Below are 61,456 nucleotides of genomic sequence, written 5' to 3'. Positions count from 1 at the left end.
AGAAGAACCGCAGAATATAATGTCATACAGATATTTTTAATATTATAAAAAATCAGTAGGCTAATTTCTAATGAAGAGACCAATTTATATGACAGATTTTAATGTAGGCTTTTATTCATATGTAAACATTGTGAGATAGTTATAATGGTAATTAAACTAAGTTTTGCTCACTCCAATTGTTTTTTACCAATTATCCAAATAATGTTTAATCTTAGAAAGCTATTATTATCAGAGGTCACATGAGCATAACGGTCAGCAGATCAATGAATGAGAGGGCAGCGCTACCAGAGTTGACCATTTACCACACCTTGTAACAGCACAGTAGGGCTATTGCCGGGATAATACCATACAGTCTATGGATAATACACACACGCATAGAGCGGGATAACACACACACACACACAAGTGAATCCTGAGCGGTGAACTCATTTTTGGCAGCCGGAATTTCTGTGGATATTATATAATAGCTGCTTTTTTAACATTTTAGCAATTTAAAAATATAAAAAAAGGATTTTTTACACGGCACCCCTGCTCTCGACAGACCCCGGTTAGGAAACACTGGTCTAAATAATGCCGCGAGTGGGGCTTGAGGAAGTGACGTCGCCTGCGTCTGCGCCTGATGCAGCCCCTGAAGCGAGACACAGGAAACAGAAATACTGCAAAATAATAATAATAACAAGACGAAATAACGTTATAACATTTCGTTTCGTCTCGTTTTGGTCAACGAAAATGATGAGACATTTTAGCATAGTTTTTATTTTGCTAGCCACATTTCCTCTCGTTTTTATTCGTCAACGATATTGCATTGTACATTTAATTATCGTCATCGTCACATGACCAGCATTTTTGTCTCGTCTCGTCTTCGTCACGTGATAAAGGTTCGTTGACGACTATATTTAGTCATCATTTTCATTGACGAAGGCAACACTAGTTCACACATGCTCAAATGAACCGCACTAACAGAGCAATTGCACCAGGGTTCGTTTTAATCCAACCAAACATGCCAAGTGTGAACGCACCCTTAATGTATATACATGCTAGACTAAGCCAAGTGACAATCTCATTATCTAGGTCTGTTAGTTCAATTTCACAAAAAAAATTTAAGTCAGACTAAAAGTGCAGTCACATTAGTGAAAAAAGTTTCACTGTTCAATATAAATAACAAAGATATATAAAACACTTTTAAACCAAGCAGCTGTCTGGTGGTCTGCACAGCGACTTCACACGACCAATTTGAACATGAGTGAAATCTGCTTAGAGAACTTTTTTGCCCTCACGCTAGAGCATATTCCTATTGGAATGACTGGATTTCACCTATAAAATTTATGTGATTATGTTATAATGGTTTAATCTGGCTGAATCAAACTTTTAAAGAGTGTAAATGTATGTAGTTATGTTACCTTGACGGATAGCTGAAAGAAGGTCGCTGCGAGCATCGGTTGCGGCTGGAGCAGGCTGGGCTTTGGGTGCGGCGGGAGCAGAGACTCCTCCTGAGGGAGGTGGGGCTGGAGCAGAAGGTGGAGGAGGACCTGGAGGAGGAGGTGGAGGGGGAGGAGGAGGTGGTCCCCCCGCCATGGGTGGCGGTGGAGGAGCTAGACTATAGGCTTCCATGGGTGGTGGGATGGAAACAGCATTGCTGGAGATTGGAGGAGGAGAGGGGGGTGAATCAAAACCTAGAGGTGGCGGAGGTGGGATCATGCCACCGGGAGGTGGAGGTGGTGGCGGTGCCAGAGGAGGAGCAACAGTCGGACGGCCTGGAGAACAAGGCATCGCTGGTGGAGCTGGAGGAGGATGGCTGGGGCTTAAAAGACTGCCACGCTTCGGAGGAGGACCACCAGACACATCATTATACCTGCAAGAGGATAAACGCTTGTCAGCTCAAAAAACCATCTGCACTTGATACTCAACAAGAGAGAAATGGTAGGCTATTTTAAGACACTCACGGCATGTCTGGAGGTGGTGGTGGTGGGAAGTCCTCTTGCATTGGAGGTGGGAGAGGAGAGCTGGGATCATAGATGTAGGAGTTAGTGCTTTGGTCGAAATAGCCATCAGAGTGATTAAATCCATCATCACCAGAGCCAATACTGCCGTTCAACACTTCTGAAGAGTTGCTGTTAAGAGACGCATAAAGAGAAATATTAAATACAGATATCAATAATTTCATTCAACAGTCATGCTGCGTCATGCTATTGCATTGACAGATTTTACAATCCAATTCTATTCAGAAGCTTTTGAGTCGATTTAGGCTCGATTTGGACAATGTATATCAGGTAGAGTACATGGTACTTCAGGAATAAAATCTCTCTCAACTAAAGCTGTAAACTAAACGGGGAATCCTGTCAGTTGGTAGATTGCTACTATTAAAGGTTAGAATTAACAAAAGAGTCCATATACAGTATATTAATTTTTGTATATAACAATCAACATTTAAAAAAAAAAACTGAGATGAATACAAACATTTAAATTGTGCACAAGGCATTTTTTTCATATTTGAATAAATAATGTTTCTACTCCAACTTGTTGAAATATAAAAATCTAAATGGTGGTATAAATGATTTATTTGAACGTAAATAATGAAGACAACACTTACATCTTAAGTAAAAATAATAAATATTAATAATAATTTGGTATAGTGTATGTATTTAGCAAAAGCTCCTCCCTAGAGTTATTTTTTTCTAGCTAACAAACAATGGACACTGAATGGCTTCGCTGAGGTAAATGCTGCATTATGTGACATGCTGTTCACTGTAAAAAATAAGTGTAATTTTAACTGTAAAAGTTTGTAAAAACGCTACGGAAAAAAACTGTTAATAGGTTAACAGTAAGTTCCCGTACTATATATAGGGAAAAACTGTAAAATATCTAACCAGACATTTCATGTAATTTTACAGTAAAATGCTGTTAATTTGACCGTTTTTAGAAGTAAAAATAACAAATCAATGTATAATTTACAGTCAAAAACTGTAAACTGATATTCCCAGAATTCCCTGCATGACACTCCACATTTGAAAGTATTTTGTTTAAATAATCATGTTTTTTTTTAAAGTTTTTGTTATTAGTTATGTTTATTTGGGCTTTATGTTACATCTTCTGTTGTTTAATGAAAGCTGAATGCATTATTTAAGTATCATGTGTGTTACCATGATGGTGTTTTGTGTTTGCATGAATGACTCTGTGCACCTTCTATATATTAGTATATACTTCTGCTTGTGGTGAAGCTACTTGTAATGAGCTTTGATTCTTCATGTGGCTTTCTCTTTTACCACCTGCATTATTATGGTGGTTGTCAGTATGTTAAAGGTACAAAACAGCAGTTTTTAATAGCAGTGTGCATTATTGAATTTACTGGTTTACATTAAAATGTTCTTGTTTGTAAATTACCGTTTTATACTGTAAACTGTACAGTTTTTGGCCATAAATGTGTTTACAGTTTTTCTGTATTTTTTACAAAATTATTCTGGCAACCACAGCTGCCAAAATTATTTTGTAAAAACTACAGATTTTTTTTTACAGTGTTCTTTCCATGGTTGAAACTGAGTTATTTCATGAAACATGATATACAGTGGGTACGGAAAGTATTCAGACCCCCTTAAATTTTTCACTCTTTGTTATATTGCAGCCATTTGCTAAAATCATTTCAGTTAAATTTTTTTCCTCATTAATGTACACACAGCACCCCATATTGACAGAAAAACACAGAATTGTTGACATTTTTGCAGATTTATTAAAAAAGAAAAACTGAAATATCACATGGTCCTAAGTATTCAGACCCTTTGCTCAGTATTTAGTAGAAGCGCCCTTTTGATCTTTTTTTCTTTTTTTTGGGAAAGATGCAACAAGTTTTTCACACCTTGCATTCCTCCTTGCAGATCCTCTCCAGTTCTGTCAGGTTGGATGGTAAACGTTGGTGGACAGCCATTTTTAGGTCTCTCCAGAGATGCTCAGTTGGGTTTAAGTCAGGGCTCTGGCTGGGCCATTCAAGAACAGTCACAGAGTTGTTGTGAAGCCATTCCTTCGTTATTTTAGCTGTGTGCTTATGGTCATTGTCTTGTTGGAAGGTAAACCTTCGGCCCAGTCTGATGTCCTGAGCACTCTGGAGAAGGTTTTCGTTTAGGATATCCCTGTACTTGGCCGCATTCATCTTTCCCTTGATTGCAACCAGTCGTCCTGTCCCTGCAGCTGAAAAACACCCCCACAGCATGATGCTGCCACCACCATGCTTCACTGTTGGGACTGTATTGGACAGGTGATGAGCAGTGCCTGGTTTTCTCCACACATACTGCTTAGAATTAAGGCCAAAAAGTTCTATCTTGGCCTCATCCGACCAGAGAATCTTATTTCTCACCCTCTTGGAGTCCTTCAGGTGTTTTTTCATGTGTCTTGCACTGAGGAGAGGCTTCCGTCGGGCCCCTCTGCCATAAAGCCCCGACTGGTGGAGGGCTGCAGTGATGGTTGACTTTCTACAACTTTCTCCCATCTCCCGACTGCATCTCTGGAGCTCAGCCACAGTGATCTTTGGGTTCTTCTTTACCTCTCTCACCAAGCCTTTTCTCCCCCAATAGCTCAGTTTGGCCGGACGGCCAGCTCTAGGAAGGGTTCTGGTCGTCCCAAACGTCTTCCATTTAAGGATTATGGAGGCCACTGTGCTCTTAGGAACCTTAAGTGCAGCAGAAATTTTTTTGTAACCTTGGCCAGATCTGTGCCTTGCCACAATTCTGTCTCTGAGCTCTTCAGGCAGTTCCTTTGACCTCATGATTCTCATTTGCTCTGACATGCACTGTGAGCTGTAAGGTCTTATATAGACAGGTGTGTGGTTTTCCTAATCAAGTCCAATCAGTATAATCAAACACAGCTGGACTCAAATGAAGGTGTAGAACCATCTCAAGGATGATCAGAAGAAATGAACAGCACCTGAGTTAAATATATGAGTGTCACAGCAAAGGGTCTGAATACTTAGGACCATGTGATATTTCAGTTTTTCTTTTTTAATAAATCTGCAAAAATGTCAACAATTCTGTGTTTTTCTGTCAATATGGGGTGCTGTGTGTACATTACTGAGGAAAAAAAATTAACTTAAATGATTTTAGCAAATGGCTGCAATATAACAAAGAGTGAAAAATTTAAGGGGGTCTGAATACTTTCCGTACCCACTGTATTTCAGTAAGTTGTACAGTTTCTTTCAACATAACTAGTAAAGAGGAAGAGACGATCGGTTCACTGCCGCAGTGATCTGTCACCACAAAAAAGAGCATCAAAATGACATTGATAAATTGAATTTGGTATAAAATTGACAGAATTCGAAAGATTGGACTCACAAAACTTATTGCAGTTATTGGATGGAAGATGTGCTTCAAATAATGTTTACTTCAAGCATAAACTGAAAAGAACAGACTAAAAGACAGATTCTTGGGATTTAAGAATCAATAATCAGGGCTCCAGATAAAAAAAATTGAGTAAGGAGCCATTGGCTCCTATAAGAAAAAACCTAGGCACCAAATTATTTTTTTAGGTGCCACAGAATAAACATGTTTTATTTATTTTATTATTATTTACATATTGGCATGTGTTTAAGACTAATCTTTTCTTGACTTTATCAGCATTTTAATTTTCTTGTAGATGACCTGGGAACTAAGGTTCACTTAAAGTGGGAACTAAATGTCTTTTCCAACTTGAAATATACAGTCACAAAGAATTGTTCATTGCAGACTGAGTGTAGTTTGGGCTCCTCCTCAGTCAGTGCATCCTATAAATGTTGTCTTGTGTCTTTCACACATTGTGTTTTTCTTCATTACTAAAATGCAATTTTGTAGGAGTTGAATCATGTACAAAACAGGTTAAGTAAAAATATTAATATGCAATAGCGCATAAATCTAGCAAAATGCTGCTCTTTATAGTTATTTTTAGCTGACTGATGAGCTTATGTACACTGAATGGTTATTCTGTGCTAAATGTATTATTACGTTGCAATGTTTACAAGCTTTACACGTTTTCCGCAGTTTGAAACACTGAATGAGCTTTTGCATGAGACATTTCAGTAAGTTGTACTGTAGGCTTTCTTATAAAATAGCCTACCTTTTGATGTTCATTTTGTACTATAATAGTAAAGAGAAAGATATTAATGGGTCACGTATCGCTAGAAATGAAGCGCTAAAGCGATCGATCCTGCAGACAGTTTGATGAAGCTGAGGTGCCATAAAAGCATTTACACTGCAAAATTTCAAATGCATAAATAATTTTATAAGATTAATGTTTTACATGTTTTTTAAAACATACAAATAAATATTGAAAAAATGCAATGATACTTTTAAATACGACTAAACCACCAGTAGGTGGCAGCAAATGTCTGTTTTAACGACAGATGTCCGTTTTGAGTCATTTATTCATTCATTCAACCGATTCATTCAAACGGCTGATTTATTCAGAAACGAGGCAAGTGACTGTCCTTATGAATGGGTCACTGAATCATTGACTCACTCGATTCGTTCAAAAACGTGGATTCATTCAGTAACGAAACACCGCTGTGTGTTGCTCGGAGACACATGTCAGTTCTGCTGTGGCTTTGATTGGAACTATTTTCGTCAGCGATATTGAGCAAAATCAGTCAATATTTTGTCTAAAATCTAAGTCTAACTTCTTGTTTATTGAAATACTATTGTATAAAATCAGTGTCACATTGCAATCGTGTTGATATTGATATTCGGGGAAACATCATGGCCGTATAATGTTGCTTACCTAAATCATATTTTGTAAATATATTTTTTTCTACCACAGTATGCATCTAAAATTTCTGTGAGTTCCTTTGTGTGAGCAGTTTCTCTCACACACTCACTCAGGCGGTGTAAGTGTTTACACAGATGTTTACACATGTTAACACGCGACTGAGTGAGCGCGTGGCTGTGACGTTATTGCCGGCGCCGCTGGCAATATAAGGATCGGCTCAGAATCGGCAAGACATGAGACTGACCGGCCGGTCACCGATCCGGTCCGGTCATGGGAAAACTCGGCCGATTCCGACCACTGGCCAGTCAATCGGTGCATCTCTAGTCATAACATAAATATATTTAGTCGCCAGTGGTGACCTCAGCAAAAACTTCACTCGCAAATTAATATTTCTGTTCGCAAATGCGACTGTTTTAGTTGCAGTCTGAAGCCCGGCAATACTGTTCATCAAAAGGAAGTTAAAATATAGTCAGACTGGCCCTAGTTTTCATTACCCCAAGCTATCGTTTTTGGGGACCACAAACTCCTCCCCCATTTTCCGGCGTTCCCATTCATCTTTACGGGTTCTGATCTTTCGAGGGTTCAAGTTCCTTCGGTTAGGGTTGTCATCTTTCTTCTTCTGCTCTCAATAAACAGAGAAATAAACACAGTTACAGAAGCTCATGCATTCTGGTTGGTATTTTGAGGTGTTGCTGTACATGTGTACGCATGCTTCATACTCTCATGTCCCACCTTATGTTTGCGTTTCTCTTTCATAATGTCCTTGGTATCTTGCAGCATTTTCTCTTTCCAGAGGTCAAAGAAATAAGACGGATCAGTGTAGAACTTGAGAGCCTCCTTTCCATCCTCCCTGGAAAACAGAAAACACTTTAACCACCTTATACTGAAACAAAATAACAATATTCTGAAGCAATACAATTAATATATTGTGATGAATATAAAGAGTTTCACATGCCTGTATAGGGTCAGTACATGGAGATCAGATGTGATGGTGTGTTTACCTGTAACAGCTCAGATTGTTGAGGGGGGGTGGCTGGCTGCAGGTCAGATAGGTCTCTTGGATAGGCTGCGGTAGTGACACCCTAATGAAGAGCTTCTGATCCTGGATGAAATTGGAGTGGAAGGCTTTGCGGCTGGTAATGGCCTGAAGAGAAACTGGAACGAGAAAGCAAAAATAGGAGGAAGTAAAAAGAAAGGAACAAAGACAGGTAATGACATTTGGAATTAATTCATATTTTGCATCATTGCTTGAAAAACCACAAATTAAGGCTTTGTTCACAACACGCACAGATCTGATATTTATGGCTACTCTCATTTTGCAAGTGGTTATATCAAATCTGTGCTGCCATAGTAATCACTATGACGCCAAGAGATTCAGGGGAGTAGATGGGGAAAACCACTAATTTCGCCTCTGCTCTTGACATGTTGCTTATTGAACTCATCAAGTGGGTCAGAAACATTAATGTACTATTTATACAGTATATTAATACAGTGAATGCCACATGAGCAAACAGGAGTGAATTCAGATACAGCTATAGACACACTACTGTGCTTTGTGCATGACATTACAGTGACAGGTACGAGAAAGCACTTGAAATCTGATCTGACGGCTGACAACAAAAAGCATTTCAAAAACAGATTTTTCTTGAAAGAAAAGGTGTAACGCACTTCTAGAAAATAAACGTAAAAGTTATTGGTTAAAAACAAGTAACATTACAGCCATCCTCAGGGCTCTCACCAGACCTCTCATGACAGCTTAACTTGTTTGAAAATATGTTTTTTAAATCAGATTCTAACCACAAATAGAAGTGGTTTGGATTGGGATTATATATATAAAAAGTCATGTGTTTTTTGTCAGAGTAAAATCTATTAAAAACAGAGTTGGAGATGCATAAAAAGTAAATGAGAAGAAAATGTAATAAAAAATAAATATAAAATAATAATAATACAAATGAGCTAAGGCAAATACAAAATAAAACAACATGCAATAATACTGTTCAAAACTGAATCAAAACTCAGCATTAAGAATTTTGTTTTCTGTACAAAACAGTGTGGTCCAAATAAAATGTTATTAAACCAAAGGAAAATATGACTAATATGCCACATCATTATAAGGAAAAATCTTAGTAGAACCCAATGTCTCTTACCTTCCTCTTCTTTAGGGTCCAGCTGGGTGACTTTGACCTGCAGCTTGTCCACTCTCTCTCCCAGCGTGTTGACCCGTTCGGCAAACGAGCTGGCCTGGACAAACAGTTCGCCGAACACATCCTCTGCATACTTGCCTATGATTAAATGACAGCTTAAAAGCAGCAACACACAACCGATTTACTTCAGTATACACCCCATTACACAAACACTTACTAAGTGATCCAAGCTGGCGAATGATGTTGGCAAGTGTGATGTTGGTCACACACTCCAGTTCACTCTTGATTGTATTTGGCAGTGACTGGCGACAGAGGTGCCTTGGTTCGATGTTTCGCGTCACCAAAGGCATGATGGGAGCTTATCTGTCACCTTCCTCTTTGAGACCAAAAAAAAAAGAATTCAATGCATTAAAAATCCTGTCATTAGCTGGGGAGGCAGAATCTACAATATGGTCTGGTGCTTTTTCCACATATTCAACACAACCACACTCACAGCCTTATTTATATGTGTGTCTAAAGCAGAACCAAAACTGTTTCTTCTGTCAAGACAACTTATATCCTAATTTCTGCAGTTAACACCAGCAGCAAGCAACTACCCATGAACACTTCTTGTCTTCGGGCTATTTATATTTTATATACATTTTATTTTAAACGGTGTTTTATCTGTGGTTATTAAAAGGTCACAACTGACCCATTTATAAACAACCAATCATATCCTTTCACCATGTTATGACTATATAACTTTTTATATACATGTTAAATGTACAGATAGGAATAATTTTACACATCTGAATCCAGTTTTAAGTGTAATATAATTCCGGTTAGATTCAGAAAAAATATATATGCTTGTGCATAAAGGGAAAAAATGTTCACCCATCAGACTTCCTATATTGGGAGGGAGTGGAGGCTCTCTATGTCTATGTTCACAACATACCAACCTACCTTTGTTTGTGACAAGATAAGATCAAATCAAAGTTGTTCCCAGTAAACTGATGTCCAGTTCAAAGTTAAAGCTATCAAATTAACAAAGGGTTATTTGTCACGACTGTTTAAATACTTCAAAAACTAGTAGCTGAGGCCTAAACTCTCCGAGGCGTCAGTGCAGAGCAGGAAGTGTTAGCGTTAGCTGACTTCATACTGTCAACTCGCCAACCCAACTGCGACTCTTTAATACTTCACGCACATATAAAGTACTTCTCAGTCTTACCTGAATATATATATGGATTTGGCCTTAGATGCCGACGTCTTTTGGCTTTTCAACTACCTCAGCAGTACCATTCCCTGAGGTTAATTCCGTCCATAATTTTCTAACCCGACAAAATGTCTACAAGTACTGTAACAAGAGTTGTATGGCAGCGACAGCTCAGTCCCGCCTTTGGTAACTTTTGATTGGACGGTGCGTGTTAATCCAAAGATACTATTGGCGGATGCGTCCGTCAATCACAGAAAAGGGGCGGATATGGAAACTGGAATCTTGAAAGCGCAACTCCACCCTAGCGGCTTGAAAACATCTGTTCGCAGTTTCTACACGGAGGGGAGGGCTAATCAACATTCCTGAACATCGGGCCAGTCCGAACAAATCCGAAACATGGCGACATTCAGAGGAGAAAAAGCCACAAGTGATAAGAGATCAAGGAATGCCCGTTATTTGTCTTTAACATTTTTTTTTGTGAATCAAATGCATTCCAGGATTTCTTTATTCACCGAAAAACAAATAGGACACAATTCTAATAAACATTTTATTGTGTACAGTTTATTTCATATAAAAGAGTGCACTTGTAAAATATTGCACGTAGCCCTGTTTTATAAAAATTACGTTAATTTAACGTGTTAAAAATTATCACAGCAGATTTAATTGTGCGCACAAACGCAGTTAACATCGGGCCAGTCCGAACAAATCCGAAACATTGCGACATTCAGAGGAGAAAAAGCCACAAGTGATAAGAGATCAAGGAATGCCCGTTATTTGTCTTTAACATTTTTTTTGTGAATCAAATGCATTCCAGGATTTCTTTATTCACCGAAAAACAAATAGGACACAATTCTAATAAACATTTTATTGTGTACAGTTTATTTCATATAAAAGAGTGCACTTGTAAAATATTGCACGTAGCCCTGTTTTATAAAAATTACGTTAATTTAACGTGTTAAAAATTATCACAGCAGATTTAATTGTGCGCACAAACGCAGTTGAATCATTGCAATACCGTTCACAACCACTAGACGGCATGTCTTAGCCTGTGCAGAGAAACAAAATAATACTAATATGCAACTTTAACTCTTAGAAATGTGATGTATATTTGTATGTATTCAACACGTCAGCCTCATTAAATTATGCTGTTTTAGTTTAAAGTACTCTTAGACACATCTGTCATCTTTTCCATGGAATTGGAGTTTAGCTTCTGCATCTAAGTGTCTTTTGCAGTGATTCTTCGGTTGGCTATCTGGGCTGCTCGCTTGTCCTTATCCAGCTGAGTGTGTATGAGCTGTGTGAGTTGGCCAGTTTGTGTCTCAGCACTATGTGTCCCGGGCCGTGTGCCGAATGCACGAGTTGGAGTCCTGAGATGCGGAGGGTTCTCAGTACACTGTACCAGAAACGCACCACCTCCTCTTCGGCACCACCCACCTCAAACCCCGCCCACTGCATATGAATGGTCAGAATGAGCTGATTGATCCTTCTGAGAGTTCCATCCTTAATCCAGCTTTCTAATATGCGCCATTCAGCGCTCTCCAAATCCATACGCAGAACATCCACCTACATAAACAGAAACTAAATTAATGTGACATTACAGGAGCAACCAAAAAAACAAGAAAAATATTGTATTAGTATGAAATCTGTTAGTTTTTTTTAAATGACTAGTGATTATATATAATACACATATTCCCTGAAGTGCACCTCATTTTATGAGTCACTGTTGCGATGACGCCCTAGTGTGAACAAAGACTTAAGTACATAAAGGTGGTGATTCACTACAGATTCAGCACTGGACGGTGAGTGTGAAATTATACATGACTTTTAGTGCATGTAAAAGAATCATAGAATTAGTGTATTTGGGTGTAAGTACCATGGTGTGGCCCAGGGAGTCCATAATGTCAAGCAGCCTGTGTTGTACATTACCCACGAGGCCTGCATGACGGTGTGGATTTCTCCAGTCTAACCAAGCCCGATGATTCTTAATAGATGCAAGCTCTCGACTCCCCCGACCGCTGGGGTCAAACCGATGAACCTCACACCCCGCATACAACATTGTGTCTAAAAATGCCGCATCCTTCCCATCCAGACTGTAAAGATACAGACAAAAGACTTCGCTCATTTGGAACTGCCTGAAACATCCCAATGAACAGTTCAACCAATTACTGTTTCTCTGCATCAGTCATGGCGAGGAAAAAAGCTACAGAATCTGGGACAACCTTCAGATTTTTATTTTTTTTTTCTTCTAGAGATTATATTCAACAAATCCCACCCTTCCAGCCTAACAAAGAAACAAGGATTAATCTAAATTTAATTGATATAAATAAAAGTCTGCTTGAAAGAAGGAAGGATGTTGTATGCAAGTTGTTATAAAGAATGCATATTATATAACCATTGGTATTTCATTGAAAAGAGGACCATGTTCTTATTTCTTTATGAGAAGTGATTTTATTTAAATTATGTGTCAGAGCAGTTACATATATGTCGATATTGCATGTTCAAACCTTAATATAATTTATTTTACCATATTAATAGATGTTTTCTCCCTGGAAATATATGAGTTTGGAAATTTTAGAGAAATTCCTAATGAATGCATTACACTGTAACTAAACCCATTAGATTTTAGCCTATGAAATCTACTGTAGATTTAGTCTACTAAAGTCTTATGATATTTAGTCGACTGAAAGTAGACTAAGACTAAAACATTTCAGTTGACTGAAATATGACTAAAACTAAATGGCATTTTAGTCCAAAGAACCAAGTCCCCATCCTACATTTGTTTCTTTTTCCTTTATCCATTTCACTACGTCACAATATGGAAGAAAAGGTATATCACTACTTCTATACGTACGTTTTTTAGGGGATGCTTCAAGTAAATTTTTGTGTCATTTTGCGGTAACGTAATATATTTATATACCTGAATGAGTAGGCCACACAGCCCCATTTGCCCTTCCAGTGGTTGATGCACAAAACATCTAAGTGACCAGAAGAGTGTGTTGATTGATTTCCATCTGAATCCTGCACCACAGAGCAGTTCACCTGCAGAGAGTGATAGGAAAAAATCTTCCTTTAAAGGTCCAGATATCTTGCTTTGAAAGTGACAGTCCATTTGTACATATGCAGTCGCATAGTGTTACGTAAGACAGCTGTAAGCATGATCGAGCAGGGAAACAGAAAAGAACATTATGGCATGTTTGTGTACCTCTGTTGTGGTGATGAACTTGGTGAGACGCTGCAACTCTGCAAAAAACGAGGGATGTTCTGATGCCCATGGCTGCAGTATCAACTCTCTAGCCGTGGCCTGTAAACACATAAACGCGAAGCTCTCTCTAATCTTGGCCAAATTTCAGATGCACATAAAAAAACTGTAAAAACAAGGATGCAGTGGAGGAGGGTCAGGCATTCGATAGCCACTGAAAAAACGATGTGAGCGTGTGCAGAGCTTCAGGCAAGAGAAGTTGCAGCTTGTTTGGGGTCACAGAATGTGCCCTTTCGAAACCAGAGGTTACATGAGTGAGAACAAAAGAAACAGAGGGAACTTTTTAAACCTGGGCAGTTGGAAATGGAGCCTCTCCCAAAACATACAACAACCTTGTTTAGTAACCATGGAGACACTAGACTAGAGGAAGAGGGGATATGACTCACTGAGGAACTCACTGTTGTAGGGGAGGTGGGGGCGGACAGCGAGACAAACGGAGAAAGGGAGAGTGAGAGACTTTATTTTTCCATCTTAAAGTGTCCAGAAGGGATCCCCGTGTATTTTGCCCGTGTAAGTCAAACATATGTTTTCCAGACCCTCCAGATAAAAAGCTGCAACCGGGTCATTTATTCTTATTAAAATTCAATCAGTTTACTAGGACAATTTATTTTCTTTTGAGCTGCACATCCGGAGGACCCTCCACCTAAAACCGAAAGACAGATAGTTACCTGCATCACTAGTGAATATGAGATTACCTGGCGTCCTTCAAGCTCGTTTTCGTCCTGGTATCCTGTCAGTCTTGAGTCCTGCTCGTCAGTCCAGAGACCCAACTCCCGCTCGCTTTTTCTAACCTCAGACGACGCTGAGCCGCCACTCTTCTCTATGCTTATAACGAGAAAAGCAGGCTCGTCACCGCTCGCGTCGCTGGATGCGCGCGGCACCGTTAAACTTACCAGTAGTTGGACTAGCAGTAGCACCGGCAGACCTATAATAAATATACGGTTGGAAATGCTTCTCAATCCGCTAAAGTTACAAGCGGCCATACTTCCCTTCTCTTGAGTTTGGAGTGACCCGTGGGAGTGCAGACACCAGAAATGAAGAGTCGGCGCCACAGTGACTCTCTGGCTTGAGGGCACTGGGATCTAAAGCTCACAGCTGGACAGTATCAACAAATACCAGCATGTGTGAGTCAGTGTTTGCCTGCACCTCCCAATATTCCCCACGAGAAAAAAAGCTTAATAGACATACTAAATAATGTATTAACGAAAAACCTAAAAAAGGCAGAACGGTTTGAGTGAGGTTTAGAGGACAGAAATGAGTGGTCCCCATACACGTGCGCACACAGCCATTCAAACTCAAACACACACACACCACCCACGCGCGCGAACATATTTCACTACTATGTAGTATGCAAAAACAGCGCGTCAAATGAGTAGGATGTCCAAATAGCCACTATTCATAATGCAGTAGATGAGTAATAGCCTCGTGACGTAGCCTACTGCATCTGCTGGGATTCTGAAGTGTGCAGCAGTGGTCACTTCCCGCTATTATTATTAGTGGTCGGGAATTCAGTTCAGAAATTTGGATGTGGTTTTATAATTACAACATTTCAAACCAATAAAACTCGCGCAATTAGGAGAATTAATCTGAGTTATTGTCTGGCATCCACCTTACAAACAAAAGGTCCATTTGCGGTAGAGCCAGTGTCTATATAGCTTACAACAGAAACACAAACTAATCGTTAAAATCGACCTGTTAGTCAGGAGTGTCTTGTCCGTCGCTTTCCCAATAAAAACTTTCCCTTGCTGCTTTTGCGTTTTTGTTATGTGATTTGTTAATGAACAATTAAATTACAGTATTTGCTGACAGCTAAAGCAGGGTAGGACTGGATGAGCATCGGATGCTTAAGGATCTATTAACATCTATTATATAAGGATCTATTAACATCGTTCACACATGGCAATCTCAGTGGTGAATGAGAAGTTAACCACAAATCAAATTGCAAGCTTGTGTCTTAAAGCAGTTATTTTTTGAGAGGGGTCATCGTTGTATTTTGAAATTTCGTAAATCTTTTTTGTGCCCTCTAAAATTGTAACTTATTAGGCCACAAACAAAGGGAGAAATATTGCGAGATGTAGCCTATTCAAGAAATGTATTCAAATGTAAATGCATATCTGATATTGGCAGTGTTTATCATGACGTTGGCTCGATTGAATGTTAGAATGACAAGCCGCCAACATTAAGTTTTTTATTTTATCTTTAAACTTTTGTATTTCTGTAAATGCAAATGTACAATGGAATAATATATAACAATATGGCAACCCGATGCATGTTATCAGGTGCTGCAAATTTGTTGCATATATAATGAAACATATAAGTGATAACCAAGAAACAGAAGTACAATTCTGCAACCAGACAGTGGCAACACAAATATCGAGCAACTGACTCAAAATAGAGAATGCACAGAAAGTGGTAGTGAAGAGAGTAGGTCTCTTTCTTGTGATGCGTTTTCCCCCCCCCCCCCCCCCCCCCCATGCATCCATGTAGACCTAAAATATAATAATAGACAAAAAGCCAAACATTCGTATTCAGATGTGCAAGTCCCTTGGGTTGATCTGTTGCAGATAACTGTGTTGTAATTGTCCAATATTTTCAAATTCTCAACACAGTGGGGCAGCAAAAGGATGAGAAATGTAAGTTGAAATATCACACCCCTCCCCCCACACACACTCCCAATACCACATTTACAAACTGATCAATGAAAAAATACAGAATGAAAACCTACCACACAAATACAAATTCTCACAGCCTCCTTCACTCAATTACTTTCCATAATTCCCATACAACCTTTCCTTCATCTCTCTCAAATCACTGCTCATGTCCTTATCTGAACTCATCTGAGCTTCTGTTAGAATGTCTAACGCCAAAAGCACAATTGCCTCATTCCAAACGCCTGAGTGGTGCTGCATGGCCCAGAATGCAAAAGAGGCACCAAAACCACTCACAGAAGGAAAAAAGGAGGAAGGAAATGTAAAGTTGAAATGAGTAAAGTTTTCCAAATCATTAAATGTAATTGGACTGTCATCTGAATGAGATCTGAAACTTTGTTGAACATTTTAGTAAACATCATAATAATTGGAGGTTATTACCCATTGTATTTTTATTTTCCTGCTTGGCCTCCATTGGACCTCATTTAATTTTCATTGTATTTCCCCAACCACAGAGTAGAGGCAGGACAAAATTAAACAATGATCAGAACAGAATGTGTATTTAAATATTTTTACCTCAGATACAGAATATGGAACAGACAGATACAATATTTCATCACAAAAAATCACTGTACGACACAGCGGACCACAAGAAATACGAACAGAGGGATGAAAGAAAAAGAGGAGGCGAATATGCATTGTCCACACCCTGAGTTCCAGGCCATCAAATCCAGGGTGGAAAGTGCCCTGGCCTCTAAACATGTTGACAAGGACAACATCGTTCGGGGTCAGTGCATGGGTGTCTGTCCTCCTGTGGTGATAAAAACACACAAATGAGAGTTGGATGTTGGGCACAAAGTGACCATGCTGTAGATCCAGAGCGACGGTTGAAGGGATCAAATTTAGACACATTCCTGTGGGACCAGACCAGGCCACTGATAAAAAAGATTACTTAAACTGTACTTGCACAAACCCAAGCTGAACAACTTAAAGCCACATAAAACTGGTATTTCCCTCATGTGTCCTTACAGCAGTTCCAAAACACTGTCATGACATTGCTGCTTTAACATATGTCTCTTTCAGCAGGACTCTGAGATTCGGTTGTTTTCATAGCATGGAGCTCCTCAAGTGATGGAACCATTTGAGTAGCTTATGTACAAATGCTGTTTTTTTTAAACGCTGAACTTAAAAGTGAGAAGAGGGCAGAGTTTGTGCAGTCACCATTTATAGATGCTGAAGGAGTGGATCGACCTTTAGGATTAAGTAATCTCCCCAGTGACAAAATCAGAGGAGGCTTTGAGACTAAAACAGACAGAAAGAGGGACCAAGATCAGGATGTAGACAAAAACCTTTTGTGTGGTCTTTCACATTGGTTTAGTTTTTGGGCATCACTGAAATGTGGGTGTGTGTGAATCACATTTGCACTCTAAAAGAACGAGACAAGGTTGTTCCCTGCATTTCATCAAATTGTTTTTTTCATGATACTAGCAGTGTCCGTTCTTTGTTTAGTAAGTCCCTAGCCTAAGCTGTATAGCAATATTAGTTAGCAAGATTGTCTTTTTGTGCGTGCATTTGCAGTTGCAAGTCAGCATATGAAAAGTAAATGCAAATATGTGAATGTTTTGTGATCACATAGTATGTTTGTGTTCGTGCAAGTGTTTCTGTGTGTGTGTCCATGTGTATGGATTTGGATCTTGATTGTCACTGCTGGAGAAGTCTTTATTTAGTCCATAACTCTGAAACTCTTCAGTCTAACTCAGTAAGTGTCTTCCAAAGCTTATCCTTTAAAAAATATAAAAAATATGAAAAGGGTACTGTCCATTTCATCTGTCAAGAAAATAAAATAAAAAAAAGAATAGTTAAATGATGATTAGGATTAGTCTCAATACATAATGACAAAAACTTATATCACAATATAGTTTGTGGCAGCATTCAAGTATCTACTTGAACAATTTTATACTGAAATTATCTGAACTATGTCCCAGAATTAATGTCTTACCTCTTTAAGGATGCCAAGATAATTCCAACTACAGGCTGGTGACGGTAAAGCCTTCTTCACTGGGCTGGTCAAGAAGCTGGCAGAGTACCCCTCCCCGGGCTGTTTGGGGTGCATAACGGTGTCCAACGGGTGCATAGCTGTCCAAGTTACCATGGTAACCCATCTCTTCATGCTGAGGGGAAGAGTCCAGAGTCCCACTCACACAAGAATTTGACATGGAAGGACCTCTTTGTAAAGGGGAAGGGTAGGATGAATGGGATGGAACTCTCATCGCAGAGACCATCAATGACATGTCTCGTTTGTTGGAGGGCAAAGAGACTGCTGGTGGTCGTTGTTCCTCGTAGTTTTGGGGGCTGCCAGCAACACTTCCTCCTTGCCCATACCAGCAGGGTGAGCCACTGTAACTGGGGGAATCATACTGGGAGAACTGGTCTTTTGGGACCCGATGCGGACTCATGGCAGAACCACACTGTGGCAAGAGGCGAGGGGTTGGCGAGAGGGTTGGGCTAAAAGTCCTGGCAGCATGCCCATAAGTCTGTGAGGGAGGACCAGGTTTAGGGCACTGCTTTATGGCATCTGACTGATTTGATAAACTGGGGGATATAGAGGCAGAGTCTGCAGGGTAGACATGAGCAAATCTCTCATCTGAGGAGGGAGTAGAAGTATGGACAGAATATGGAGAGGGGTATTCACAGGACTCTGGGACATGGCTGAGAGGTGACAGGCTACTACTATCTCCACTGTAGTAATCCAATGCTTCCTGGTATACACCCCCTGAACCCATCTGCCCTGACCCTGATGGGGCTGAAGGCTTTTGAGATTTGTTTTTTGGTGGTGGTGGACGATCTCTTTGGCAAGGAGAGAAACCTCCCCTGCCTCTGGCTCCTCTCGGCTGTCTACCACCTGTAGTACTACGTTTTGGCCCTCCCCCTTGCATAGGAGGGCTGGCAGGTGATCCTGGGGGAACAGAGCATGCTTCCTTCTCATTGTGTGTCTCAGACTTTTTCCTTCGCCCACGACCTGGTTTCGCCCCCCCTTGGAATAGTACATTCTGACTCCAGTTGTAAGAAGGGCCTGCTGAATTCTCATTCCAGTCAAGCATTAGCTTCTCCAGGCTTGAAAGGCTAGACTGACCCTCAGGCATAGGAACATCCCTTGGGCGAAATGCTCCCCCCACAACACCCATCCCTCCTCCACCAGTGTGAGAAGAATCTGAGGAGGATTCAGAAAGTGTTTCAGGGCAAGGACGCTGTTTGGCTTTTTGGGGTGTGTAGTTTGAGATGTCCAGAATGTCTTTGGATTCTGATGCCGTTCCAGCTACCCCATATTCAGAAAAACCATGAAACTGATGAGTACCATATGCATCACCACCCCAGTTATTTCCCCCTTGTCTGTATCCCCACTGAGCTGTAGAGGTGTACTGTCGGCAACCCTCAGGCGGAGAAGAGGATAAAGAATAGGGGCTAGACTTTGACATTGACATATAACTTCCACCTGGTGAGGTTGCACTAGAGTCCCCTCGCTGTATGGTTGAAAGGGGTGGGCCTGGATATCCACTATAATTGCGCTTGGCAGAACCCTGGTAGTTTGAATAACTCATCTGACACTGTGCAGATGGAACAGAGGGAGTTTTTGTGCTATATGTAAAGCTGCAGTCACTTGGCCTTTGCTGTTGTTGCTGCTGTTGAGGGAGGGGGTAAATGCTTCCTCCTTGAGGAACCCCAGCACTATAACATGGTGGATATTGAGGATAACCACCAGATGGATGTGGAGAGCTGGGTGAACGGGAAAGTAAGAGTGCAGGGGATTTAGGGAAGGATGTGGTGGGAGAAGTCTGTGAGACACTGTATGAATATGAGGGTTTAGTTGTTGAGCTGCCTTGCGTTTGGGGTGAGGGTAATGGCGTCCCTTCCCTAAGACAGACTGCTCCTTTAGGACTTCTTTTAGGAAAGGCAGGAGACCAACGATGGGCTGCACCAGGGCTGCTACCCTCATATCCTGGGGTGAGCTTACGACCTTCCTGGCGTCCAGCAGGGCTTGACATAGAGATGTCAAGCAGATCAGATGAGTCATCAGAATCAAGAAGAGAGCGAAAATATCCTGCAAACATTCCCTGAGACTCTTCTCCGCTGCCTACCCTTCTCATACCGGGGCTGTGGTACATTCCCCCCTTACTAGCCTCACTGCTTTGAAAACTTCCACGAGGGAAACAAGGGCTCTGATAACTGCTTGCTTTCTCAGAAATATCTCTGTCACCTTTCCTTATCCAGCAACTATTCTCATTTTGCCAGTCTTGCTCTTGTGCACCTGGACCATTTTTTAAAGCCCCATTCTTTCGTGATCGGCGTTTTCTAACCTTCTCACCTTGTGCAGAGTCCCCTAAAGCTGCCCTACTTATTCCCCCAGCAACACCCTTGCCTCTTTTTCGAGGAGTTCCTGGTTCAGATGCAGGCACCTTCTGCTTCTTGCCAATAGTTTCAAAAAAGTCACTGAATGACCTCTTAAAGGAATCAGAGGATCCAGCTGCTCCCCCTCCTCTACTCCCCATACAGCCTGCACGACCACCTCTCCTGCGGAATCCTGTGAGGCGATGCAAAAGAGTGGAAAGGGATGGATTTTCTGGTGGTATGTGAAAAGTTTCAGGCTCTGTTGGGGTCCAGCAGCGTGGAGGAGAGCAGCGGCCTGTGCTGGGAGGTTGTCTGTTCAAGAAGGCTAATTTGGAGAGGACATCTGCATATTCTACTTTAACATCATTGGTATCATTAACATATGAGGGCTGCGGAGATGGTAGCTTTACTGTTCGCCGCCTCCGAATTTTTTTTGGCTCTGCAGCACTGGCTGCTCCTACTCTGGTCTCATGCATGTCGGGTTGTCCTGGTAACGCCTGTTTAGGGGGGCGTCCCCTGCGTCGCTTCAGGATTACAGGAAGCTCTCCAGGTGGAAACATCACCATCACACTCTTTCCATTGTTCTTCATGCGGAGTAGCGCGGTGGGCTCTCTTGAAACATTAGGTCCTGGCTCACCTCCCACACCCGCCTCAGGCCCCTCTCCTGTTGTGACCCCTTCTCCACGGGGTCCAGCACACACTGGCTCCAGGGATGAAATCTTGTAGCTTTTCTGTCGTCGGCTCATGTGAACAGGTATTCTGGCTACTTTTACCACAATCTTCCTCACACCTAAATAACGTCCCTGTCGCCTCCCTCTAACTGAGTGGTGAGTAACAATGCTCTCTCCTTCTGATATTCTCATGCTATGATTTGGTGTAACACCTGCTGGCATAGCTGGCAATGGTAAAACCTCAAATGATGAGGCAGCTTCACAAACCTCTGGGGGAAGCGCCTCCATCTGCCTTATGTCCTCTGTTCTCCAGACTTTATTCTCCTCCTCTTCTTCATCTTTTTGGTCCATTTCCCTTTTGAACATGTTTTCCTCAGCAGCTCTACGTAAACGGGATGATTTCCGAAGATGGCAGGGGAAACGTGGCCGGCCAGAGCTCCGCAGGGTATACTTCCTTTCAGCCTCCACAGAGGTCATGACACTAGCTTGGCCTGTTATATGAATGTGGTCAAGGTCACTGGTGTGACCCATTTCTGGCTTACATGTTGAACTGTGTTCTGTCTCCTCCTTGGGTAAAGTGGAAGGGTTGTATTGAGGAGGTGTCAAATTGTTTGGGGAAAGGGTGGTGTGTAACAAAGGGGCTGACTGAACATGTACATTATGTGTGTCAGTCTTGGAAGGTAAAGATAAGTCCTCTGGAATCAGGGAAGGGTCCTGCTCCATAAGTGAGGAGCTAGTGTCTGTAGGCGTGCACATGCCTTTCTGTGTGCGCTTGTGTGTTAGCATGTTTGTGTCCATCCACATATGTGTATCCATTGGAATGTGGGTATGAGGCTGCAGGTGTGTGCTCGACTGTGTGAGTGAGTGTGAGTGTTGTGTTGTGTGCATCTGTGGTTGTGTGTTTTGCTGAATGAGCATTTGTTCTTGTGTGTGTAATTGCTCCACATAATCTGTCTGCCTACGTCTCCTTGCTCTACGTTGAAGTTGCTCTTCATGGTTCCGCAGACCATTAGCTAAAGAGGGAGGCGAATAAAAGCTGTAATGTAGTGAGCTGGCTGGATTAGAGTCAGTGGGTCCTACAGATGTGCCCACAGGCTCTTCATCCCCCTTCCATAAAGAGGGGCCCTCATCATCACTGCAGTCCTTGTCAGCCAGTGCCTCACAAGTCAAACGAACACCTCCAGAGCGCAGGCGACCTGACAGACGGCTCATTACCCCCAAAATTGCAGATCAGGAGCTTCGTTTTTATATATATGTGTCAGTGATGGTTCCGTGTTAAGTTTAATTGTGAGCTGGGTCCAGTTTAGCTGGTAGGTTGTTTCATCTCTTTCCTCTCATTGTTATTCTTAGCCAGAATGAATTGGACCATCAGGCTTCACATAGTCTTGGGATCCCCAGTTTTTGTAAGTGCAGACAACAGGTTATTTCCCAAGGTAAAGGGGACAAAACACACAAAAAGACATGTTCATATTTACTTACTGTTGAGGAATGCAAACAATTACTGTACAACATAATTGAAAATGTTATTGAAATAACTGCAGTTGTTCTTACCATGTCTGCTGCTGTGGCCATGCTTTGTGTTATCCCTGTGGGCGAAAGGACACTTGTCACTATGGCGATACAGTTAGAGAACAGTTGTAACCATGGCAATAGAATATGAGTGGAACGGTAACCATGGTTACATAGTTTTCCTTTCCAATGCAATAGATTGCAGGCCTCACTATGGCAATACGACATACAGTATGTCTCACTGGATAGGCAACTGTTCTATATGCTTCATATTTGGCAATTTAAAGCATTTTAGGTAAACGTTTAGTGTAGAAAAATAAAAAAATAACAGGCACGCAAAGTCTTGAACATAGTTTAACATCTGTGATCTCTTGCAATAATCCAGAATCAAAAGTCACTAAAAATTCCTTTGGGTAAAGTCTGAATTTACAAATGAACAGAAAAAAGATAATAACCGACATCTTCTAAAAACTGTTGAGAAATGTCCAAAGTGAAATGTGTTTAAATCTTCAATTCAAAACAGTATTTGATGAATAAATGTTTGCCTGCTGCAATTTATTATTTAAGTTTTATTGTGCGATGTGTCATGAGCAGTGTTGGGCTAGTTACTCAAAGAATGTAATATATTACTCATTACTAGTTACTCCTTTCAAAAGTTCATTACTTTCTGGCAACAGTAATTAGTTACACTACTAGTTACATTACTTTTTCTTCACGCCCCACAGAAGCTGTAACTGTGTATCTTCCACATAAAATTCTTCTAGAATATTACTAACAACATATTCTGCCTCATCATTTGACCAAAATCCACACTGGATCGCAGTCAGAAGTTATTACAAACACTCGATAGTGATTGATAGTGACATTCAAGTAGAAGTGTTGTATTAATCTCATTAATTGTCATGTGTAGCTTGAAGCTAATTGTAATTGCTCCGTTACCCATATATATAGATTATATTTCCTTATGTATTTTATCAAATCACATAAGTTTGTAAGAAACTGTTTATTTTTCCAAAAATATTTTTATTTATAGTAATATAATGTACCACATGCTGATCAGAGGGATGTGGGTGGGATGTAATGCCAGAGTAAATTAAAGCCACAACTTACACAACAGTGTTCAGATCATCTTTTTTCCTTACAAAATCAATATAATGGAATATTTCTATCTGCTGAATGCAAGCTTTTCCATATTCCAAGCTTGCCTGCTGCACTGGGGACATCACATGCATGTGCGAGTCGTGACAATTACTTATTGTTGGATTTTAAATCAGCGGGGTTGAGGCATCAAAAGTAACTAAGTAACTAAGCTGTTTTATGGATGGTAACTGTAATATGACTGAAATCTTATTAGTAATTAATTACACAACTAGTTACTGCAAAAAGTAATATTATTACAGTAAGTTACTAGTAACTAGTTACTGCCCAACACTGGTCATGAGACCTTGCTAACACTGTTTTTAATAGACATGGTGATATATTTCCACATATTTTGATGCAAAGTATTATTAAATGTATTATTAAATTATTTAAAAAATGTCTACATTGTAGCTGATTAAAAATGTGGGCCAGTAAACAATTATGGAATAGAGAATATAATTTAAAATGCAACATCTAAATAAAAAAGTAAAAGTTTCAACAAGTTTATTATTCAGCTCTCACTAACAAGAACCTACATAAAAACACCACACACATTGGTGAGGTACACAAAAAATACAACCTGCAGAGAAAAGGCTAAAATGCAGAGAAATTGGAACATGGCAGCAGGGGGCATCAAAGAGATGAGAGGAAGGAGATGCAGAGGGATATAGAGTTCCTGAAGAAAGAGATGGAAGGATGAGAGAATATGTGAGAATATATGTAAAATAGGGTGAAAAACAAATTTTTCAAATGGCAACCTGCAAAATGAAGGAAAGTAGACAAGTGCATGCAAAAAGTTTGAGTAACAAAAGGAAAGTTTACATTTATACAATTTACTCACTCCCATGTCATTCCAACCCTCTATTATTTTTATTCTTATGTGAAACCGAAAATGAGATCTTAGGCAGAATAAAAGTGGATACTGCATAACCGGCATGAATAAATTATTAAATAAATAAATCCTATACAGCCTACATATGTGCTATATACCAAGTCTATTCTGAAGCGATATAATATTTTTGTGTGTGCATAAAACCTTTCTTAAAGAAAACAGCAGCCTTGACATTCAGACTAACTTCTCATATTGCTTTTAGAACAATATAGGATCAACAGGATTGAAATGAGATCAGGGTGAATATATGATGGCAAAATTTTCATTTTAGGTGAACTATTCCTACAAGAATTGCACTTCATTCGTGATAAACATTGTAGTGATGCAAGTAAGTCTAGGGGCTGGACCCTCACACACACAATACAGTTCTATCCATCTCTCAGTCTGCTCCATATGGTTTTTATTACTAACTGGCAACGATAAGGAAAGTGCAGAAAGAGAGAGTGAGCGAGCGAACCAAAAACATGTGCTACAGTACATGGTGCCGAACAAGCTGCCACACTTGCATTCTTGAAGACACTGATACTGAGACAAATATACATAAAACATGCACCCTTGCACATAATAACTCACACATTTCTGCAAAATTAAAAAATGAAAGTATTTTGTCTCCACAATCCTTTATTTCACTACAAGCGCTGCTGAAACATTACATTTGATGCACATAATTATTTCTTCCACCTAGAAAACAAAACAGCATTTTCTCCGTACACTTAATATTCTGTGGCACAAACGGAATTGCTGCAATCAAGTGTTCAGAGCCATGGATAAGCTTCCCACATTACTGTATTGCCAGTTTGGCCTGATCTTCTTGTGCTTTAATTCTCCAAGATTTCAGCACTGCCTGCTCACGGTTTTCTTTTCTCACAGGTTTTCAGGGAGATTTTGATCTGAACACATTGCTGGTTGCTTCAGAACCATTATTTTTTGTGTGCTGGAAGGCCCATGACCTTCACTCAATACCAAGTTCCTGACACTTCTTTCAAAAGTGCTCTCCAACATTTTTCAGTCTTCGCCTGACATCTTGAAACCATGCACACGTACAGTGCCAAGGGCAACAAAACAATCCAAAACATAAATTAAACTCTCTTGTGTTTGACTCTCCTCCTCTTTGAAAGCTTAATTTTGTTGTCAGTAAACATAGCAATGATGTACTGTACCAAAATGGTCTGATTTGGTCATCAGAAGGATTGCTGTTAAGGCATGTTCAGGCGTGTTTTGGCTACTATCCTGCACTTATGCCTCTCTCAGCAGTGGTGTCTACCTGGGTCTTCAAACATATTACCCTTTCATTGGGTTGGCAATAGATGGTGAAAGCTTGTGTTTGAAGGTCAACTCGAATCTATGTGCCAGCTGAAGAAGTTTTTCTACCATTCGAAGTATTCTGTTGTAAAATCTTCCTCTAATGGCCACATCCTGTGATGTTGACTACTGCTCTGTAGGCCTTAATCTCCTTGACACCATTTCGAACACTAAAAACAAGAGCATCAAGGTCTTTGAAGATCAACTTGCCGATTGTCATGCATGGCATCTATTGGCTTGGTATCTAATCCATTTTCCATGCTCATTGTACACCACACAAGAACTCATGGCAGGACTTATGGACAAATCATTTGCAAGGTGCCATTTCATGACATAACTGTTAACGGGAAACATGATCAAATAAAAGAAAAAACTGATTCTGTCATCATTTACTTGCCCTCATATTATCTCAAACCTGCATGTCTTTCATTCATTGACTTTCAATGTACAGACAAAAAAATAATCAAACACAAAATATATTCTTGTGTTTTGAAAAAGAGTGAAAGTCTTGCAGATCTGAAATGACATGAAGGGGAATATATGATGACATAATTTTTATTTTGGGGTGAACAATCCCTTTTACTTGTAATGCCAACTACAAGGGTCAAGTCTAGTCCAAATAGCGAAGAAACAGAAAGGAGAATCAGATAATCACATTAACATGCATGTATTCTTGTCTTAAAGGAACACTCCACTATTTTTGAAAATAGGCTAATTTTCCAATTCCCCTATAGTTAAACAGTTGAGTTTTACCGTTTTCGAATCCATTTAGCCGATCTCCAGGTCTGACGGTAGCACTTTTAGCTGTAGCTTGGCATAGATCATTGAATCTGATTAGACCATTAGCATCTCGCTCAAAAATGACCAAAGAGTTTCTATATTTTTCCTATTTAAAACTTGACTCTTCTGTAGTTACATTGTGTACTAAGACCGACCGGTGCAGTAGGTGCAATGATATTACGCAGCGCCTGAAAATAGTCCCCAGCTAGGTAACTAAAATAAGCCTATTTTCAGGTGCTGCGTAATATAAGTTCCTAGTATAGTTCCTAGCCATATCGGATCTATGATCCATGATCTATGCTAAGCTACAGATAAAAGTGCTACCGCCAGACCCGGAGATCGGCTGAGCCTATTTTCAAAAATAGTGGAGTATTCCTTTAAATCTTAGCCCTGTATAATATATCTGCATCTTGAATCAAATGTAGATTGATGTTGTCTGAGGGTCAACAGGTAGGTGCACACGAACCAATACAGCTTTTAGGTCACCGTTAAATTCCATCTCTCTAATTCGCTTACACTTTAAATTTGCTTTCGGTCTCCTTCTCTCTCTCTCCTTCTCTTTCTCTAATTAATACCACTCATTAATTAAGCATCAGTCTAACAGAAGACAGGAACAAGCAGAACTGCAGAACAGCACTTTAATTACAGTCACGCACACACCGAATCGCTCACACAGAGTCTCTCAGATATTCACACACATTCCTCCTCCTAAGCGTTTGAGAGAGAGATTGAATGTCTGGAGCTTCTCCTACTCTTCTCTCACAATTCTGGCACCATCACATATTTGCCTGCCAGGACAGACTAGTGAGCTGGATTAAGTCAGTGATGAGTGTGTGTGAAGAGAGAGAGTAGACATGAGTGAAGCTAGCAGTGGTCTGCTTTGTGTACTAATTAAATGTGGCTTTCACTCTTTCCAAACTAGTGGCGTGTGGTATATTACTGAAAAGAGGAAGCAAAGACACTCCTTGGGTTTGAGAAATAGTGATGTTTACACAGTTTACAGGTTAAAGGTAAATGGAACATTGACCATTTACTAGTTTGCTTGTAATTGTATTTTTAATATACACATTTTATTACTTATTAAAAGTTTCAAGTTCACAAATTTTTAACATAATAACACAACATCTCTGTACCATATTGTTTATTGGCGGATATTAGAGATTTAGTTTTTACAATTAAACAATATTGAATATTTAATTGCACATGCTAATTTCCTCTATTTTTAAATTACCTTTGTCTTCCACTCACTTAAAGTATATATTAAAAACACTTAGAATTTAAAGGGGTCATATGATGCGATTTCAATTTTTCCTTTCTCTTTGGAGTGTTCCAAGCTCTTGGTGCATAAAGAAGATCTGTAAAGTTGCAGAGACTAAAGTCTCAAATCCAAAGAGATATTCTTTATAAAAGTTAAGAGTCAACCACGCCTACCTAAAATGGCTTGTTCTAACACGCCCGCACGTCTACGTCATGATGTGGGAAGATTTGCATAACGCCGCCCAAATGTTCACGCAAAGAAAGAAGGCGTAACTTTTATTCTCGCTGTAGTATTGTTGTTGCCGCCGCCGCCATGTCGTGAAGGTGCTGTGTGTTTCGTTGTGAAAGCGAAACTACATTGTTTGGCCTTCCAAAAGAGGACGATATCCGCTTCGTCATGCCTGGAGCTGATCCGTGCTGGTCGCTGAGGAAATACATCAACTTCGGGCTGTGGATTGCCAGATTGGCTTTCACCGTGGACGAAGCGGAGTCCAGCCCGGGGTCGTCACATGTGGTTGCCGCAAGCCCGCCCGCCGCCGCTCACTCAAGCCGGCCTCTGCTCACTCTAGCCCGTCGTGTGTGATGCTGTGTTTCATTGTGAAAGCGAAACTACTTTTGGCCTTCCAAAAGAGGACACAACTAGAAATCAGTGGTTAAGTTGTATTTACAACACTGTTCCAGAACAGTTCAACCCAAATAATCAGATGTGTCCAGCGCATTTTATGGAGGACTGTTTCCTGATCCTGGTAGAGTAGACTACAATGCCGGCTGTTCTGATTCACAGACTGCAAGTACGTTTTTTATATTTAAAGAATTTGCCACTGACGTTTCAAACACAAGTTTTGAGTAGTGTAGAGTAGCGTTTGTAGTTTGTCAGTTCTCCGATCATAAATGCAGACATGGTTTTATGTTTACGCGGCGCGATGCAATGCAACGCGTAAAAAGACAGTATAAGTCATTATAATCCGTAATTATGTCCCCACTGGATGCAACAAATGCCTCGTTTATAATGGGTTTTAATGTTTTTGTCTCATCGCTCCGGCAGGACAGGGCATTACAGTATGGTAAGGGGCGTAACATTTCCGTCACACACTTGAGGTATTCGGCCAATCACAATGCACTGGATAGCTGGCCAAGCAGAGTACACCTCACTTTTCAGACCGATGAGCTTTGTAAAAATGCGTTTACAGAAAGGCGGGGCATAGAGGAGAAACAATAATGTACAGTATGTGGAAAATAATGCGTTTTTTGAACCTTAAACCGCATAAACACATTTCATTACACCAAATACACAAAATAATGTTCTTTTTAAAAACATCATATGACCCCTTTAATAACACTGTTAGATGCCATTTTTACCACATCTCAAAATGAATATCCATTTTATATACTGTTTCATACATGTTGGGATGCCTAAAATCATTTTAAAATTACTGTTTTTTTTATAATTTATCATTAAACACATTATCGGCCAGGATTTTAATATTGATGATCCCTAAATTTTTTTTTGTTTTTTTTCTACTGCCTAACTATTATTATAAGTAACATTTTATAATAATCACAATCTTTTCACCCTAATAATCAACAAATCCTCTGTTAACAACGAGCTTAAAGGGAAACAAAAGTGACCGTGCCTTACTGTGAAACATTATCCGCTGATGTCGCTTTTGGACATTGTAACTTCAAAAAGATGAGTGGTTTACACACAATTTGATCTCAGATTTTTTTTTGCTTTTTTGTACTAGCTATTAATTATATACTTTTCATTTTCCAATGTTGTGTGGTGTGCCTCCCTTGCCTCCTCTGAGAAAATCCATCCCTTAACCCCTTTGTGTAGTTTTAAGCTCTTTTGTATTTGAATTAGAATGTATTTGACTTCTCTTACTGCAGCTTCCTCTCTTTGCCTTCCTCCACTTTTATGCTTTTTCAATTCTCCACACACGTTTTGTCTCTTTCTCCGTTGCTCCAATCCTTTTAACTGCTGGAATCCTCCCCAGGGTATCCAAACAGCTGGTAACATTTAGCCAATCACACATATGCCTTAGATTCACTGTCCAATGACAGACATGAAAGTCTACATTGATGCCCACCTAAATGATGTGCAGAAAGTCAGTTACATCAGACTTAGGGGAAATAACTCATAAGCAACATGTAAACAATAGAAAATTATATAAATAAATAAATAAACATCCTAAACATAGTGCAAGTGATCTTGTTCTCCTCTGAACTACATGAAATTAATTATGGCCTATAGGTAGGGCTGTGCGATATGACGATATATATCGGATGGACGAAATAAAAAGTCTATCATTTCATTTTATGCTCTATCGTTTATTCTGTGGTGTTGCAAAATACACTGTTTACGGTAATACTTTTTCATCATTTGGATGACTGCGATCTTTACACGCCACCACGGGGCGTGAATCGGAGACAGACCCAGGTGAAGAACGACCAGCCAGGACAAAAGGAGGAGCTCGTTCCTAAACGAGGGACTACAGCTGTAGCATGGACACACGTTTTTAAGCACTGCAGTTTTAAAACAACCGATTTTAAGCCATTGAAACACAAACAACAGAGTTATATGCATGCGCCGTCTCTGCTTCTGTGTGAGAGGAGCGCGCATTTTTTTTGCCGCTTTATTGGCTTTGAACGATTACATAAACACACTTATGCGTCAGAATCCCCGTCTTTGCAAGTATCCTCATGAACACAGTGATTTAGGTCTTAAGAGAGAGTAAACAGCTGAAAAAGAAAACGCATATGTAACAGTATATTGGATCTGGACTTCGGTCTTAAAGGGGAAGCTGTCCAATATTCGTCCTGTCTGCCATTCATATTAATCAAACAGGGAGAGAAAATATCTCACTGCTCTTGCCTAAATCACTTTTGCAACTTTAATAAGAAAACTAATAATAATAATGATATATTTATATATATGTATAGAATCTAATTCACATGTTAATTATATCTATCTATCTATCTATCGATAGATAGATAGATATAATTAACACAGTGAAGACTAATTAATTTACACAATGTATGTAGCGTTTCTTATTCATAGTAGTTTTTTGTCCTATTGATTGCAATTAGTTTCTTATCCTTATTTCATCACTGACTGTTTATTTATCTTCAGTGAGCTTGAGGTTTTTTTTGTCTCTTTTTAGGCTTGTATTAGTTTGATGTTGACATTGGTGACAAGGATTATGAAAATTCTATGGTATTAAAGATTTTAATATCATAAAAACCTTTTTAAAAGAAAATAACTATATCATGATATATATCGTTATCGAGATATAAAATTAATCATATCGTGCAAGATTTTGGTCATATCGCCCACCCCTACATATAGGTACAACAAAACCTGAATGATGCAGTGATTGGAAGTACTCCAAAAACTCTTTGAAACAAGGACACATGCTCAAACACACCCATGCATTGTCTGGTCTGTATCTCACATCCAACTTGTTTTTGTTTTTTTTGAGTGTGATGTGCAAGTATTTTTGCACAAGTGTTTGTGCTGGGATGTGTATATGTTTACAGAAGTGCAAAGGAGTGCTTGTGTGTGTGTGTGTGTGTGTGTGTGTGTGTTTACACAAGTGTGTGTCTGTGTGTCAGTGGGTGTTAGGGAAAAGCACTCACTCAGTTCAAATGAGAGTGCAGTTGTTGCTAAGATACAGGCAGCAGCCCCGACAGTGTGTGAGGGCGAGTGACAGAGAAAGAGAGAGAGAGAAACAGAGAAAGTTAGAGCAAGACAGGGTGAGAGAGAATGTAGGAGAAAGCTTAGAGTGGGGAGAGAGAGAAAGAAAGAGAGGGGTGGGGGCAGAATGGAGAAGGGGAATGAAAGAGAGAGAGAGAGAGAGAGAGAGAGAGTTAGAGTAAGGGAGAGGTAGAAGTGGGTCATAAGATCCACAGAGACACTCCAGTGACACTCTGCAGAAACACAGCTGTCATCACACACACACACACATACACAATAGCTCTGTTCCAAAACCTAGTCAGCTGCCTTAGTGCCTACATAGTCAGCATCCTAACTGGAACCTCATAAGTCAGGGGTTTACTAACTTTTTAGTACCACAAACCTCAAAACATGATGATCACCATGTGTTCCTAAAATACAGGTATACAGGAGCAAAACAATAATAATGATATTATAAGAGAAAGAAGAGAAAGTATGTATAGGTGTGTGAATGACACATAAAGTGTGTGTAAAATAAATGTGTTATTGTCTTAAGTTAATGCAAACTTTGCCAAACAATATATTTTGTAATCTTGTAGTCTTTCTTACATTTTATCATTTAAAAACCCATGTCAGAAGTAATTGATTTGGAAAGCCCAACTAGGCAGGAACATGTGTCATAAATAGTGTTCTGCATGTTAAGTGCATAAAAGCGACTCTCAGTTCAATAAAAGTGTATAAAAAAAACACAATACTCTACTACCCATAAATATACAATGGCATTCAAAAGTTTGTGGTTAGTAAGATATAATGTTTTTGAAAAAAGTCTCTTATGCTCACCAAGGCTTAATTTAAGTAAATAAAAAGTAAAGTAAAAACAGTTATATTGTGAAATATTACAAATTAATATAACTAATTTTTATTTTAATATATTTGAGAATGTAATTTATTCCTGTGATGGCATAGCTGAATTTTCAACATCATTACTCCAGTATTCAGTGTCACGTGATCATTTAGAAACCATTCTGCTGATTTTGGTGCTTAAGAAACATTTCTTTCTATTATCAATGTTGAAAACAGAAATAGTTTTGGAAACCATACCACATTATTTTCAGGATTTTTGATGAATAGAAAGTTTAAAAGAACAGCACTTATTTGAAACAGAAATCATTTGTAGTACTACAAATGTAGATTACTGTCACTTTTAATCATTTTAATGCATCATTGCTAAATAGAAGTATTAATTTATTTTGAAAAATCTTTATTAGTATCCAATGAATTTTATGTAGATTTTTGAACAACATTTCTATGAGTTTTTGACATAATTTTTTACAAAACTCATCACAGTGCATTCTGGGATTTTCTTCTCAAATGGGCATACGTGTGATGCTGCCTTAGAATTCGGCCGAAGAGAGGTATAACAGGAGGAGCATAATTAAGTTGTGTTCATGCCTTTAAATGCTTCCTACAGGCAGCTCACTGTCTTTCTTCTGGTTTCCCTCATTTGCTTTCAATGACTCCATCATTCCTCTACTCTCTTCTTCTTCCTTCTCATCTGCATTCTTAATATCTCTCGCATCTCTTCATCTTCCCTCTCTGTAACCCCTCATTCCCTCCTCCCCACCCCTCTCTACCTTTCTCACTCACGCCCGCTTTCTCTTTCACTTTCTATTACTTGAACGCTCTCTCTTGTCCCCAGCTGCAGGAAATTCCTTATAATCTTCATCATCAGAGACTGCATTCAACACTCAGCCCAACCAAAAACACACAAGCCACATACACGCACCTATCTTACTTCTACTCATTGTCTTTTCTTGTTACTTTTTGCTTTCCTTATTTTCTTGCGCTTGTCTATAGGTTATTTTAAGAGGAGCAGAGACTACACTATCCTGACCTCCCGCCCCTCTGCTTGGTCATATGACCACAGCACCAGCTGGGAAAAGCCATCCAAGAGCAGCTATAAGTGAGAGGCAGAAGGAATGAGTGAGACAGAGCATTTGGTACACATACTAGGGATGTGCACTGTGGTCATTTAGTCTAGTTGAGTACTAAACAGCTAAATCAGGTACCAGAAATTATACAAGGGCATTCCTGTTCTATGTACACCATGTGCAGATGAAACCGCACATGGCGTACCTTAATTTTAGCACTAGTCACTCACACTTCACGTCTGAATGAAATGCTGAAGAAAACAGGAATGGAAAGCTGTGTAAAAGGTAGGAGAATAGAAACAACACTACAAAACACTCAATATCCTCCTTATTTTTAACGAAACAGCAGGAATGGGCATTTTAACTTAACTTGACACTTCCAGTGTCAGCCACATTCAGTTATTTTAGCTATACAAAACCAGTCCATTAAACTGCTGGATATTGCAAATTAGTATTTTTTGTCATATTATTTTATTATTGTTTTATTATCATGACCATAAGCAGACTGGTTTGTAGCACAAATAGTTTTAGTGTTTACTGAACTTTATTATTCTAGTTATTTACCAACACCATAAAAAAAGGAATGTACTGGTAATTTTCTGCCAAGTCATTATTTATTCATTTTACAGACATTTCCGTTTAAAGCAAAACTATGAAACACAACGCAATGCAGTGCAAAATTCAAAATACATGTAAAACGTAAAAAAATCTAAACACAAAATTTGTATTAATGCAGTACACTGTGCCCTATTTTTTACAGATTTTTTGAGTGTAGCAGCTAATGAATTGGAAGTCTTGCACATTTACAGGAAATGGTTTACTTCAGTGTTGAAAAATAAGGTGGATAGAGATGAATGAACATTACAATGTGAGTAGAGACAAAGACAAAAAGATGAGGATGCTCTGTATTTTTTTATTATGATCCAATGACAAAAAAACTCTCAAACCTCTTTCATTAGAGACTATCATGAGAAAATACAATGCGTCTCAGATCCATGTTACGTTCAGCAGTGGCAGCTCTTAAATAAATAGCAGCCAAATAACCTAATAACCCTGCTGCTGTGATGTCTGTCAATTAAAGAAAAAATAAAGGAAGAAAATTAAATAACTTTTATAGCTTTTAGGATTCATCTATATTTAATTTAGAATTTAGTGTTTGATAACTTTATTCAATTTCTGTATATTTCTGCTGAAGGGTTAATCACGATTAATCACATTCAAAATAAAAGTTTTTGTTTACATAATTGTAATGAATGAGGTGGATCAAACACATGAGTATATGTTATATTTAACAAATAGTGGACAATACCCCTCCCCAACAAGCAAAACATGTGGTAGAGAGAACCAGGCCTCTGGTTACCATGGTAACAAAGACACAAATCAAGATAAGATTGTTTTACAACTCAAAGAAATGTAGAGTTTTCACTGTAAATTCAGACAAATGTAAACTTGTACTATACAGTCCATCCTAATTATATCTATCTCCTTCTAGCTATAACCACTTGAGAAATGTAGGGACATGTACCCAATTTTCCCCATCTCATAATTTTTCCTCTTATAGTGTTTTGCTTATATATTGATACAAACTCTTTTAAATGAACATTTTAGAATTGCATACTATTGTTAACAGAGATCACAGGTATAAAATATGGCAATTATTATAATGGGTTTATGTGAAGATTGAACTTAAATTAGAAGTTATTTTTTAAAGTCTAATAAATGGTCAAATTGATAGCTCTCAATTATACTGCACTGTTGAATGGCTATAGTCAATGGTAAATATTAGGGGGAAAACAATTTTATAGAGACATCAGTATTGGTATCATTGATACTCACATTCAGTCATTAAAAAAAGATGCCATAAAACAAATATTTAAAATATACTGTATTCATGTTGTTTGTACATTCATTTGAAGATTGAAATATGAAATTATTGCAACATAAAAGTATATTTAAAAACGTTAATGTTAGGTGGGATTACTTGCGATAATTAATCACAATTAATTTCAGAAAAAAATGTGGGTTTAATTAGTTTACTTTCTTAATCGATTGACAGCACACACACATATATATATATATATATATATATATATATAAATAGTGGACAATACCCCTCCCCAACAAGCAAAACATGTGGTAGAGAGAACCAGGCCTCTGGTTACCATGGTAACAAAGACACAAATCAAGATAAGATTGTTTTACAACTCAAAGAAATGTAGAGTTTTCACTGTAAATTCAGACAAATGTAAACTTGTACTATACAGTCCATCCTAATTATATCTATCTCCTTCTAGCTATAACCACTTGAGAAATGTAGGGACATGTACCCAATTTTCCCCATCTCATAATTTTTCCTCTTATAGTGTTTTGCTTATATATTGATACAAACTCTTTTAAATGAACATTTTAGAATTGCATACTATTGTTAACAGAGATCACAGGTATGCCATGTTTGGTATCTTTCGGCTGCATTTTTAATGGTCTAAATGTTCATTTATATTATATGCTGAAACCTATGGAAGATATTAGTGTTACCAGAATCTTTAATAGTTTCTTCATCAACATCCAATCAAAGTCCATATGCAAAACATATGCCTGAGGACAAAGGGTCGTAAACTTGGTTACACTTTATTTCGATAGTCCACTTTAGACATTCTACTAACTATAAGTGTCTTTGTAACTACATGTCAACTACATGTAAACTAATTCTCATTCATTTGCAACTGCATGTCTACTAACTCTCAGAGTAGACAGGGTAGGTTTAGGGTTAGTAGAATAAGTTGACAAAGAAAGTGTTAGAAGATATTAAGCAGACAGTCTACTAATACTCTACTAACTGCTAGTTGACATGTAGTTGCAAAGTTACTTACTGTTAATAGAATGTCTAAAGTGGACTATCGAAATAAAGTGTTACCGTAAACTTTCCCTCAGAAGTTACACTTTCTCATTGGCTCACTTGCCTCCTGAAGGGTGGGACATCCTCACAGTTTAAAAGATCACAAGATCAGAATTAAACTGAGAAGTTTTCAGATGCAGAAACTCCAGGGCAAGTTGCAGAGCTAAGAGTCCTCAAGAACCCAACCTAATCTTGTGCCAGGCTTCGGGCTAGTCTTTCCACTTCAAGATCCTCTGACTCAAACTGGTTCTTTTTCATCAACCAACTTCAGCAAAGATCAACTTGAGCCTTCAGATTGCATCAGGACTCTCTTTCAGACAGACGTGCAAGTATCAAACTTAGCCTTATTAATTGATACATTAAGTATCATTTGCACCTTTTTACAAAGGTATATAATATATGTGTGTGTACTGTGTATAATTATTATGTATATATAAATACATTACACACACATGCATGTATATATTTAAGAAAAATATGTTATGTTTATATATTAAAGTGCCCCTATTATGCCTTTTCGAATATTACCTTTCATGCAGTGTGTCATGTAGCTGTATATGAACATAAACTATCTGCAAAGTTGTGAAGCCGACAGTGCACGATAAATAAAGTTATTGTCTATCAAAAAAAAGAGTCGGCTCGCAATCGCCTAAACGAGTCATCAGGAATTCAAATCTTATTCTATTACGGCTCTACGTCATAAAGTAACACATTTGTATAATGTCCGCCCACATTCTACGTCGCCAACTTGCCAGCCCAGGCGCCCACAAACAGTAACATTTCCGTGTAGTTAACATCATGTCGAGAAAACGCTGTATCCTACGCTGTGAGAGTAACTTTGTTTTATCACATTTTATAATTACCACAAACTTGTTAACACTTGACACTTACCACTGAGAAACGTCCTGCTCCAGTCGTGCTTGCGAATCAGTCTCTTGTTGACCAGCCAGTTCAACCGTTTCAACATCAGACTCCGACTCGAATTGGTAAGGTACAATCGATACCATCTTTTCTATGTATTGACAAGTCTCTAGGGCTGTCATTCGGTCATGGCAATGGGCGTTTTGTTTCCGTCACGCACTGCACGCGGTAGACCAATCCAAAGTCAATCTCTCTACGGCTCTGGACCAATCACAAAGGACTGCGCCATCTGAACAATCACAGCAGTGAGGGCTCACGGAAAGGAGGGGTTTAGAGAGAGTCGTTTACGAATCATTTCATTCAGTCATTGAGGTCAAATTAAATCTATTTTTTGAGAAAACTAACGGAGTTTTAGGAGACTCATAAAACAATATTAGCAACCTTAAAAATGGCATAATAGGGACACTTTAAATATATTTATATATTATATAATTTACATGAATATAAATATATACATGTAAATATTTTCAAAATATATGCTGTATGTTTGTGTCTTTATATATACATAATAAATATACACGGTACACATATATTATGTAAACAAAAACATTTATTTTGGATGTGATTAATCGCGATTAATCATTGCCCAGCGCTAATATGAATGTAAATTATTTTGATTGATTAAAGTCTGACAGATGTGTCATAAAGTGCAAATCAGTTAATAAATGTCATATATTATATATACATATACATAAACAGCGCCAGTATTATTAATAAATATTTTTAATTTGAAGAAGAAGCGATGGAATGTGTGCACTTGAACTGTGCATATTTATGTTTGGTCACTATAAAGAAACTTGCTCTGGTTTTGATATGAACTTGCCTTAGGAGCTATTTTGATTTACCGCAGTGTTTGACGCAGAAATCGCTTTCCCTGTCCAAGTTTGGATTTGCATCCAATTTAAAAATAACTACTTTTTTAATATTCAAAATAATGTATGAATTTCCTGCTGTTTAAACTAATAAAAAAAACATGTCCTGAGACCAATCTAATTCATTCAGTTTTTTTTTAATGTTTTAAAACATTTATTTAAATGTAAGAAAACATCTTTATAAAATCAAGTAGGTCCATATTACCGAGAGTACTGCTTTTAACATCTCATCTCAATGCCAATTGCTCACCTATTCACAATTATTCTTGTGAAAAATATGCTTTTTAGAGCCCTTCAGAAAGAATTGGGCACTAGTAAAACATCTAATGTTATCTAATCAAATATTAATGATTTACATGTTGTTTGACAAAATGTATTTTGTCAGCATACATGGCTAATTCTGTATAGCAGCCAGTAGAGAAATATTCCTTTATAACCAGCTGGTGTATAACATCTACCAGCAGGGGCCAAGCAGCAAAACCTTGACCTCTTCTCAGATACCTGTCTCTGTCCACTCACTCCATCCACACCTCTCATAATCCAACTCATATTTATCTGTTTCTCACGTTGTGTTTATCCATGCCCTAATCTCCCCTTTCCGCCTGATATTCAGTAAACAGCTCATCAACCAATCAGCTCGTCATTTCAGCCAGTGTGTGTCTCTCTGCACACAAACCTGGCCGCTTTGGCGTACCTCTCTAACCCACCTCCTCCTATCCCTCTCTGGATTGTGTCTAATGCACAGCCGCTCTCTTGCCCGCCGGCTCTTACGAACACACACACACCCTACACATACAGACATATGGGTGCACGGCACACACACTCACACATATTGAGTTTAGACCTTGAGGCCAGTGTTTTGTAGAGGGTCCTCTCCACTGCGGCCCTGACTTCCTGACTCCCCCCCCCCAGCACCCCTGTTCCACTGTTGCTGTGGGAGACGCTGCTGCAGAACCCGTTGCCAAGGAGAAGGGCTGCTGGCTGGCTGTTTAAACAACAATGGCCGCCTTGTGCACATTCCAACTCTAGACACTGACAGCATGTTAAGACCTGCTTCAAAAAATACACATACGAGCTCTCTCGCACACTAGTATGCACATATGCAGATATTCCCTTGACTTTTTCATGTGTTCTCTCACTCACAGTCTCTCTCTCACAGGGGCTTTATTCAAAAGCATCTGTTTCTTTTTAGCCTGCACAGCCCATTCTCTCGCTCGCTCGCTATCCCTGTTTCCATGGTCTAAATCTCTCCTTCTCATTCAGGATGGGAGTGTGTAGTGCACTCATCCATCTTTCTGCTGTACACTCCCTCTATCATCATATCCAGAAAATTCTACTCCCTCCTACTCTCTCTCTCTCTCTCTCTCTCTCTCTCTCTCTCTCCTCCCTTATCAGCCTTCAGTACCTCTGCTCTTCCCCCACTCTCTCACTTTCTTCTGTTTCTTTATCTCTTTCTCCCTCTCTCTTGCTCGCTCTTTCTCCTTCCTCCCTTATCTCCCCATAGTACCCCTCCTCTTCCCCACCATCTCTCACTTTCTGCTATGTCTTTCTCTCGCTCACTCTCTCTCTGCACGGTGTAATCTCACTCGCTCACTCTCCTCTGTCTCTAGCAGAGGAAGTGTGTGTTCCCCAGGGGGAGCTGGGCTCATTAACTTCCAGCAGACAGAGAGAGAGAGAGAGAGAGAGAGAGAGCAAGAGAGAGATAGAGATAGAACAGCAGAAACAGGGGGAGGGTGAGAGAGTCTGAAACAGTCTGAAGGTGAGGAAAAGACAGGAGATGGAGAGATAGGAAAAAGAAAGAAAGATTAGACAGAAAGAGACAGGATGGATAGAGAGATAGACATTTGATCAATCACTCGGGACTGCATTTATATTCTGTTTTAATGATTTTTCAATCACACAGTTTCATACATTGTATTAATATTAATACTTCTTTTGTAAATTAGTTTATTTTATTCTCAGCCATCTATCTATCTATCTATCTATCTATCTATCTATCTATCTATATGTCTGTCTGTCTGTCTGTCTGTCTGTCTGTCTATCTATCTTCTGTATGCATAATTCAATTAGGGTCAGCAAATTGAGTCTCTAGCGTTACAAGAGTATCCTGGGGGACAAACAGGTGTTCGAAGCTTGCTGCTTGACACAACAACACCCACAGTCGTGTGTGGGAAAGCTCAGGTCACTGATGTAAATTTAGCATTGGGACCAGTTTTAATTATGATTTCATTAAAAGAGCACCATGCCTTAAAATCACAAGAATGATACAGTGCTGCAGAGTACTGTAAATGGGGAACTGAGTAGGTGGGATTGATGATCTGTGGACCCCTGAGCAGGTTGAGGACAGTTTTATGCATGATGTTGAAGCCTGAACTGATTAATTTGATTCTCAAGAATATTCTGTCCTCCTCAAGATTTAGCCTACTGCACATTTATAACTTTGTGGCTGTTTTTGTTTGTACCACTGAGGTGAATTTATTATATTTATAATAATTGAATCTATCATAAATTATAATGCATTAATGGTAACAATGTGACACCTGCAACATGTTTTATAACTATAGAACAATGACGATACATTTTAACCCATTAGTGACATGGAGTTTGTCATGAATGACTTGCCTGTTAACAAATTCTCAACCTGTGGGTTGGGTGAAGGTATGTATGTGATATTTTTGTATTATTATTATTATTTATTTATTTTCTTATCTGATTTTATTTATCAATTTTTTCCTTTTTTGTGTTTTTTGTTGTTTTGAAAATTTTATAAATAAATCATACAAAAACAAAAAACAAGCAAGTTTTTATCAAACTTGATGATATTATGAAATATAAAAAAAGAGAGAATTTTTGTTTATTCAAAGTGTCATTAAAAACACAGCTACCAAAAATGATCAAATTCACAAAAATGTATCGTAACTATACTGATATACTTTCACAACCTGCAAATAGCGGTCTATAAATTTATATACTGCACTATACTGCAGGCATATTTACAAAACAGACCCCGTTTACATATGCTCATATACAAGTGGGTAATCTTTAAGAATAATCATTTTAAATCATTTAAATTTGGAAAAATATATTTTATACTCCAGCTGGAGTATGCTCTGTTCTCCTAAAATCTTAGATTGAAAGACAACTGAAAGATTTTGCTTCTGTGATGCAAGACTTATCACCATATTTCCGATAGCACTGAAGTATTGTTAAAAAATTCATCACTATTATACTTTTTACGAAATATATACAGTTTCACTAAAATGTAGCTGAATAGAGTAAAAATTCACAAACTACTGTAAAAATTGATTGTGATTGGCAAAATTTGAAATGTGAAGTCTATTATGTCTTAAAATCGTGCCAAAAGGAACACAAAGTATAAAATTTTTGTTTTTAAACCCTGAAGAAAAAGCTCAGGTCTCAAACATGCCTCGTTCACTTTTCTTAATGAAAGCACATGAACATATACAAAAAACCATGTTAAATCAGAGCCTTCATTCATGTAGTGCTTCAGCTACATAGTTGAAAACAATAAGCATACTTGAACAGGCTGTCCTATGTGACCTGAATGATGTATGGAATGAAAACCCACACTTACCTTAGACATTGATTCTCTCAATCATTTCTCATCTCACTCTCAAACTGCATGTTTCCATGGCAATCTTTAGCCAGGCAGTTTGTTACCTGAAAGAGAGAAAGGAAGAGCCAGAGAGAGAGAGAAAGGAAGAATAGAGAAAGCAAGAGAGAAAACGACATATGTCAGGAAAGAATGCATACAAATTCATATATGTGCAACATACTGTATCATACTCTCTCTCAGTCTATGGCAACAATATCATGAATGTAAAAATGCACGAGTTGCTTTATTTTTCTCACAATAACAATTCAGTAAATTATATATAATTCATTCAAAACCGTAGGCTTCCATGAAAGCTCCTAAAGGATGAGTTTTAAAACTGGAAAATGTAAAGATGCAACCGGTATGAGCTTTAGTCGTGTATGCAATGTGCTGTCTGTGTATCTCACAGCATGCATAGGCTGTTGTTTATGTGATGTATATGTGTTTCTCAGTCTACCGCTGCTTCTCTTCTCTCCCTTGTTTTTTCTCCCCTCCCTTTCTTTCTCACTCTTTAATAATTGAGCTGGTTCTGTCTCTTATTAGAGTTGGCTTGTTACTGAGACAGAAACCAGCCAGGTATACAGAACCCCTAGATACTCACTCTCACCTTCTCTCGCACCAACTCCATCAACTCACTCGCTCACAAGTTCTCTGTGTCTTTTTGTCTCACACACACACACACACACACACACACACACACACACGATGCGGATAAACTTAGCAGCCTGCAACCGAATGCCTCCCCCTTCCTCCCTAGACTGAGGAACCGAGGTCAGAGGTGAAAATCTCAGCTCCAGCCAGCCAGCAGGGAATGAAAAAGTAGATGGAAGAGAACGAAGCTGTGTTTTCGTGCTAAGTATGTGCAGTGTAGAATATACTAGCTGTGGCCAAGGTCAGCTTGAGCCAATGCTATGTCTCTCAGCTCTGCCAATCAGAGGTTTCCAGCTGTTGTGGGAAACCAAGCTTCCTTTACAGAATAAAGGTTGCCATGGAGACCAGATCTATAAGACTAGCCAACACTCTCTGACAGGTGGACACAGTAACACATACACAAACAGTCCCCCACTCCCTATTCAACCTAGTGTTTCCCTTTAGACACAATATTAACACATTTGCTAACTAACATAGCCTATGTCACTGCTCTATATATAAACATACACTTTCATATAATTTCATTGAGAACTTCACGTCCTCACGCGTGAGTTTACCTCATTACCCGTCAGTCTCCACGATGACGCACCATATAGCTAAGGAAACTATATGTAGTAATGCATTCCCTTGTCTTTAGGAATATCCGCGTTTCCGTAATGTCACCATGTGCGTGTTTGGGACAGAGCAATGCGCGTGTTTTGTTACGTTAATAATCGCGCCTGTCACAACATAAACATCTTCGCGCCACCGTCGCGCTCACAGCGAGAGCCGAAAGACTTGCGCCAACGCGCCTCTGCATTGCTCATCATTGCCCACTATCAAACAGCAGAGGACATTAGTCTAAAAACATACTTAATTGGCATGTCATGATATGGCTGCATAATTAATAAAATGATTATTTGTTTAGTCTATACTGTATATTAAAATCTAGGCTTTATTAAAATGACTGGCACTTTATTACAATTCATATATATATATTCTGTCAATTTTTTCTTTTGTGTATTGATGCGTTGGCATTGTATGCTAAACAACCATGCCAATAAAGTACTTTGAAATTTAAAAAATTGACAGACAGAGAATAATTAGCCAGACTAATCAAAAGTGCAGTCACTGGCGAGCGCGAGGCTGCTGTCTTCTCCCCATAATAATCACCCAGCGCATCAGACGCTCATACATGCCGTCAGTCAACAGCCACTTATGATCCCTCATCAGTATTCCATAGTCAATGGGCACTACATTTATGTTCGTCCTGTATAACAGCGACACATTCCCGTTTCACAATATATGCGTGTCAAACGGGAAATTTTCTTTCATACACCTACACGAACGAATATGCTTGTGTAGCTTATTTATAAATTATTATATTAAAAAGTCTCGCTTGTATTCAACAAAATAATGTATGTGTCTGTGATATTTAATCATGACAATCTACAGCTAGTAATATATGTCGGAATATAGGTGAGCGTAATCTATGTACCTATGGAGTGTGTGTGTGTGTGAATGCGAGTGACCTATCGCGAGCCCAATGAATGGCAGCGATGAGGTTAATAAAAATTCCTTCAATAGAAAACACAAACCCTCGTGAAATGCGGCGCGGCGCAGGGGAATACTATGCAAATTTTGGCTGTGAAGCCAGACGCGCGCACTCACCGGGAGGCGCCGAGCTCCGCTGCTGCAGCTGTTGGTGCTGCGCTCCTCACGCGCTCCTCACGCGCTCATCAGGCTTCTCGCGACTGGATCACAGAACGGTCGGTGACATGCAACATCCTAAAAGCAGAGGTGTCTGTGTGAAAAAAAACACACAACAACTATGTATGAATGTCGGAGGTTTTGGTCATCTCGGTCCTCTTCTGTCTTGCGACGCCAAACAGGCTGTTCAGCATCTGTTTTTTTTTTTTTTTTTAAGAAAAAAGAATTTAGAGGAAATATGTGCTTTAAATGTCATAAAAATAATGACACCCCATAGGCAATTTCTTTATGCTTAATATCATTTTTAATTATGCAAACAAAAATGGGGGAGGGGGGTGTTAGGTAAGAAATTTAATTATTTGTATTGTTTTGTCCTGTATTATCTGGGTAAACCCAAACAGCGAAGGTGAGTAATGATGATGACAGAATTTTCGTTTTTGGATGAGCTATCCCTTTAAAGGAGTGGTTGATTGCGATTTCACTTTTTTAACGTTAGTTAGTGTGTAAAGTTGCTGTAGTTTGAGCATAAACAATATCTGCAAAGTTACCAAGCTGAAAGTTCAATGCAAATGGAAATATCATCTTTTAAAATTCTGGCGGTTTAATGCCTACAAAAACGTCTGGTAGAGACTACAAAGAGTTACTTCCCGGGTTCGTGACATCACAAACCCAGATAAACTCCACAGCAAAGGGGGCGAGGCCATGCTGTGCTGCTTTAGAGAAGAGGAAGAGAAAACTAGGAACATAGGCCCACCATTAAAAGCCGTGCTTGCACAGGTTCTGCATGATCCTCTTCAATAACATCGTCTGCTTCTCAATCGGGCTCAAACTGATAAGCGACAATACAACCTGAGCACATGCCGCTGAGGTGAGGGGCGGGACTAGAGGCGGTTTAGCCAATCACAACACATTGGGCTAGCTATCAAAGCCCATCGCCTATTTCTGAGGGCGGAGCTTCATAAAAACAGGAAAAGATCAGCCCTTTTCTCAGAGAAGGGACAGAGCGGTGTGGAATAAAGGTAAATTATGTGAAAAATAATGCGGTTTTTTTTTTTTTTTAAACGAAGCATTAACACATGTTAGACTGCACCCCTTAAACACAATCAAGCCTATAAAAAAACAGTGAACCACCCCTTTAAGAAAGTGCATATGAACTCATTCATTCACTCAGAAAGCCTAAAACTGCATAGAGGTGCTCTCCCATGACTGTGAAGATGTAGTCATGTTGCTTCAAGTTTTTGAAGCAACAATGCACCCAAAAATCACGTCAGCCTCATGTTGTTTCAAACCTGTATGACTTTCATTCTTCCATAGAACACAAAAGGCGGCAAAATGACAGACTCGGTCATTCATTCACTTTTTTTTTTTGTAAAGGTACAATGAAACCGAGCAGTGACTGAGGCTGTCAGTCCCTAACATTATGCCCAATGTATTCTATTGTGTCTCATGGAATAAAGAAAGTCATACAGGTTTGGAACAACATGAGGTGATTCATTTCTGGGTGGACTATCACTTTAAAAACTGAATGATGTCCTATAATGATGGAATATATAACGTCCTTTATAAGAACTGTGGGCCGTGACTAATATAATAGCTGAATCTATTAGAAATCTAGACATTGTCAAAGATCACAGTCCAATCGTGTCTCTTCTCTACTCTTCAGTAATCAAATTTTCATCGAATTTTTTTCATGGTCCAAGTTCTTTCAACATTCCCTTTACCAATTAAAAAATTGGACTTGGAGAAATGTATATCTATATTATTTGGCTGTCCTAATAATATTGCAGTTGACTAATTGCAGTTTTATTTGATTGCATTGATGTATTCAGTTGTGCTGTGCCTATAGCACCCGGTGGGCCCTCAGAGAACTCCTTTGTTGTTTTGATTATAGCATTATATAGACATACACAATGCCAGTAGTATTTTCATACACAGGTTAGGGACATTGAGCTTCATATGTTGGAAAAATAAAAAAAATTTGCACCGCACTATAAAACGGGTAGACGTTTAAAAAGTGTTCAAATAATAAAAGAAAATTTCATACAAAAAAGAGAGAGAGAGAAAATTAAATCACTTCGGGAAGAAGTGTTTACTTAATAGATGTGTATTCTAAATGAGAAATAAACAGCCTGAAATCTAAAAACACAGATTGCAAGAAGAAATTCAGCTCAAAACAAAGTCAAGCTACAATAATTTGCATATCTGAAGCTACACAGCTGTGTAGTACCTGCTCCACCACCTAGATTCCTTTTTTTCCCACAACATCTGATTTTTATAAATGGGGACAAATGCTGAAATGTGCTAGAAATTAATCATCAACACACGCTACCCTGCTGCAGCAAAATGTAGATGCAACAAGCTTTTTAATTTATAAACGTAAAACTCAAATCTGCAGCAAGAACAAAGTGCCAGCTCAGTGCAGGTACAGAATGTACCATCATGACTACAAACCCCAGCAGGATAATTAATAAACCAATACTAAACCCTGCACATCTCCAAGTCTCCACATTACGGTTCTTCTGCCATCTTGTGGACAGTAAAGTGGAGAGCATATGAATGCAGCCGCGAGCAATTGAGCGTTTTTCTGTCTTTGAGATTCTTTACAGCAGAATTAGAATTTGCCTGTTGAATCAATGATTCTGTTCATTACTGAAACTGCTTTATTGTATAAAGCGCTATATAAATAAAGGTGAGAGCATCCTGCAAAAGTGTATGTTTTGCATGCAGAGTGAAAGAAACATGTAAGACGCATGGGTTCAGTAAGCTCAGTATAATAAAATGGCACAAACATTACATAACTGTAATACACATTCTTCAGTTCAGGGTTACAGTCTATCCCTGTAGAATATCATTGACCCCGGATAAGGGCACAGCTTTGATATCCACTTAAATTATAAACCAAATCATTGAGATATGAAGTAAAAAGTAAAATACAGTGTAAAATGCAGGAAACCATAAAAAAAAACAGTAGTTTTCTTCTCATTTTAAAAGACAGCTCTTAAGGAAGTATTTTCTGAATGTCAATACTGTCTTGAAAGGCACAAAGCCCACTATTATACAACAGAACTGCTCTCTACTAAGATAATACAGGATTGTTAGATTCAAAGTTAAACAAAAATAACATGTATTAACATGACTAGCTAAGTGAACACGGCCTAGAGAAACAAATTCAAGACTATAAAGACATTTCAAGGCACATCCTGGTTAGCTGTGCATTGGGACTTATACACTATTATTTCAAGATTTCATTTTTGTTTACTTTTTGCCAGTTAAAAAAGGAAAGACTGAATTGTTCCATTCAAAAATGCACGAATCATATGTAAAAAAAAAAAAAAATTTTCATGTGGCCTTGCTCTTGAGCTGGAAGAGCTTTCTCTGTTATTGGAGTTTAGACCTGTATATCACATTAATCACAAAACATACCACCGATTAGATAACCCTGTAAAACATCTCAATTATCCATGCCTAGTAGAGATTCTTATGTTCTACCTGTATATCAGAGCAAAATTTTGCTCCATTAGGCACCTATTAGAAATGACTTGAATAATCTACAAGAGACAGAACATTCAAATACAGTGGTGGATATAGTAATACAATTGAATAGGTAACTAATTGCTATTGTTTTAATGGAGAGATGAAGCATTAATATGGTGTATTAATATGTGCTGTTGTATTTTAAGTTAAAGAACCAACATTAACATTGACCATTGTATTACTTCAGACTTATAAAGTGACCCAATCTTGCAGTTTGAGAGCAGTATCTTGGAAAGTTTTTTTCAGTTTGAAGCACAGAATGAGGAATTGCACTAAAGCATGTACAGATGGAGCTTGTGATTGCAGGGCCATGGATCAAAATCAGTTTATGGAGGTATTGTGATAGAAAGTAAAGGCAATTGCATCTTTCCTGAAGAATATATTGAACTAATGCACTTAAGTGTATATGCGTCTATCACAGGTTTTCTCCAGGCTGGTACTGGGGTTCAGTAGCAGTAAAGTAGTCCTCCAGGAAGCTCTGCAGGTACTCAAAGGTGTGCCTCTCGTCAGGATCCTTCCGCCAGCACTGCAGCATCAACTCATGCAGAGATGCCGGGCAGCCCTGCGGACACGGCATTCGATATCCACGCTCCACCTGCTCCAGAACCTCTCTGTTGTTCATCCCTACACAAATTCATACATACAGAAACTAAAATAAACATTTGTGCAGCAACAGGTGATCCACATGAATAGGGGAAAAAAAACAAATAACCCTTTTTTCTATAATTCAACAAATGAAAGTGCTTTCAAACAATGTGCTTAACCTTCAGAAAATGTTGACTGTCACTGTCTATAAGTCGAACTAAATATTAATATTATTATTTTTTAATTAAAAACACTTAAAATGCTAATGTTTTATGTAAACTATAAAAATGACATATAAAAAGTTTATATTTGTATTAGGGCTGTGCAAAAAAATCGAATGCCATTGTCATGCGCATGCTGCTCCATCTGAAAGCACGTGATGGAGATTTACTGCTAATCACAGATTTTTTGCACAGCCCTAATCTGTATACAAGAGAAAGGAGCAAAGAGACAGTGTGTATAAAAGTGTAGCCATAGTGGTTCAGTGAAGACACACCTGGGTAAGGCACTCTGCCCTTGGTGATGAGCTCAGTCAACAGGATACCAAAAGACCACACATCTGATTTGATGGTAAATTTACCATAAAGAGCAGCCTCTGGGGCAGTCCACTTTATCGGAAACTTTGCTCCTATAATACGAGAATCAAGACAATCTGATTTGTATTAGGGCTGTGCAAAAAAATCGAATGCCATTGTCATGCGCATGCTGCTCCATCTGAAAGCACGTGATGGAGATTTACTGCTAATCGCAGATTTTTTGCACAGCCCTAATCTGTATACAAGAGAAAGGAGCAAACAGACAGTGTGTATAAAAGTGTAGCCATAGTGGTTCAGTGAAGACACACCTGGGTAAGGCACTCTGCCCTTGGTGATGAGCTCAGTCAACAGGATACCAAAAGACCACACATCTGATTTGATGGTAAATTTACCATAAAGAGCAGCCTCTGGGGCAGTCCACTTTATCGGAAACTTTGCTCCTATAATACGAGAATCAAGACAATCTGTTCAGCACATTGAATCATGATTTATGAAAATTACAGATCAAATAGAAAGCATAGCAGTCCAAAATGGAGTAATGAAAGATGAAAACTGTAGTGCAGTAAAATGAATATTAGAACAAAATGAGCTGGAATGAAATCGAGTAGAGGCCAAGGAAGAGATAAATAACGTTTGATAGTATCAAATAAAGGAGGAAACTCTGGCAGATTGTAGAAATATGCTGAGTAGATTAAGATCAAGTTTGGGTCATAGATTGTGAATGACCTTGTCTAGCTGTGTACTCATTGTCCTCGATAAGTCTAGCCAGCCCAAAGTCTGCAATCTTACAGACCAGACCGTCTCCAACCAGGATATTGGCAGCTCGCAGGTCTCTGTGGATGTAGTTCATCCGCTCAATATAGGCCATGCCTGCAGCAATCTAGAAGAAATAAAAGCACTTTCATCACTATACTTAAAAAGGGAGATTGATATTAGTTTTAATAAAGACATGCTCTCAAGATGCTTCTTAGAGCTTATCTGAAGGATTGGCATATTTGTTTGAGGCATCTTATGTCTTCTATGGTTTGAAGGTTTTAGAGTGATTGACCCTGTGCAGAATGTCTATGGTACATGGTTCTCTTATAACCAGTTGTGTACATTTCATGCTAATATAAATCCTACAGGCTGAATCCTTAATCGATCCAGGATCTGAATATCTACGGCCTTGATTATGATATATTACAAGATTAATTTGTTCAGGAATTGTTCTAAATAAGAAATGGTTCTTGGTTCCAAACTTAACCATGTGACAACACTTCTGAAGGACTGTCTCAGTAATGGATAATACATTTTTGCTAGATATTTGTTGAGCGAGGAGCCTTACCTGGGCTGCCATATCCACAAGTTGAGGCAATTTTAGATTTCTGCCATCTCCATCTTTCAAGAAGTCCAACAAGCTTCCTAAATCACAAAAGCATCAATGAAAAATTGTACATATACCTTTATATAAAATAAATTAATTAATGTAAATTATTTTGTAATATTTATATAATACAGAAACATACATAATCATTCAAAAATTTGGGGTCAGTACATTTTTTTTTAATACTTTTATTCTGCATTAAATTGATCAAAAGTGACAGTAAAGACAATTCCGTTTCGAATAAATGCTGTTCTTCTGAACTTTCTACTAATCAAAGAACCCTGAAAAAATGCATCACAGTTCCCACAAAAGTATTAAGCATCCAAAACTGTTTTCAACATGGATAACAATAAGAAATGTATCTTCAATCGCAAATCAGCATATTAGAATGATTTCTGAAGGATCATGTGACACTGAAGACTGGAGTAATGACTGCTAAAAATTCAGCTTTGCCATCACAGAAATAGTTATTTTAAATTGAAATAATATTTCACAAAATTACTGTTTTCGCTGTATTTTTGATCAAGTAAATGCAGCCTAAAATACTTTTATTCTGCATTAAATTGATCAAAAGTGACAGTAAAGACAATTCCGTTTCGAATAAATGCTGTTCTTCTGAACTTTCTACTAATCAAAGAACCCTGAAAAAATGCATCACAGTTCCCACAAAAGTATTAAGCATCCAAAACTGTTTTCAACATGGATAACAATAAGAAATGTATCTTCAATCACAAATCAGCATATTAGAATGATTTCTGAAGGATCATGTGACACTGAAGACTGGAGTAATGACTGCTAAAAATTCAGCTTTGCCATCACAGAAATAGTTATTTTAAATTGAAATAATATTTCACAAAATTACTGTTTTCGCTGTATTTTTGATCAAGTAAATGCAGCCTTGATGTGCATGAGACTTCTTTCAAAAACATTAAAACATTTTACCAACCACAAACCTTTGAATGCTAATGCATATAAACATTTTGGCTTTGTATTCACTCAGACGACATTCTTATAACTGTCCATACCTTGACTCATGAACTCAGTGATGATGTAGATGGGCTCCTCAGACACCACAGCATACAGCTGTACCAGTTTATCATGACGGAGCCTCTTCATGATCTGGGCCTCATCCAGGAAGGCCTCTGGAGACATGGTGCCTGGCTTCAGGGTCTTCACTGCAACTTTAGTTGTGCCATTCCACATGCCTACACATTGAAATAGTGTGAGACACAGCTGGAAGAGCTATTTAAACATGGCAAGGGACAAAAGGGACGAAAGAATGGGATAAAGAAAAACAGATGGAATATGGCCACACACCAAAGCAACAGGAAGCTGGGATTGCTGCAGACAACACAACACTCAGCTCCTGGGAAAGAGCTGAACTTTTTTTTTTTTTCCCCGAAAGTGCTGTTGCATTTTTAATATCACAATGAACACTGACACAGCGCTAAAATGCTATTGAGGTTTGGCTGACGTTGCACTATATTGGGGATTAGTTGACAGTTCAGAACCATAGACTGATGCTTGGCAAAGCAGGGTCAATCACAGCATTTTGAATGTTCAGCATTGTGAACGGCCCACAAACCTTTTCATATTCTCTTGTCATTATGACTGCATTGACCAAATTTTAGAAAACATATTGATTGAAATTGATTGATTGACATAGGAAAACATGCTAAAGTGGCGAAGAAAGCCAGTGCGCTTTTGGAAACACTGGCTGTAGCATTAGCAAATGCAGACATGGAGATCAACACTGGGTATCGTCGTATCCCTCTCACCCATCCAGACGTCGCCAAAACAACCCTGACCCAACTTCCTGTTGAGCTGCAATGTTTCCCGGGCGATCTCCCAGGCGTCCCGCCCTAAACCCATAGTTTGGGGCGTGGCATTTGGACAGGCTTTAGTCAAGTAGCAACATAAACCATCATTACTACCTGTTGAGGGTGTTGAAAGAGAGAAAGAGGGAGGGGGATGGAAAAGGAGGGAAACAGGGTGGCATGCAATGTTAGAAGGACCAGAGGGAGAGAACAAAAACAGCACAGCCTTTACGTTATATCACTGACCTCCAATCTTTCATCTTCAGTGCCTTGCAAAATAGTTTGGATCTCTTTTCGCAGTTTACTACAATGGAAGTCTTCTAAAACATTTTATTGTAAACTTTTAAAGATTTTTTCAACAGAAATAAACACAGGATAATTGCCTTATAACGAGATAATCATTTAGAGAGATATTTCACCAAATATGAAAAAATTCAGTTTTTCCCTAAAATTCTAGGGGTGGGCGATATACTGGTAGACACGATTAACCAGTAGAAATTTGTCAACCTGAAGAGATTTTGGACTATCATCTCTGCTGCTTTACACACGTGATGTTGCTACATGGTCATAACAACTTATCGTTTGCATGGAATTGATGTAAAAAAAAAACAAGTTATTTTAAGCCGTTAAAACACAAACAGCAGTGGGAGAACTCATTTTGCTATATGTGCACGCTGTATGAAAGACAAAAGAAAGAAAACACATGTGTAACACAGTATATTGGATCCAGGCAGCTCTTAAAGTGACAGCAGTCTGATATTCCTGTCTGTCATTCATGTTAATCAAACAACAAAAGGGAGAAAATCTCTCACTGCTCTTGACTAAATCACTTTTGTAACTTTAATAAGAAGAAATATATTTAATTTATACAGTGAAGAATATGCAGTGTTTTTATGCATTTGATTACTTTATGCAATGTGTGTAGCATTTCTTACTTATTTGTTCTACTGTAGTTTTTTTGTCCAATTGCTTGTAATTAGTTTCTTATTCTTACATAATCGCTGACTGTTTACTTGTCTTCAGTGAGCTGGAGTTAATTTTTCTTAAATTTAGGATAGTATTAGTTCTTTTGTGATATTGACACTGGTGACAAGAATTATGAAATTGCTATGGTATCAAAGATTTTGATATCATAAAGACCATATTTAAAGCAAAAATAACTATATTGTGATATATACCATTACCGTGAAATCAAATGACTCATATCGAGATATAAGATTTTGGTCATATTGCCCACCCCTTCAACATTCTTTAAAATATCTTTTGTGTTTCGCAGGAGAAATAAAGTCAATCATGTTACGACATGAGAGCAACGTTGTAAACGATGACAGAATTGTAATTTTTGGATGAACTAGTTCTTTAAAAAATGTAATATAATTGCAAGGCTCTGTACCACAGGCAGGATGGGCAAGGCGTGCGAGTTTTGTTCCCTCCTTCCCATGCTTTTAGTGGTTCCTACCCATCCACACTTCACCAAACTGGCCATTGCCCAGTTTCTTAATGAGCTGAAGTGATTCCCTGGGAATCTCCCAGACATCCTTAGTCTTCACTGACAGGTCAGCCAGCTTAGGCATGCCCCGCCTACAGCTGCCAATCAAACGGCAGCACAGCCCTGCTGCACGCTCTAAAGAACAGAGTACGGAGAAAAGAAAGACACAGATAGATACGAGAGGAGACAGAGATGCAAAGAAGACACAAACAGCAGGCTATATAAAAAACAAACATTTATAAATACACAAAATGCTGTCCAAATCAGATTAAAGCAGCACTCAAGCACACATATGCATGAAAAACCTGAATGATACATATTCACTCAGCAGAGGGCGACAGAGATCACTGACAGTCAGTGGCTGTAGCAGCATGTCAGACTGTTACTGGGTTGAGTTATGCTAAAGGTGTTAAATCATGTAAAGTATTATTTTATAGTATAGCAATTATAATTCTATGGTCTAAAGACCAGATGGATTAATCAGCTCATATCAACACTTATTGTGTTAACATCAATTTGTGATAGTGTTTTTACTGTCTACTACAGTTTGAAAGAAGCCTGTCATGCTCACCAAGGCTGCATTTATTTGGTCACAAATACAGTAAAATTGTGAAATATTATTATAATTTAATATATGTTTTTTATTTGAATATATTTTAAAATCAAATTTATTCTGGTGATGGCAAGGCTGAATTTTCAGAATCATTACTCCAGTCTTCAGCGCCGCATGATCCTTCAGAAATTCGAATATGATAATTTGGTCCTCAAGCAACAGTTGTGCAGCCTAATACCTAATTCAGTATTATTGGATGAACAGAAATGTCAAAAGAACAGCATTTAATTGAAATGGAAATATTTTAAAACATCATAAATGTCTTTACTGTCACTTTTATTTAATTCAGTGTCTTACTGATCACAAACAGTTGAACGGTAGTGTACATCAGTGTATGCTAGTTTTCAGTCAAACTTATTAGTTAGGTATCAGCACTACTCCAGTTCGTTTCAATTAAAGCAGCAGATTGGTAAAAATTTAGATTAGTAAATTTCAATATGTATAGTAGAAACTAAGGGAAAATTGTTTAGTGCTTAAAACTGAAAGTAACTGTTCTGTGGTAATGGTTTGCCCCATATTTGGGGTGGTAGGTGGCCCAACTTTAGTTTTACAGTTGAAGTGGTCTATCTGAGAAGAACCTCTGTATTCAAGAGAGTATATGTGCATGTGGGGGTGTGTGAGTGACTAGATTCAACAATAACAGTGAAAGGAAAGGCTGATAGCGCCAGACTGACAGGCTGAGTAGGGGCATCACTAACAGAACTGATAAAAATTATGCACTCAGCCGAAGCAGAGAAGTAATTTGGGCAACAAAAGAGGAAATGAAGATGGGCAAAGATAAACTGACCTGCTGATAACTTTATTCGCAGTAAATACCAACACGCCACATACATAATGGGTTAGCTCCTGCGTACCTAACTAGTCTTCTACCACGCTACAATCCATCACGCTCCCTAAGGTCGCAAAATTCTGGACTTTTGGTAGTACCTAGGATAGCAAAGTCCACTAAAGGAGGTAGAGCTTTTTCGCATTTGGCTCCCAAACTCTGGAATAGCCTTCCTGATAACGTTCGGGGTTCAGACACACTCTCTCTGTTTAAATCTAGATTAAAGACACATCTCTTTGGCCAAGCATTCAAATAATGCATCTCATAATCTTTTAATGAAGTTATATCTAATCAAATGCACATTATTATTCTTTAGTTTGGGTTAAACAAATCAATTTTGCTTGGTTGGAACAGCAGCTACGCTAACTATGTTTGTATTTGTTTCTCTGTTTTTTGCACTAGGATTTACACAAGCTTCAGTCTGGATCTAGAACACCTGAGAAGAGATGATGCAACCCCTCAGAGGACCTCAGATGATGCAACCCTGAAACAACTTACAGAACTACCACATTTTGCTATAAGTTTGATTGCATCATATAATAATTGCTGTTAATATTATTCATCGTCTGTTTTATTACGTCTTAAATTGATTTTTCCGTACTGCTGGTTCGTCTGGTCAGAGGAGAACTGGCCCCCCGACTGAGCCTGGTTTCTCCCAAGGTTTTTTCTCCATTCTGTCACCGATGGAGTTTTGGTTCCTTGCCGCTGTCGCCTCTGGCTTGCTTAGTTGGGGACACTTCATTTCCAGCGATATCGTTGACATGATTGCAAAGATATTATTTAAACTGAGCTGAATGTTGACATCACTGAATTCAATGATGAACTGTCTTTAACTGAAAAATTTGTGTTTACTATTGTCATTTTGCATTATTGACACTATTTTCCTAATTAATGCTGTTCAGTTGCTTTGACACAATCTGTATTGTTAAAAGCGCTATATAAATAAAGGTGACTTGACTTGACATACAGAGCCACTAAACAATGCTTCCTTCTGAGGAAATTCTTTAATATAGACAATCTATATATAAAAAAAAAACTTTGAAAAGTACTGTCATGCATTTTGAAATCACAGTATGTTAAGGGTGAGCTGTACATGTATTGCACTGACCTGTATAATGCTCCACCAGCTCCTGGACGGTATCAAACTGTGTCCTTGTTGTGATGTAATAACCGCCATTGTCCAACTTCCTAATTTTATAGTGCTTGACATGATCGCCCTTCGCATCATCCCAGTCTCTGATCGACAAAGAGTATGCTCCTAAAGAGGGGGCAAAAAGATGCTCTCAAATTTGTTGGCGAGATGAAATCAATGGATTTAAAACCATTTTTATTAATAAAAAAAAATATTAGAAAGAATTAACAAATTTATTTTCAGTCAGCAATAAACAACTGCACTGGCATTTAGGTATTGTTGTGTCATTTTGTTTGAACTTCTCGTTCTGGGCTTCTATTGAAATAGACTGCATTACAGAACCTCCATTATTCTACAGTATTGAGCACCACTATTGTGCAGATATTTCTCCAGCTTTTTTGCATGTTTCCTATCGTTGTACTTTCTGAATGGCACTGTAACAGAAATTATGTAAACTAAATGTTTTTCTATGCACTAATAGTAGGCTATAAATGTTAATTCAAAGGATTATTTAAATATATTTAACACAGTTCATTTTAAAACACTGCTGACACTTTCATTTACTGTTCAAAAGTTGGGGTCGGCAACAGCAATATTGTGAAATATTATTACAATTTAATATAGCCGTTTATTATTTAAATATATTTTTTATTATTAATTATATTAATATATATATATATAAATTATTTTCTGAATAATATAAAGTTCAAAAGAACAGCATTTATTTGAAATAGAAACCATTTGTAACAGAGTAAAAAGTCTGTACTGTTACTTTTGATCAATTTAATACATCCTTGCTGAACAAAAGCATTCATTCAAATTTTTTTTACTAACCCCAAGCTTTTGAATGGTAGCATTTATGCACATATATTTCCCATTTACACAAACTGCAGAAACCAATAATTGCACAATTTATTTTCTTTCCTTAAAAAAATTAATGTGTTAACATGTTAGCTACAAAAAAAAAAAGATTATTCACAATACTACATAACATCACATATATGTCTCTCTACTGAATGCAAAATGTAAATATAAACACTGATAAATTAACTTTAAAATCATTTACCTTTTGTTGTCTCGCTTTCTCGTATTAAGAATGTCCCTCTAGGATTGTTCTGCGCTAACAACTGTCGTTCTGCATCCTTCCGGCCCATCTTCCCAAAATACCACCTGCGTGGACAAACACCAATAATGTACTTTAAAGCTTGCATATAATGTCATTATAAATTCATGAAATAGCATGTTCACATGTAACTCACTCCTCAGCTTGTATGGAGTCCACAGGGGCCACATAGTTACTAGGAATGTACCCAGACTTCCCTGTGTCCAGAGAACGAGCCTCCCACCAGTCACCCTCACTGTGGAGGGACAGGGAACAGAGAAAAAAAATATCAAAAGTGGTACAAACAGACGAGAAGAAAGGTAATGAGACAGAAAGAGGGACAAGGGGAACAACAGAGAGAGAAGCAAGGCAAAAAAGGAAGAAATGTCTGGTATTTGTGGTTTATTTGTGGTTTTAAAAGACTGTGTGAATCTTATTCTAACTGTCCTGCTTTGAACTCACGTATTGTTGATAATATGGAACTTTTCTCCTTTCTGGAAGCTCAGGTCATCCTCTGTACGTGCATCATAGTCATAAAGGGCTATAAAGAGTGTTACACCGCCTCCTGAACAAACACACAACATAATTGGTTTAAGGGAAGTAACGCTCTTATCTACTCTGTCATGATACAACACGGAAAATCACACCTCAACAGACACTTTTACACACCTGTGATGGGGGCTGGCCGGGCTGAGTTGAAATTGGATGAGGGAGCAGGGTTGGAAAAATCATTAAAGTTGGGGATAATCCCAGAATTAAAAGTGGGATCTGCGATGTAACGGGAGGGTTCTAATGCCTGGGTCCCATTGCCTGTGTCACACGAGTTGGGACTCGACACAGCTTTACTGGCCTTCCTCTGCTTACAGCAAGCACAGCCCATAATATTCAATATTTTTAAAGCACACAGCTCATCACCCTGGAAACAGAGCTTCTTCCCATAGAAACAAGATAAAGAAGAATTAATTAGATACAGTATTATTTAGTAGGTTACTGGATATTGAATGCAATAACATTGGTTTTAAGGTGTGACTTAAAGGGTTAGTTCACCCAAAAATGAAAATTAGCCTTTGCCCTCGAGGGATCCTAGATGTATATGACTTTCTTCTTTCAGACGAATCCGATCCGAGTTAAATTAAAAATTGTCCTGGCCCCTCCAAGCGTTATTGCAGTGGGTGGGTGTTTCTGTTGAACAGTGCACAAGACGTCAAATAAAGCACGCAATCCGTAATAAAACGTGCCTCACATGGCTCCGAGGCGTGAATAAAGGCCTCCTGTAGCGAATCCATGCGTTTTTGTAAGAAAAATATCCATATTTCAAACATTATAAACACTTTCCTATCACTTCCGCTATCTGTCATACACGGAAGCCGTTCCGGCGGATTACGTAGGACATCGGCGTTGCGTGATTAGTGATGAACGAGGAGAGAGAACAAAACAAAATGCCGGTCATGAATTAGAAGTACAAACCGAGGATTTGTAAAGAAAAATGTCGCTTTATTTGACATCTTGTGGATTGTTGAAAAAAACACCCACCCACTGCAATGGTAGAGCTTGGAATAGCCAGGACAATTTTTAATATAACTCCGATTGGATTCGTCTGAAAGAAGAAAACATTGGTTTTAAGGTGTGACTTAAAGGGTTAGTTCACCCAAAAATGAAAATTAGCCTTTGCCCTCGAGGGATCCTAGATGTATATGACTTTATTCTTTCAGACGAATCCGATCCGAGTTAAATTAAAAATTGTCCTGGCCCCTCCAAGCGTTATTGCAGTGGGTGGGTGTTTCTGTTGAACAGTGCACAAGACATCAAATAAAGCACGCAATCCGTAATAAAACGTGCCTCACATGGCTCCGGGGCGTGAATAAAGGCCTCCTGTAGCGAATCCATGCGTTTTTGTAAGAAAAATATCCATATTTCAAACATTATAAACACTTTCCTATCACTTCCGCTATCTGTCATACACGGAAGCCGTTCCGGCGGATTACGTAGGACATCGGCGTTGCGTGATTAGTGATGAACGAGGAGAGAGAACAAAACAAAATGCCGGTCATGAATTAGAAGTACAAACCGAGGATTTGTAAAGAAAAATGTCGCTTTATTTGACATCTTGTGGATTGTTGAAAAAAACACCCACCCACTGCAATGGTAGAGCTTGGAATAGCCAGGACAATTTTTAATATAACTCCGATTGGATTCGTCTGAAAGAAGAAAATCATATACACCTATAATTTCTCAAGGGTGAGTAAAACACAGGCTCATTTTCATTTTTGGGTGTTAAATAAGCATTAAACCTTTATTACTATTGTAATATTGTAATATTTTACTGTAAAATAAAAAACGGAATATTTTATTTCTGTAATAGCTGTAAAATTTAAATACTGATATTTTAGTCTTAATTTCTGAGCTTTCAAATATTCTTTTAAACCATCAAGCTTTTATTTCAGTGGAAAACCACAGGGAGCCCTTAAAACTTCTCTTTTGCGGACAATAGCCGGTTTATAAGCACTTCTCACACAAAGTTTAGGAAGATGGTTGGTGCATGTTGCATTGTGCTAAAAGCATGCTATCCACCTTATTTTTCAATGAAGAAGTAAGCCGTTTTCTGTAAATGTGCGAGACTTCCGGGTCATTAGCCGCCATAGAGAAATAACAAGAAGAATAACAAAGTGCAGTAAACGGTAAAACTGTTTGCACTTTAAATCAGTGTATTCATAGTTAAGACGATACATTAAATTAATAAGGTAAGACACACCAGTTTGCAATATCAAGCAGCAAAACAAGCTGTTTTGTACAGCTGAAAATAGCTGGAAGCAGATGACACCAGAAGCCAGACACATTACATTTACAAATGGCGTGTAAAACAGCACAGTGCTGTGCTACACTGTAAAACACACAGCACATGTATTTATTTCATTTGTGTTTAATTAACCACACTAAGTCATATCACCATTTAATTTTTATTTTGAATCGTGAAGCCCTAGCTTGAGTGTTCAAATTGATTTTGGGGTCTCTGTATGGTAATGATGTTTATGTTATGACATGACATGGGTTTGTCAATGTTGAGAAGGTTTTCTACTATGTTTCTCGCAGTGGTCGGTATGTAAATGTAATGAATGAACTGTGGGAGCGTAAGGTTGATGTAATCAGATTCGGCCTCACCAGATCCGCACATCAGCTTTCCATACACACCATCTTCCTGGGGAGAAAGAGAAAGATGGAGAGAGCAAGAAAAAGAAAAACACAATGCATTTATATAAGTAACAGACAGTAAGAAAGTGAAATGACTTTATATTTTGTAACAACACTTTTTAGCGTTACTTCCTTTTTCTTTCCTGTCTAGAGAAAGGGAAGTTCTCGGTTAAAATTCCCCTTGAAAATGTACGTGTGTGCACAATGTCCACTCATTCGCTGTATAAAGCTATGTCCTGTATTTCTATCTGACTGACCATCAGTGGATCAACAGGATGCCAGTTTTGAGAGCGTTTCCTGTCCGGCCTACTAAAGCCTCCCCCTCATTTCCTGCTGAGAGGGGAGAGGGTCCAGCTGCAAAGGGCAACACATTAACAACACATACAGCTCCACCCCTCGAACAATCTGTCCAATCTATGCTTTTCTCTCTGCCTCATGAAAATATTCCAAACTTACTCTAAGATACACATAAACATCCCATCAGAAGATATCACAATGCAGACACACACACACTTGCAAACTTGACAAAGACGTCACACTTACCAAATCAACAATCATCACAAGCTTTTCTTTTCAATAGGTGTGTATCATTTTTGCTGGAGAAAACAATACCAAACTGTTCACCACCCATGCTTATTGTTTCCATTTTTATCATGTCTCTTCAAGAATTTCCCATGATTCCACAAGCCTGTTATCATATTCATATCTTCAGCCTATCTATATGCAGAATTACAATGAATAAATTATAAGTGATGATAAAGAACACATCAAATAAAAACAACGGCTTGTGCTCTTATCTTATTTTCTGTTCAGATAATCACATGTATTTCAATCTGCACTGATGCAATAGTCTAGAAACAGAAAAAGTGAGTACTGAAAAAGTCCTGACCACTTTTTAAATTCAATGTTTGTTAGAAAGGACTGAACAAATACTGGTTTGATTAAACAGCTGACCACAAAAAAAGAATAGTTGTTGACACAAGTGAATAAAAGCAAATGAGTACATGTGTAAGTAATGAAAAGCAGCTCCTGTTTATAGAGTTTTCTTTAGGTTTTGAGAACTGGAAATACAGGGAGAGCAGGCTGGGTGAGAGAAACGAGGAAAGTTTCAGAGACTG

General features: G+C 38.5%; 4 protein-coding genes across 7 annotated transcripts; all 4 read right to left on the bottom strand.

Moving 5' to 3' along the window:
• Positions 1-1,185: 1,185 nt before the first annotated feature.
• On the bottom strand, positions 1,186-10,231 carry LOC107593571 (wiskott-Aldrich syndrome protein family member 2-like). Its single transcript, XM_016283347.1, has 8 exons — positions 10,072-10,231; positions 9,082-9,240; positions 8,868-9,002; positions 7,722-7,875; positions 7,453-7,570; positions 7,215-7,339; positions 1,944-2,111; positions 1,186-1,852 (listed from the first exon to the last, which is right to left on the bottom strand). Exons 2-8 carry the CDS (start codon positions 9,212-9,214, stop codon positions 1,369-1,371), a joined length of 1,317 nt encoding a protein of 438 aa, XP_016138833.1. The 5' UTR covers positions 9,215-9,240; positions 10,072-10,231; the 3' UTR covers positions 1,186-1,368.
• A 707-nt stretch (positions 10,232-10,938) lies between these two features.
• LOC107593580 (methyltransferase-like protein 24) lies at positions 10,939-14,298 on the bottom strand. The gene is made up of 5 exons (XM_016283357.1): positions 14,011-14,298; positions 13,259-13,357; positions 12,974-13,095; positions 11,930-12,146; positions 10,939-11,619 (listed from the first exon to the last, which is right to left on the bottom strand). The coding sequence occupies exons 1-5, from the start codon at positions 14,296-14,298 to the stop codon at positions 11,305-11,307; spliced, it is 1,041 nt and encodes a 346-aa protein (XP_016138843.1). The 3' UTR covers positions 10,939-11,304.
• Positions 14,299-15,820: 1,522 nt separating this feature from the next.
• LOC107593570 (AT-hook DNA-binding motif-containing protein 1-like) lies at positions 15,821-44,160 on the bottom strand. The gene is made up of 5 exons (XM_016283346.1): positions 44,114-44,160; positions 41,792-41,877; positions 22,572-22,606; positions 17,963-22,404; positions 15,821-17,790 (listed from the first exon to the last, which is right to left on the bottom strand). Exon 4 carries the CDS (start codon positions 22,230-22,232, stop codon positions 17,991-17,993), a length of 4,242 nt encoding a protein of 1,413 aa, XP_016138832.1. The 5' UTR covers positions 22,233-22,404; positions 22,572-22,606; positions 41,792-41,877; positions 44,114-44,160; the 3' UTR covers positions 15,821-17,790; positions 17,963-17,990.
• Positions 44,161-46,906: 2,746 nt separating this feature from the next.
• Positions 46,907-60,348, bottom strand: yrk (Yes-related kinase). 4 transcript variants are annotated; one of them, XM_016283341.1, is made up of 12 exons: positions 60,309-60,348; positions 57,819-58,080; positions 57,612-57,714; positions 57,307-57,405; positions 57,114-57,217; positions 56,024-56,173; positions 53,447-53,611; positions 51,196-51,375; positions 50,132-50,208; positions 49,534-49,687; positions 49,116-49,247; positions 46,907-48,310 (listed from the first exon to the last, which is right to left on the bottom strand). In XM_016283341.1, the coding sequence occupies exons 2-12, from the start codon at positions 58,027-58,029 to the stop codon at positions 48,102-48,104; spliced, it is 1,584 nt and encodes a 527-aa protein (XP_016138827.1). In that variant the 5' UTR covers positions 58,030-58,080; positions 60,309-60,348; the 3' UTR covers positions 46,907-48,101. The 4 variants fall into 4 exon arrangements, with proteins under 4 accessions (XP_016138827.1, XP_016138830.1, XP_016138828.1 ...); XM_016283344.1 differs by lacking the exon at positions 53,447-53,611 and adding an exon at positions 51,949-52,104; XM_016283342.1 differs by having other exon boundaries at positions 57,819-58,077.
• Between the last annotated feature and the right edge of the window lie 1,108 nt (positions 60,349-61,456).

Source organism: Sinocyclocheilus grahami, unplaced genomic scaffold (genome assembly GCF_001515645.1).
Source record: "Sinocyclocheilus grahami isolate Dianchi unplaced genomic scaffold, SAMN03320097.WGS_v1.1 scaffold173.1, whole genome shotgun sequence".
NCBI classification, from domain to species: Eukaryota; Metazoa; Chordata; class Actinopteri; order Cypriniformes; family Cyprinidae; genus Sinocyclocheilus; species Sinocyclocheilus grahami.
Note: the sequence above shows the minus strand (reverse complement) of the source record. Positions and strands in the feature narration are given on the sequence as shown.

Coding starts and splice junctions, on each gene's coding strand:
- LOC107593571 (XM_016283347.1), bottom strand. CDS start 9,214: ATGCCTTTGGTGACGCGAAACATCGAACCAAGGCACCTCTGTCGCCAG. Junction 9,003..9,081: donor TCGCCAGCTTGGATCACTTA/GTAAGTGTTTGT, acceptor ATTTAATCATAG/GCAAGTATGCAGAGGATGTG. Junction 7,571..7,721: donor AACAATCTGAGCTGTTACAG/GTAAACACACCA, acceptor TCTGTTTTCCAG/GGAGGATGGAAAGGAGGCTC.
- LOC107593580 (XM_016283357.1), bottom strand. CDS start 14,298: ATGGCCGCTTGTAACTTTAGCGGATTGAGAAGCATTTCCAACCGTATA. Junction 13,358..14,010: donor ACGAGCTTGAAGGACGCCAG/GTAATCTCATAT, acceptor ATGTGTTTACAG/GCCACGGCTAGAGAGTTGAT. Junction 13,096..13,258: donor AGTTCATCACCACAACAGAG/GTACACAAACAT, acceptor CACTCTCTGCAG/GTGAACTGCTCTGTGGTGCA.
- LOC107593570 (XM_016283346.1), bottom strand. CDS start 22,232: ATGAGCCGTCTGTCAGGTCGCCTGCGCTCTGGAGGTGTTCGTTTGACT.
- yrk (XM_016283341.1), bottom strand. CDS start 58,029: ATGGGCTGTGCTTGCTGTAAGCAGAGGAAGGCCAGTAAAGCTGTGTCG. Junction 50,209..51,195: donor CACTGAGTTCATGAGTCAAG/GTATGGACAGTT, acceptor TTTGTGATTTAG/GAAGCTTGTTGGACTTCTTG. Junction 49,248..49,533: donor TGAGTACACAGCTAGACAAG/GTCATTCACAAT, acceptor CTCGTATTATAG/GAGCAAAGTTTCCGATAAAG.